This window comes from Myodes glareolus, chromosome 11 (assembly GCF_982192425.1).
Source record: "Myodes glareolus chromosome 11, mMyoGla1.1, whole genome shotgun sequence".
NCBI lineage: Eukaryota > Metazoa > Chordata > Mammalia > Rodentia > Cricetidae > Myodes > Myodes glareolus.
In genome coordinates this window covers 52,198,065-52,270,153 of record NC_142036.1, presented here as the reverse complement: position 1 = coordinate 52,270,153, position 72,089 = coordinate 52,198,065, and the positions used below count along the sequence as shown (strand labels likewise).

General features: G+C 43.6%; 2 long non-coding RNA genes across 2 annotated transcripts; one reads left to right on the top strand and one right to left on the bottom strand.

The window, feature by feature from the left end:
- The first annotated feature begins 33,091 nt into the window (after nt 1-33,091).
- On the top strand, nt 33,092-35,463 carry LOC146892369 (uncharacterized). Its single transcript, XR_015004331.2, has 2 exons — nt 33,092-33,258; nt 33,420-35,463. It is a non-coding gene; the product is annotated as an uncharacterized LOC146892369 (long non-coding RNA).
- A 5,304-nt stretch (nt 35,464-40,767) lies between these two features.
- Nucleotides 40,768-71,833, bottom strand: LOC125387963 (uncharacterized). The gene is made up of 4 exons (XR_007228052.3): nt 71,532-71,833; nt 61,878-62,114; nt 44,471-44,630; nt 40,768-41,041 (listed from the first exon to the last, which is right to left on the bottom strand). It is a non-coding gene; the product is annotated as an uncharacterized LOC125387963 (long non-coding RNA).
- Between the last annotated feature and the right edge of the window lie 256 nt (nt 71,834-72,089).

Here is a 72,089-nt window from a genome sequence, read left to right as displayed (position 1 = left end):
AATGTCTACATATCTGTATTTAATGCCTTGCTGTTTGTTTTTAAAATTGCAAGTTTGGAATTTGGAAGCACTTCTGAGCTCAAGATTGAAGTTGGAAGTAGCTGACACAGCAGTGGTCTCCAAGCTTTTGACATTGCTATATGAGCTATTGTTGTGTGATATTTTGATAGCATTCTGACAATAAAGCTTGCTTTGAATCGGAGGGCAGAGCTAGACACTAACTGACCAAAATTAACCATAGAGGGGTTTTTGTTGTTGTTGTGGTTTTTTTTTCTTTTTGATAACAGAGTACAGATAGACAGAAAGTAATAAAGCAATGCTTAGAGAAATCTCAGTCCTTTTGGATGGAGGAACGGAGCGATAAGAGGTCACTAGTGATTTTCCTGCCGTTTCTCTGGTCATCCACATTCTTACTCCAATCTTTGACTCTTGATTCTTCATTGACAAAGAATATCTTATCTCCTAGTGTTATGATTTTACAGCACCAATGTGGTATCAAAGCAGAAATTTGGGAACTCATTGATTGAGCACAAGTTCCTTACATTCTTCACCTGAACACCGTGAATCAACATCTTGAATTGTTAGGAATCATTTCTGTGGGACAAGCCTCCCCAAAACTTGGTGGCTTTAAATAATAATCAGATGTTGATCTGACAGTTCTTCCAGTCAGTAGATTAGGGTAGAACCGCTGGTATGGGTAGCTATGGGTCAGCTAAGCAGACCCCCACCAAGGCGTTGAGGCAGCGAGGTAACTGGTTATCTTTCACTTTCTGGCAGGCAGGCTTAAGTTTTTGCACACGGCATCTGCACCGAGTTCTTGGAGAGAGAACAGAACTTCACAAGACTTTTTAATGCTGAGGCTTAGAAATGGCACAGTATCCCCTCTGGTACCACCTACAGAGCATGGGTCGCATGGCCAGTCTTCACTCTTAAGTGTGAAAAAATAAAAACCGTCTCTATGGGAGAAGTGATAAAGGGACATTGCGAGGGGTTGTGAATCCAAGGAAGGAATCCAAGGACATTTTGGTCAAGAAGGTCCTGGTAGTGAACTTCATCTGGGACTGGAGGAGTTCTCATTAAATATAAGGAGAAAAGATGTCAGTCCAGAGCACATTAGTAACTTTGGAGCACTGCATATATATGAGAAGTTGAGTTAAGAATAGGTCCAGCTGGAACCAGGCGATGGTGGCGCACGCCTTTAATCCCAGCACTCGAAAGGCAGAGGCAGGCGGATCTCTGTGAGCTCAAGGCCAGCCTGGTCTACAATAACTATTTCCAGGACCAGCACCAAAGCTACAGAGAAATCCTGTCTCAAAAAACCAAAAATAAAAAAGTCAAAAGAGTCAGTCCAGCAGGGGCTGGGGTCCTTCATGTGATTTAGGACTAGTTCTGCACTGACTGCTACAGCCAGAGAACATTCTGGGAGCCCTGGGGAGTCAATTTCTGTTCTGCCTTTTAAGGGCTATTACTTAAGCAGAATTCTGGCCAGACTTCTGGCTCTACAGTGAAGTTGAATATTAAGCACATTGAGTTGATGAGTTGGAGTTGGGGGTGGGGCAATTGCTGGGAAGATGTAGCCTGTGCGGGTGGAAAGGAAGGAGCTATGGGGAGAGATTAAACACACAGAGGGGGACAAAGATGGCGGAGAGTGCTTGCATTTTGGCCAACATCCTTAACTGATGGAGAAGCCAAGGGCTTGAGCAACGTGACAACCCCCAGGAGACAAAAGGGAGCAGGATCCAAGTTCTCTCAAATGATTTTCTTCTGTAGTTAAACCAGAAGGAGTTTATTGCTTTTAACAATTGAAGGAACACTTGTGTCAACAAGAATTCTGCACACTTCAGCAAAGATGGGTCCTTGCCTGTGAGTTTGGCCAGAATTTTAGGGAGTTACCAAGACACCCCCTTTATACCATTCATGCCTGTCCAGTTGCAGTTTGAAAAGAACCCAGAGGCTTGTGTTTGGAGGGCATGTCAACCTGCAGGTTTTTAGCCCCAACTCTGGCAGTCCTGGGAATTTCTTTCTGTGTAGTTATCTGCTGTCTAGAATCTGTAGAAATAGAGGCTGTTAATCACAAAGTCCCTTCCTTATTTTTTCTTCTGCTTAAACCACTTAGTGAATTTTTTCATGCTGACCAAATTTGACTAGGATTCCAAATCCCAGACACTATCGGCCGATCTGGCTATGTTGTAGACAGTGGCTGGGGCTGGTCATTATCCCTCTTGTTGTGTGTGTGTGTGCATGCCTGTGTACAGACCCACCCATGCTGTGGGACTCCTAAGGAGGCCTGACGACACTTCCAGGAATTGATTCTCTCTTACCCTGTTGTCTGGTAACAAAACCCAGGCCCTCAGTCGCGTGCAGCAGGCGGCTTTATGCTGAGCTCTCTCGCTAGGCCTAAAAGGTCTTCAGTGGGATGCTCTTTAATGTGTCTTTAAAGGCCCTGAAGACCACAGCCCCTTGAAGAGTCGGTCTATCTAAGCCACCCCTCCAGAGCCAGACTTCTCAGGAATCTTTGTTCCTGGTAACCTCCAAAACTCCACCCCCTGGAGCCAGAATGGAGATAGCCCAGACAAGCCCTAGATTCCCATAATTCTCAGTGTCTCCCTCCAAATATGAAGAGCAATGACGTAAGAGCAGTCGGTCACTGCAATACAAAAGCCATCAGACGTCCTGGTAACGAAATGGGAAATACTTATCTGTGCTGTTGGGCTTCTCTCTCTGAAATGAATGTAATACAAGAGTGCATTGTATGTGATTTATGGTATGGGAAATACTCAGAGATGGGAGCAGAAATACTAGCAAGGTACTCTGCGCTGAGAAGTCATGGCCAGTCCGTTTCTCTGTCCTTTCAGTTTTGGCATTTTTGTTGTTATTACTGTTTTGTTTTGTTTTTCAAGACAGGGTTTCTCTGTAGCTTTAGAGCCTGTCCTGGAACTAGGTCTTGTAGACCAGGCTGGCCTTGAAATCACAGAGATTCGCCTGCTTCTGCCTCCCGAGTGCTGGGGTTAAAGGTAGGTGCCACCACTGCCCAGTCAGTTCTGGTATTTTAATGGTCTAGGAAGAGTCCCTCTTCCTCAGTTTCTTTGCCAAAGCTTTTATCCACGGGCATAGAGTGTGAATATTGGAATATCCTCTATTGCAAGCTCATTGCTTCTTCCTGGTATTCATGTGTTGAAGTCTACACTTCCTGTGCCTCTGGAGGCAACTTGAAATTTGGAGACAGGACCTTGAAGGAAGTAATGAAGGTAAAAGAAAGGCCGCATAGATGGCCCCAAAGTTAATGTTCTTATATTTTGCCTGTGAGCTTAGCCTTTAACAGCTGAGCCATCTCTCCAGCCAAGTTAATGTTCTTATAAGAACATTACTTATAGTTATTAAGTAATGTTCTTATAAGAACATAACTAGTACAGAGATGCATATAGAGGGAAAAGCATGAGGACAGGAGGAGAGGTGGAAGGACAAGCAGCCATCTACAGACCTAAGAGAGAGGCCTCTTCATGACACCCCCTCCTCCCTGCCGACTTCTAGCCTCCGGAATTGTAAGGAAACAGTTTGGGGAGGCTGGGTACATAGGTCAGTGGTGAGCTCCTGTTTGGTTTGTGTAAGTCCCTGGGTTCTTTCCCTAGCACCAAAATAAAAAATAAACAAACAAGTAAACAAATAAGAAAAATGTTGTCTATCTAAGTTTCCCAACCTTTGACAGCACTGGTGTTAATATAGCCTCCAGTCTGGGGTCCATGCTTTTCATGGTGTTTGTGGGCGGGGTGTGTATATGTGTGTATGTGGGGGGGTGTATATGTGTGTGGTCTGTGGTGTGTATATGTGTGTATGTGTGTGTGGTATGTGTGTATATGGTGTGTATATGTGTGTATGTGTGTGTGATGTGTGTGTGTGGTGTATATATGTGTGTATGTGGGGGGGTGTATATGTGTGAGGTGTGTGTGTGTGGTGTGTACATGTGTGTATGTGTGTGTGGTGTGTGTGTGTGGTGTGTATATGTGTGTGGTGTGTATATGTATGTGGTGTGTATATGGTGTGTGTGTGGTATGTGTGAGTATGTGTGTGGTGTGTATATGGTGTGTGTGTGTGTGGTATGTGTGAGTATGTGTGTGGTGTATATATGTGTGTGGTGTGTATATGGTGTGTGTGTGTGGTATGTGTGAGTGTGTGTGTGGTGTGTGTGTATATGTGTGTGGTGTGCAGATATGTGTGGTGTGTGTGTGTGGTGTGTGTGATGTGTGTGGTGTGTATATGCGTGTGGAGTGTATGTGGTGTGTGTATGTGTGTGTATGTGTGTATGTATGTGTGGTGTGTATGTATGTGTGTGTGTGGTGCATGTGTGGTGTATTGTGTATGTGTGAGTGTGTGGTGTGTGAACGTATGTGTGGTATGTGTATGTATGTGTGTATGTGTATATAAGCGTGGTGCTGTTCTTCACCTTCCTTATTGTTTGAGACAAGGTCCCTCATTCTTTCACCCCTGTGGATAGCAGGGCCAGGTTAACTTATGGGTCATCCCCAGGCAAGCTTCTGGGGATTCTCTCGTCTCTGCAGTGCATCTTTCCAGAGGAGTGTTGAGATTACAAATGTGTGCCACCACGCCCAGTTTTCCATGAGGCTGAGGATTCAAACTCAGGTCCTTGTGTGTGTGTGTGTATGTGTGTGTGTGTGTATGTGTGTGTGTGACTAGTGCTTTTACCCACTAAGCCATCTCTCCAGGCTTCATTCTTGTCCTTCTAAAGTTGGTACTTGTAAAAGTAGCATTATCTACCTCATCTGACTTTGTCACCTGCCAGTTTGAAACCTTCAGTGCACACTCACCTCCTAGGGGTGCTTCCCACAGTGAGCTCACTGGAGTATCAGTCTGTACAGCGTCCGCCTGGCTTGAGGGTTAGTGAACTCTCCAAACCTCCACTGAAGCACACTGTACGTTGTAAATTAAAGCCTTCAAGGAGTTTGTCATCAAAAACCTAGTTAACTTCATTTTATTCCAGCATTTTCTAAACTTATTTAACTATGTTTTTATTTACTTTTATTTTTATTTTCTTTTATGTGCATTGGTGTTTTACCATGAGTGTTGGGTCCCCTGGAACTGGATACAGACAGTTGTGAGCTGCCAGTGCTGAGAATTGAACCCAGGTCTCTTGGAAGAGTAATCAGTGCCCTTAACTGCTGAACCATCTTTCCAGCCCCCAGTTTTTTGCTTTGTTTTGTTTTTCCTAATTGTAATACATGCTCTTCCTACTGCAATTTGTGTCAATAGTGTAAAGTCATCAAAACACTGCCATGTATAATCAAGAGGCTTTGATGTGCCAAGCAGAACTCTGACAGCCAGATTTAAAAAGCAAAAATACAGGGAGCCTGGTTGAATCTGACTTTCAAATGGGTCTAAAAGTTAATGTGTTCCCCTTTCTGGAATTCATATTCAGCTAGCCTGTAATTCATCGGCAACTTTAGCTCCACAGAACCATTTGTGATTTCTAACATACTGAGCAGCTTGAGCCACAGAGGACAGGAGAAGATTTATTTCCCCCAGGAAACACGCAAGCCAAAGATGGTCAAGGTTGATTGCGAGCATTTGGTGTCCTTCTAAATGTAACTAATCTTTATTCACATTTTAAAACCACATGAGGAGCTTTAGAAAATGCCCACAATACATCCCCAACGAAGAGACTCAGAATTGAGAGGGCTGAACAAGGAGCTGGAAAGGCAGGGCTGGAAGGAGAGCGAGGCAGGCAAGTGGACAGGCTACACACAGATGCCAGGCCCTCTTCTGACCCACCCTGACACTTAAGGTCTCTCCTTGACCTGCACAGCTGTCTCGACGATGCCCCAACCCAGGCTTGTGGAAAGATAAAGGTGAACGAAGGACTGTCTAGAAGAGCCTGGACAGGATTTCCGGACCCATCTCTGCATTCTATCCCTTTAAAAGGAAATGTCAGCGTTTCCGAGCAGTGGCCGTGCACTCTAGCCTGTGAGGGTGAGTCAGGACGGGCCTCGGCAGGCCAAACTCCCAGCAGGCTCCAGTTTCCTCTGGAAAGCTACTTCTAATGTTGTTGAAACGCTTGGATTCCTCATTCTGCTGCAGTCCAGATTGCTGTTGTTTGGGGACTTTGGAAATCCCTAGCATCCTCGATACCCTGTTCCCTATTCACACGTGGTTCTAAGTTTCTGCAAAATGGCATGGAAATATATGTTTCACTTTTTCTCTCTTCGGGGTTTTATGGGCTTTCAGCCTGACTGTGTCTCCACCCTCCCTTCTCTGCTTTCTTCTCAGTTTTTTTTATTATTATTATTTTGCCAGCTATTTTATGCCCTGACACTGGCAGGCTGGTCAAAAGCACATCATTAATCATAGCCACTGGGTCGGCTTGCCCAGGAACCGCCAAGGCCGGCCTTGAGCAGCTCACTCCCAACTTTGCCTCTTCTTCAGCTCTGAGTTCCACGATATCATTAGTATTGGGCCCTGGCAGGTGGCCAATGCCTTAACTGGAGATTCTCAGCTTTCTTAAGGTTTTAAATGCCCTGGGCAGGGGTGGGAGGGTGCTTTGTACTTTTCCAGCTCACAAAGCGGGTGCTAGTGGTTAGTGGAAGCTTCCAGTAACTAATAATGTCAAAGATCACTTGTTTCAGCTGTTGTGATAATTGAATGATGTTCTGTAATATTCTTCCTATGATAGGATCCAAAAGAATTCCTCCTTTAGGGAAAATTTGGAAGCAGAACATACCAAGGAAAGGGTCAGCTCAGGCAAGGTCTGCTATGATTTTCTTGTATGAAGACAGCAGAATTGCATGGGCCTGTCTGCACTTAGCTTACTAAATGAATCCCTGTAAATTTCATTTAAATGGAATTTATAGGAATTTAAATCATTGTAAGAGCGAGCACAACATTGCTGCGTTATGGCAGCCTGGCGTGACTCACTTTATTAAGGGGATTATCTTGATGCACTACACAGCATTCTCCCAAGCACACACATCGATCTTTGCTATTATAACCTTGAATTTTGCACAGGCTGATTTCTCATAAGACCGACATGCCTCTTCTAATGACAGCTAGGCTGAGATCACCGGTGGTCTCAGGCTCTGAAGCAGAGCTTTTCCAAAGCTTTTTATGGCATATGAGTAGCTACTACAATTCCATGGGAGTTTAAATTTAGGCAATGGGTACGCAGAATCTTCCTGTCCCATCCCCAGAGAGATGTGGGAATTTACCAGTGAGCGAATGGTGGGAGAGAGTACGGCAGACACACTGAGGCTAGAAGTATGAGCCCGTGGTCAGATTACTACGGCTCTGCCTCTGTCCTCTCTGTTCCCCAGAGAATTGTTATTCCTGCAATAGAATGCTGGTGATAACAGCACTGCCTACCACGGGCTTATTATAAGGGCAATGTGAGGAAGGGCAGTCAGGGACGTGGGAAGTTCTCAGAAAGTGTTCACCATTTTTCCCTTGCTAGTTCTTTTAAGTACTCAGTGAGATGGGCAGTCTCGTGACCCCAGGGTAGGGACAGTTAGTTGCCCAGCCACTATCGGCTATCTAAAAGCCCTGTTCTTGTTAAGGGAACCTCAAGTTGACGTGGTGAGGGGAGATGAGCAGCCACAATGTTGGGTTTTCCTCACTTTCTTTCAGGCAACCGTGGCTCACAAGGTTGAAGCAGAAGTCACAAGATTAGACTTGAAAGATGCTTAAGAAAGGGCTTAGGCAGCTTATAGGGGATTTTTCTCGTTCTTTCCCCCCTTGTTCCTTCTTCCTGCTTCCTGGCTGGCCTGATATCAGGATGGCTAAATTTCTGGCACCAGCTTGTAACTAACCCCCAAAAGAAGGCTAAAAGCTAAAGGTTCTGAAAGGAAGGACAGAGAATGCTCAGTAGCCTTGGAATGCTTAACTCTGCCTCTGTTCTTGCTTGTTTAAATGAAAGAAAACAGTAAATGATCATATGTAAGCCTATGATTATTGCTGGCTGTTGTGACCAGTATCTGTCCCAACCCTAACTGGCATCAGTGCTGGGGAATAAGCTCAGGAAGTTGGATCCCCACCCACGTGTGTCCCCACTGCCCCGGGCAATGGGAGCAAACCAGGGTCCTGGAGCTACTGGCTACCCTTGAGTATTTGTCCAGAGTCATAATATTTGTGTCTGCTCAGCCCCAACATCCAGCACACAGCACACAGCACACAGCAGGACTGGGGAGCCCTCCATAAGGCACAGTGAGTGGGCGCCACGAGTCATTGCCCCTCAGCCATTCTTCAAGGAGCTGTTTCTCCGGGAGTGAAGTGTCTTCGCATCTTGCACATCCCCAGGCTGGCAACAGTATGGAGCCTGTGAGAAGCCTAAAGTGTTCTCAGACCCTAAAAGAAAAAAAAGAAATAAGTTGGAGATGATAGATTCAAATGGAAACAGGTGTGGTTTTTGAAAGAGATGATAAAGGCATTATTAAACATTATTAAATGGAAGTGGCCATCTCAAGTCCTGTTTATTAAAATGTTATTTACTGGCTGTAAAATTAATCAATGAAACTTTGAAGCTAATTGAAGCAGTTTATAAAGTCTAACTACTGAGGATCCTTTTCCAGAAGAGCACAGCAAACAGCCTTTTTGCCCCTCTGGACCACAGAAAGTACCCCAACATGTAAGGTTATCCCAGCGGCCTCCTGCCACACATACTTACAGATTTTGCAACCCTCATTATTTTTCCCCCTCAAGCTCCTATCTTAGACATTTCCCCCAATCTGTGCGTATCCACGAGTCTGGTTCTGTTCAAGGCAGCACGATGTTTCTTCCAATATTCTTCCCTTGAAAACAAAAGTCTGTCTTGATGTAGCTTTGATTTTGCTCTGGGGCGAGTCTGGGGCGTTCCCTGAGAGTATAAGAGATTAACTCTCACCCCTAACAGAGAATAAGCTGAGTGCCCAAGGGGTCAGAGCAGCTGGAAGACATCCAACTGTGGAAAGAAAAATATTCTAGGACCATTGCTTTGTGGCTGCAGTTTAAAGTGGGGAGCAAACATCTAAGCACAGGATCCTGGCTGTGCTTCTAGAAATGCGTTCCTGACGCCTCTCTGAGAGCCACGGCTGCTGCTGCTACCAGGGAAGGGGCACGGTGGGGAGACCACCTGAGGAGCAATTTTTTGATTGACCCTCACTGCAGCATGGCAGCCTATCCTAGGCAGGCATCCCTTCTGGATCCAGATTCCAGGTCCTAAGGAGGAAGTAGACAAAACCAAGCCCTGTAGGTGTGGTCTATACCCTAGGTTGCTTAGGCTGTGACTGGGGGGATGAAGGGCATGAGCCATACTCCCAACCACAATCAAGCATACTCCCAAACATCATAAATCAACTGACCAGTCACCGAAACCGCAGATCCCCTGATAAATGCTGAGAGCAGCTGCTCTAAGGTGGGGTAGCCAACTGGCTTCAACCAAGACACTGGGAGGCTGAGTTAATCATCAAGCAGGTACTTGAAAAAGGGAAGAGGCCCAGGGGCCAGAGGCCACAGCCCAGCTGGTCTAGAGGCACAGACCTGTGGCAGAGGTGCAGGTTAAGGCGAGGGGCTAAAGGGGTAGAGAAAAGGGAGTAGATCAACAGGAGTGCTGGGTCGTAATGGAAGGATGTAAGAAACACGGGAAGTAGAGCTGGTGGAAGAGGGGGAGCAGAAGCGGGAGAGGATTTCGAAGCTGCTTGTGTACGTGTGTCCAGATGTTTATACACAAGCCCACACGTGTAGAGGTCAGATATCAACATCAGATGTCTTTCTCAATTATTTTCTATCTTGATTTTTCAAGCAGAATCTCTCATTGGCCTGGGGCTCAGTGATGGATTAGGGTGAGACTGACTAGCCCCTGAGCCGAGGGATCCTCCTGTCTCTACTTCCCAATGCTGGTTGTCATTATGTCTAAACTCAGTGTGAGGGCTGAGGGTTGAACTCAGGCCTTCACGCCTGTGTGGCAAGAATTGTACTGTCTGGGCTGTCTCCCCAGGCCCATGAAGCTCCTTTGAAGAGACTGACTTCACTAGATTTGCAATAGGGAGTGCCTTGCCTTAGGTGGAGACATCCCTGAGGCTAGCCAGACAGATCACAAGTGTTCTAGATGGGACTTGTCTCTTTGCCTGCCAGAAGGCAACTTACCAGGAACCTCTCAAGCTCCTCCTGTCCATGCGCGTTGGTGCTAAGCCTGGGTGATACCAGATTTTCTAGCTGACCTCTTGGCTCATGGAGAATTTCTCCACACCAAAATGGCAGAAACACCAGGCTTGCCTTCTTGTGCATAGGAGTGAAGACACCACGGAAGAAACAATGTTGAATTATCTGACTAGTTGCAATAGGGACCCATGGGGCATCTTAATAAATGAATATGATACATTGTAGAGGCTGGGATATAGTTCAATAGTACAGTGTTTATGTAACATACAAAAGACTCTAGGTTTGAACCCAGCGCTGTGGAAAAAATAATAATTACTAAGCCGGGTGGTGGCATATGCCTTTAATCCCAGCACTTGGGAGGCAGAGGCAAGCGAATCTCTGTGAGTTCAAGGCCAGCCTTGTTTATAAGAGCTAGTTCCAGGACTGGCTCCAAAGCTACAGAGAAACCCTGTCTCAAAAACAAACAAACAAACAAAACAAAAACAAAAAAACAAAACAAAAAAACACTATAGGGTTTGGACTTGGGTGATTGGGGAGGGGGTCAAGGAAATAGAATATTGTGCTATCAGGTATTATCAGGAACAGGGATAATTATATGACAACGTATCTTTAATAATTCTTACCTAGAAAACAGCAGGAATGAGGTAAGACTAAAGCTATAATTAGTAAAGAAACAGAAGTCGCCCTTATTAGTCAGGAAGGGACATTGTTGGTTCCTTTTATGGTTTGGACTGTGTTCTTATTTTCGTCTAGGTTCAGACATGATTATGGAGTAATCTTGTTTTGTTTTGTGTGTTTTGTTTCTGCTCCGTTGTAGTCAGAGCGGCCTTGACTGCTGTTGATACTCCATGGAAATAATTGGGTTCAAAGGAGCATGGTGCGGGTGCCAGGCAGGGTGTAGGCTCTCCGGGCGCTTTCTTCCTTGGGGAAAAAACAGAGGCTTGTATCTCCAGGCATCCAGGAGTCCTGAGGAGAGAGAATCTGAGGGTCTGCAGGATGCAGACCAAAACAGAAACTCCTCAGGAAGGTTCCAAATGGCCTGAGGAAAGCCGGCGCTCTGGTTCATGATGGCCTCCCATCTATTCCCTCCTTGACAAGTACTGTGCGCGCTCAGGTGCTCAGAGAGAGGGTGCGCCTTAGCGAGCGACAGGCAGTGCGGGTCAGTAATAAAGCACATGGCCCCAGGTGGTGCTGAGTGCTATGTAGGAAACATTAAACTGGGAGAGCACGGGGAACACTCCGTAAGGAGCTGCGGTAAGGTGCCACATGATTCCACGATGTTCGGAGAAGAGAGGTTGGAAGTGCTTGCCTCACCAGCAGCAGGAAGAAGCATGCCTGTGGCCCACGAGTGAGGAGGAAACAAGACTGGGCCAGGGACATCTGAGGTCTGTTCCTTGTGTTCTGAGGCTTCTGGACCCCTTTAGCAAGGAGGACAGCAGTAGGATAGCCTCTCCTTGCGACACACTGAGGCCAGGTCTGGTACTCTGAGTTTCTCCTCGCTGATGGAAGTCTTGGTTGAGATAGGGGTAACCCTTTCCCACTGTTGCTGGGACAAATTTCTATAAATCATTGCTCCAAACAACACAAATTTAAATAGTTCTAGGGATGAGAATCCCTAATATCAGAGGCAGGATTCCATTCTTTCCCAAAGCTGTATTCATAGCCTTCCTAGTTTCTGGAGACCACGTAGACACATACACCACCTTTTTAGCCTGTGAGCCCTTCCTCTATCTTCAAAGATGATAGTATAGAAACGCTGACTCTCTCTCTCTCTCTCTCTCTCTCTCACACACACACACACACACACACACACATGCGCGCGCACGCGCGCATGCACACACACACACACACACACACACACACACACACACACGCGCGCGCGCCTCCACTATCATATCTCATTCCCAGGCTCTGTCCTGCCCGCCTCTTGTAAGATCCCCTGTGATTATCCTGGGCTGACCCAGATAACATCGAGTAATCTCCCCATCTCACGTTCTTAATTTAATAGCATTGTCAAAGCCCCATGCCCGCGTACTCTAACACACTCAAGGTTTTGAACTGGGGCATCTTGGGAGAGCCATCAGTCCCTCTTCTAGTAGCGGTCAAACATAGAGCAGAGATCTGAAATTTGTCTCAAACTGTTCAGCTGACTAAATGTGACATTAATCACTAAGGGCTTACTTATTTACCTGCACAAACAAAATGAATGCTTGTCTCATTAACCCTGGGACGTTGTTGCGGGCATCCCACAGCTTGATGTAACATACTTAGAATAACAAGAAGCGCTATCAAATAGAAGGCATAGACCTAATTAATGTATTATAAAGCCTGTTATGTATGAGCTTCAAAATGGTTCTGCCTAACAATATAAAATTCTGAAACCAGATGAGCCAGGCTTAAGTCGAGTCTCTTTTTCAAAATACTTCCTGTCTGAACTTGGAAAAGAAGCAAACTTTGGCTTTCATGGTGTCTAAGACTGGGGAAATGCTCACTTTCCACAGCAGTCGTGTGGTGTTGAGATCAAGCATCACAGGTAGGAACACACAGTAAAACACGACATAGTGTTCTTACTTTTCCAAGAAAAATGCATAATGCATTCAGTAGCAGGGTGATACCCATCACACTGAGGCAAACAGGCTTTGAATTGCCACTGCACACAGCGATCCAGAGATTGGCAAAAGGGGCCATTCTGTTCCCATTGCTCTTCTTCTTAACCTGCAGAGAGGTCAAAGGGTAGCAAAAAAAACAAAACTGTGTAGCACCTAAAATGGTTACTCAGAAAAATGCAAAGTGTTCATTAGAACTACAGGATCCCCATGCAAGGAGTAAGTTCAGATGAAGTAGACTTTCCCTAGAAAGCAATGGCTTGATCGTATTTAATGGTAAAAGTATGAAATGGTTTATTGGTGTTTTTTTGTGGCACCAGAGACGGCACCTAGGATCGTTGGCATGATAGGTAGTGTCCTACCATTGAGTCACATCCCCGGCCCTTTCCTTGATCTTTGAGACATTGAAACAGTGGCCCCAAGCCACTGCCTGGTTGTGTGCACAGCATGACTAGTAACCAGTGGGAATCAGATACTGTCTCAGCATAGGCCATAGGCATGCAGATACATCTGTTGATAATACATTCCATTCTCCAGCACTTGCCTGGGTTAGATCCTTTCCTCAGTGTTGGGGACACAGTGGGAGGTAAGACCTACCTGTCCCCATGGAGTTTAGGGTCATTAACCAAATAATTCACATGTAAGGTGCAAACTTATAACTAAGACTTCTTAAAGCAAAGTCCATGGTGCCACGAAAGTTCATCATAGATTCCTGAACTTGGCCTCTGGGTTGTGACAGATGAGCAAGATCAGCCTAGTGTGTCTAGTGGGAAACAGAGAACAGAACAGCATTTCCGGCTGAAGGAACAGCATGAACAAAGGCAAACATGAGACATACAGTGTGGCATAGATCTTAGAGAAGGCCAACATGTCTGCACTCTAACCATTATGGGGACAGAAGTCACGGTACAGACCGGGAAGTTGGGCAAGGTGTGCTGGCTCCAAGAGCCATCATGTAGACAGCTACCATGACTGACAAGGTTGGGATGTCATCTCACATCACCCAAGGCTTTGTTCTGATTTCAGTGTTGCTGGGAGAATCTCGCCATTGCGTGTTTATAATCCGAAAAATCCATTAGACGCAGAATAAATGAACCCCGTTGTCAGCCTGCCTAGGTTGCTCTTCTGTGTCCACATCTGGTCAAAGAGCAGCCCCCCCGTGCAGTGGGAATCACCAACAGCTGTCCTTACTCCTCAGAGGCTTTCCCAAATCTCTCACACGGTACTGCACCAGACTCCCACAGAGCAGCTGGGAAACGAGGGTGTGTCATCATGGGGGATCTCTAGCAACTTGTCCCAGTGAGGGGACCCACGTGGGCTGTGAACTCATGCTGCGTTTTCTAGATTAAAAAATGTGTTTTCCCACAAACCACATCTGAGTCACCTACATATTCTCTCTCTCTTTGTCCTCCCCGCTCCTCCTCCAAAATCATAGAACTACAGCGTTTTCAAAGTGGAAGGGGAATCTTAAACTAGGTCACAGCAGTTTAAGTTTAAGTTGTTGGAAACTTCGGGAAGTCTGAACACTTTGAGAAGCAGTAATATTTTCTTATAAGGAGAATAGAAGTGCTATTTTCCACTAATGGAAGAGACAAGCGATTATTCTGGCCTTTTCTAATGACTCACTGTTGACTCTTAGCACATGTAGTGTAACGGAAAGATTCTGTTCCTGTCCTTAATTCACTGTGACCTCAGAAGACACATCACCTCAGGTGCCCTATGTCTCCACACTCAGAAGTAGAAACATGAAATTACTACAAATGTTAATTAACATTCCTTTTATATCAAAACACAGGGCAAATGCACACAGTACACGCAGACACACAGAGACACAAAATCACATCAATGTACACACAAAAACGCAGAGACACAAGCACACAGAGTCACACAGACACACATGCAGAGATACAAACACACACACATAGACACGCACACATAGAAACACACACAAACACAAAGACACTGACACACAGAGATATGAGCACACAGGCACACAGACACACCAACACACAATATACAGACACCCAGACACACACATACTCAGAACAAGAATGCAGCATGGGCTAGGCAATTGTGGCACACACCTTTAATCCTAGCATTTGGGAGGCAGAAGCAGTTGGATTGCTATGAGTTCAAGACTAGCCTGGTCTACAAAGCAAGTTCCAGGACAGCCAAGTCTACAAAGGAAAACCCTGTCTCAAAAAAAAAAAAATACAGTATGAAGCAGATAAGTCAGGTAGCTTAGTCTTTCATACCTCTCCACTATTCACCCACTGTCACAGAGTTAGGAAGAGAAATTCCAACTGGAAAAAACTGGCAAAAAAAAAAAGATCATGGAAATTCAATAATGACACAATCGATGTACATTGTTTTTAAAAATTACATGCATTAAAAATATCAAACAATATTACTATAATAGTTCAAAGGCATTTTTTTCAAATTTAATTAAAATTCACGTTATAAGAGCTTGTTTTTGGTGGGGAGGTGTTGAGGCTGGGAAGAAAAGACATCTCGGGTGGGATAGAGCCCTGAGCGCTGCTTCTGCCTTCGCCATCCCTTCTCTATGGAAAGCGGGCAGCAAAGGCCATTGCTATGACAGATTTTATTTGAGACAGTATGGCTAGAGTCCCCTGGTGAGGTGGCAGTCCTGTGGAATTTCCCTGGGCACTAGGAAGTCAATGTTGCTTTCGACAGATGGTGCGGTTTAATCCCAGGCACTACTTCTATGTTTAATTTGCTATGGTAACAAAAACTATGTCGCAGACATGCTTACAGCACTGGTCTATAATTATATCCTTTCTTTTCTAACGACAATTTGTTGGTCTTGGAAGGAGAGTCACGGTTTTGTGTTTTTTACTAATGATAAAAAATGATAAATGCTCACCATTTTTGAATAATGAGAAAATATTAACAGATATTCACAAGAAAGTAAAGATTACCTGCTCAGATATGATGGTTATTACTCTCTTGTATTTAATTTTTTAAAATACAAACAGAAAAAAATGACTATACTCACTGCATTGTAGGTTTGTGGACTCTATTACACAATATCTCTGTCCGTCTCTTAAAAATCATTGCGTAATCTTGCCATTTTTCTTTGGCAATAGTTAAGCTTGCTGGTGTTTGATTACAATAAGCTACATACTAAACAATATTCTTACGGGGCTGCATGAGATGGCTTAGAAGGTTCTCAGAGGGAACTTGCCAACAGACTTGACAGCTTGAGTCTAATCCCGGAGAGAAGGGACACCTGCAATTATACTCTGACCTACACACACAAACACACACACACACACATAAATAAATAAATAAATAAATAAATGTTAAAAATTCTTAAAGAACCATTTTGTCTAATTTTTTATATTTATCCTGCTATTTCCCTGGGATAAATTCTTAGGTGTGAACATTTCTATTCTTCTTTGCATTTTAAGAAGTGACTTCAGTTTTTATCAGACAGAAACTTGTAACCAGTTTCACACACCCTGCAAGTCTGTCCATGTTCCTATTATCTCATTCCTCACAACACCAGCTAGGACTGTTTCCAAATGCTTTCAGTTTTATGAGTTAAAAAGTGTTTTCATTTGTATTTTAATGGGCACTTCATTTGTTACTAGTAAGGTGAAATATTTTCATGCTTATTTTCCATTTAGATTTTCCCTTTTGGTAACTTGATTGTTTGAACTGTGCCTTGCCTTTCCACAGATTTCTAAGAGATCCTCATAATTCGAAATTATTTACCCTTCCCTGTCTATCCAGTTTGAAGATTCTTATTCCACAGACCATTCAGTGCTTGTAACTGCAAGAACAAAGTCGGTTTACTTTGTAGGCTTGGCAGAGGACAGAAGGTTTCTCCTGGGTCGAGTTTCAGATGTGGAAAGACCTAAAACACCTTCTATCCAAATCTCCTATTTTAATGGGTGGATCTTAGGATACGGACTTGTTTATAGTTGAGAATACTTTCCAAGCAGAATGGAGATGCGACTCAAAAGTGGACCCAAAGTCGGTTTACGAAGTTGAGACAAGAAACCAGGCAGGGTCTCCTAAAATGAAATTGGGTGAAGATAGTTGGAACAATCATCTCCCAAACACAGCAAAAGCAGAGACCCCAGAGTGATCTTCCAATAACCAGATTCTAAACCTTTGCGGGGAAACAAGCTTTCTGAACAGCAGCCAGTTAGAGAGGAAAGTACAAGGTGGAGAGACCACAGGTCCCCTACATAGTAAATGTATAGGGTCCCCGGGGGAATCACCAGCAACAATCTACTCAGCACTGAGCCTTAGAAGAGAAGTTCAGACATTTCTCAGCATGGCTCCTCTCTTGCTAACCGACTTATACAGGCCATCGGGTGGGAAGGCAGTAAGCATTGCTGAGACAGGAAACACAGTGTGTGACTCTGCATTCGTAGCCTAAGAGAAACGCTTTTATAGCCCAGGCCTTGGCGGAAGCACTGAGAGTCTGGGGAGCCTTGTGCGTGTGTTTTCTGTGTTGAGGAAACTCCCAAACTATGATCATTAAAATCCAAACATTTGCATAATTAAAATAATGATTTTCAAATATGCAAATGTATAAAACTTAGTAAGATTTAAAAAAGTCAGCCCTTCATCTTCCATCCTCTCTACTTGTGGAAATCTCTCCCCAGCAAATGACCTCCTACTAAGGACACTGAAGTGTAAAACGTAGTTTAGTTCCTGAAGTGATTTTGTACTTAAATCTATTTTAATAGAAAATACAGTTAGATAGTTCAACACCCAAAATGCACAAAATAGGAATGGTGAGGAGTTTCCTCTCACCTTGACCTGACAGCTCAGCTCCTCGTCTCAGAGAAAAGCGAGCTCTGCTTTCCCATACGCCCTTCTAGCTTATCCTATACATACTCTGCTATATAAGGACATGATGCATATTTTATCAAGTATTGCATACAATATTGTATTGTATATAACACACTCTTCTGTACTCTGACATTTTTACCCAACAATGCATCTTGAAGATATTCTAGACCCATTCAGACAGATCTGATTCTTCACTGTGGCACCATTACACCCAATCACAAGAATAAAAAATGGTTCAGTAACAATTTTCCCAGTACTCGGATGTTTGTGCTATTCCCAGTTTTGTTTTACAGTGATGCTATAACTGAGAAATTTTTGAACATCAAGGATACAAGAACATAAGTATTTGTAATTTTTGACAGAAATTGCTTCCTGTCCCCACTCGAAGACTCCTGAGTTCCCGCCCTGGCAGTGCTGCAGCACATGCCTGTTCCCCCACAGCTTTGCTCTTTGAGTGTTTTCAGCCTTAAAAAACCTTTGCTAATACAATAGGTGGGTGGTACCATCTCAGTATGGTTTTAGTTTTTATTTCTCACAAGTGACATTAAGAATCTTTTCCTTGAATTTCTGTCTTGTTATAAGTTACTCACCCCTTTCATCCTCTTCATCTCAAATATCGCGGGTCTTTTTTGTGTGGTTTGTAAGCGGTGTCCATCATACAGTAGGGGAACTGGCTCTGTAATCTTAGCTGCACTTATTTCCCCCATTTGTCTTTTACCTTTACCATTGGCATTCTCAATTGTTTTATTTTATGTTTAGTTGATGGATTATTTTCAACAAGGGCTTTCCGAGTCTAAGACCACGGAAGACAGAAGAGCTGGAGATAGAAAGAAAAGGGGGGGGGGGGGGTCTCTGCAGCTCTGCGCATGCTCCATGACTAGCATGCAGTTAAAATGTGCTAGGTACAGAACAAGTTGGGCTCACGCGATTGAGGAACCAAAGGAAAAAGAGCGGAAACAAGCAGGTGCCAACATTGAACTGAACCGACAGTTACTGCCGTTGCTTGTTAGAGAAGAAAGCCTACACCGTGGAATCGGTCGCTGTCTCTTCCTGGAAACTCCCTTCCTCTGCCACCACACCTTTGCAGCAAACTTCACCTCTTCTCTGGATAATCCTGACATTTACCTGCGTGGGTTGTTCTGCTCACCACCATAGAAATACTACCGTGTGGTTCAAAGCACAGAGATTGTAAAATCATGTCACAATCAAGTTCAAGACCAACCACTTGTTAATTGTATGACCCTGGAAGAGCTACTTAACTTATTTGCACATGCCTGTTTCCCTGCCTATAAAATGGAGTTATTAAGGTAATTAATTGGGAGGTAATTAGGCTTACCCAACTCTAGCACCCTGGGTCTTATGTAAGCCTGTGCAACGTAAGTTTAACTGGCTTTGCCAGGGACTCCTCACTGGAATGATCTGAATCCGGCTATCGCTTTACCCTTTTAAGAACTCATTTGTTTTTATTGTATATGTGTGAGGATTTGGCCTGCATGTGTGTTATGTGCTCCGTGTGCATGCAGCGCCCTCAGAGTCCAGAAGAGGGCACCAGATGCCCCCAGAACTGGAGTTATAGACCATTGTTAGACACTATATAAGACTGGAAACCAAACCTAAGTCCTCTGCAAGAGTATCAAGTGCTCTTAATCACTGAACCATCCCTCCAGCCCCTACTACTCTACTCTAACCAAATATTTTCTCTCCCCTACTTCCACATTCACGCTCTCCAAAAGCTTTCTCCCTGTGTGCCCATTGGTGGAGCCCAAACTGGTCCTGGAATTGCTCAGCCCCTAAGCCTGCCTAAGCAAACACATTCTGTGAAATGTGATTTAATATACCTAATTTTATCTTCTAGCGGCCTACAATAATAATTTCCTTAGAAGGTATCTTTAAGGAAAATCAAGTACATGTATACTAATTCAACTGCAATGACAATATATTTAATTTGTTCTGAATTTTTTCATAAATTTCACTTGCTGAGTATTATAGAAAGGACATTATTTTGGGGGTCCAGTATACCCATTTGATACCATAATTTTTTTTTAATAAGATAAACTCTTTTGAGAAATTCCCTAAGATGTTAATATGTTTAATTGTTTTAAAAAATATTTTATGGATATAAGGATTTTGCCTGCATACACACACACACACACACACACACACACATCACATCACATCACATCACATCACATCACATCACATCACATCACATCACATATGTGCCTGATGCCTTGGAGGCCAGAAGAGAGTGCTGGATCCCCAGCAGCTGGAGTTAGTTACAGACACCATGAGCCACTGTGTGGGTGCTGAAAACCGGAGGCAGGTCCTCTGAAAGAAGAGCCAGTGCTCTTAGCCACCACACCAACTCTCCAGGCCCAGATGGTTAATTCTTTAAAATGACATGTGCTTCTTTCTTCCACAGTATTTGACTACACAAGAAAAAAGACCTGTAGGTCAGTGACATTGTGACAAAGGAGACTGGAGTCCTTACACCAGAGCCCCATCACCTGTCTGCCTGTGCTGTGTGGTAGCTGCGCATGTCTGATCCTTGGCTGTAACCAAAGGGGTGCACTTGGTCCCTTCTGGCTGTTAGAGCTCAATGGGGTCTACTGCATTCCAGAGCCCAAGCCACTTGCCCCTAACTCCAGAGACTTCTTGCCTGTTTATGACAAGTTCGGGGCTTTGTCATCCCCTCAATCTTCTTACTCCTTCCTGGACTGTGCAAGAATTATCAATATGTCAGAGCAGGTGCCCTCTTCAGACACTCCGCCAATTCCTGTTCCTGTCCGGGGTAACACTTCCTTGAATTGGAAACTGTACTTTTGTGGGAATGTTCACATAACGCCTTCTACTACGTCTTTGAGGAGGAAACTTTGTCCTGTTTTGATTACCATTGTATCTTCAGTGACTAAACCAATAACCCTAAGCCAACAAATGAGAAACCTGTAGTTCCAAAGTCAGATAACATAGGAACATAGTTGATCTTGACTTAAGCTTTCCCATCTATGCCACAAGCCTTCATTCGCTTTCTGGTCAGTACCATTCTGCGTATGTGTAGCCTTGGCTATAAGAACAGTGATTTATTTTTGCTCAGGCAAAAAGTACTCAGCGCAGGGATATCAGTCTAAGTTAATCATGACAGTTCCATCCACTTTGCCATCCAGGGGTCAATGTTATACCACACTATTCTGGCTAATGACTTAGAAAGAGATGTCTTCTGGGAGGCTTTGGAAACCTTTGTGGGAGACAGAAATAAAAGAAGAATATTCTTCCACGCTGTCTGCCTTGACACTTCACTCCTTCAATGTGATAAGATATGAACATTCACATTCAGAGCCATAGGATCATCTAGACATCATGTCAAAAACACTGCAGAAATGCCAAGATGACCTCAGCGACCTGATATCTGAACCCTGAACCAGCAGCGTACTTCAAAATTATCTTTATTATTTAAGCTACTGTTACTTCAGTTTTCAGTTGCTAGGAGCCATTTTCTTCTTTAACTGACACCCTCCGGCCTTAATCCAATTCTGATCGCATTCGCTGACCAAATAAAACTGGGTCATCATTTTGGCGCTTCTGTTTTTATCCTGTCACACTCAGACATGGACTTCAACCTGTGATTAATGACAGATACAGCTCTATGTGGCATTTCTGAAGCACCCAGAACAGAGTATCCAAGTGGTCCCAGCGAGACTCAGGTAGAACTGCAGGTCAAGGCTGTAGGGTGGGGAGAGAGGACCAAAACCACTGAGCAGCAAAGGCTGAAGGCAGAAGCACAAGGGGAACCAAGGGCCCACGAAAATCAAAGGGGACACGCATGTCTGAAATTGGTAGAGTGTTCACCTAACTTGCGCACAGTTCTGGGCTCAATCCCTGGGACCATATAAAGTGAGTGTGCAGGCACATGCTGTGATCCCAGCACGCAGGAGGTGGAACCAGGACCCGAAATTCAAGGTCATCCTCAGGTACACAGCAAGTTCAAGACCAACTTGGGATACAAAATGGTTAATCAATTAATTAAATATTTTTTAAACTTTCAAGAAAGGTAAGAGCAGAGTGGAGAGAAAAGTTCAACAAATAGTCAACGATGAGGGCATCCAAAGGATTCCAGAAAGGAAATTCTAAGCTTCTTAATTAGCTGGAAAATAAACTAATAAAGACACATGGGTTTTTTGCAGGAAATTTTAATTATAGTAATGAATATAAACAAAGACCTGAATATGGAGTGATATATCAATAACATGGGGCAACTTAGTGTTTTAAGAATATCTGTTCCTAACCAAAAATGAGGCATAGTCCTGAGATCCCAGCACTTGGGAGCCAGAGGCAGAAAGTCTGAGGTTAGTCTGGGTTACAAAGTGAGCTTGAGGCCAGCTTAATACGCAGCATGACCATGTCTTAAAAGAAAAAAACAGAGAGTCAGTTTTTTTCCCCAAATTACCAGTCCTACGCAATTCCTGTAAAAGATCCTGCACACTGAAGGAATCCGACAAAGCAATTTTGAACTTTATACAGAAGAATTAACATTCAGAAGCAGCTCACTTTGAAAGGACAAACCAGCAGAAAGGAGATTGACTTAGCAAATATTAAGGTCAATTGCAAAGCTATCATTTTCAAAGCCAAAAAATAAATGAGTAAAGATAAAGAGAATGGAGAATCAGGAAGTGAGGCCAGCTGTCTGTGGGAACTTGACATGTGGAAGAGAGTGAGGCAAATCTCTCAGGGGACAAGAGGTGAATCTGTTGCCAGTTGGGTTGATTCAGCCACGCCTAGACCACCCAAAAGAAACACCGAAAGATTAACGACATTGATGTCAAGTTCTGTAGTAACAGGGGGATAGGGGGCATGTGAGGTTATTCCTGTGGTTTGGAAGTGAAGACATTTTGTAAAGAAAATGCAAGAAGGAGCTGGGCACTGGTGGCGCATGCCTTTAATCCCAGCTCTCAGGAGGCAGAGGCAGGCAAATCTCTGTGGTTTCAAGGCCAGTCTGGTCTAAAAGAGCTAGTTCCAGGACAGGGTCCAAAAGCTACAGAGAAACCCTGTCTTAAAAAAACCAAAAAGGAAAAAAGAAGAAAAAAAAAGAAAAGAAAATGCAAGAAGAAAGCTTCATAAGAAAATTAAAATCTGATAGAATTGTCTACAAGCTACCATTAAAGAGTTATTCCAAGCCAGATGTGGTGGCTCACGCCTGTAATTCTAACATTCGAGAGGCAAAGATAGGCAGATCACTGGTGACGCCAGCCTGGTCTACAGAGTGAGTTCCAGACACCAGGGCTGCATAGTGAGACCCTGTCTTGAAAAACCAAAAAAGAAAAAAAAAGTATTTTTGTGTTTTGGGTTTTTTTTTTCAATAAAAAGAGCACAAGAACCCAGCAGGTGACTTTTTGGAAGATATTGTGCAATGTTCCTTCCAGTCAGAAAATGATAACTGAAGAGTCAACACGAGAAAATCACAACAAGACACAAGAAAGATGAAAAGGTAACAGTGTAAGCTGGTGGAGCCGTTCTGTCCAGTGTCCAGTCCGCTCAGAAAGGAAAACCAAGTGAATGCTAGCAGGTAGATGGTAAGGATATATGGGAAAGGCATTCATCGTGTGTGTGTGTGTGTGTGTGTGTGTGTGTGTGTGTGTATGAGACTGTGACTGTTGTAAGAGTGTGAGTGGATATGAGTGTGAGAGTGTGTGTGACTATGTGTATGAGTGTGTGTGTGTATGTCTTTATACACAAGCATTTGAAAGCAATGTGGTATTTGCTAATAAAGCAAAGGCTTGGTTAAGCATTAAAAAGATGGATTCCCTAGTCAAACTACAAAGACTAATGAGACTTACATATAGTAACAGGGATGGTTTGCCAAAGCATGACGTATGTTATATACATGTTACATGCATAATTTATATTATTAACATTATTTATTTATTGTGGGAAGGGGGCACATGCCACAATGCCCATGGCACTGGCAGAGGACAGCTTGCAAGAGTCAGTTCTTTCCTTCTACCATGTGGGTCCTGGGGATGAAACTCACACTGCCAGGCTTGGGAGCAAGTGTTTAACACTGAGACATCTCACTGACTCCAAAGGTTAATGATTCAGCAGCAGTAGTGGTGTTAAAAACCTGAGCAATAAGCTCTACTCCAGAATCCTAAGGGCCGATAAAAATAAATTATAAATATGTAGCTCCAATGGTCGAAGAACTCTTGTGCTTCTCAAATTTTAACAAACATGAGGATCAACTCAAGATACTGCTAAATGAGAAACAAACAAACGAAACCAGTGAGTCCCCTACCCAGAGATTCTGAACCTACATTTTAATCAAACACCAGAGACGATTTCTCCCATAACTGAACCAGTTCAACTGAACTGGTTGAACTAAGTAAAATCAGGAGAGTGCTGATATGAGCAGCTGGGTGGTGGCCACAGGGCATTTGCTTACCATCAGCACCAAAGATAAGATACACAAGCAGCTGGCCCTGTCAGCACCGACCGCCTCTCTTCCATCGCTTTTCCTGAGCCAATCTCAGAGGGCTCAGCCCGAAGCATTTGGATGGCAGGAATTGACAGTTCCCATCTGGGGAATATATCCATGGACAGGAAACCACTGGAGGCATCTTCTTCCCAAGGCTGCTACTGGATGTGGTGCCCCCAGGGGTCCTAAGCTCAACCTTGCTCAGCCTGATTCATCGCCATCTCTCTGTTGGGCTGCAGTTTGGGGTGGGGGAGGGGCTGTGAAAAGACACCCGTGAGATATAGCCAGATGCCAGTGCTTGAGCCTGCACTGATAAAGGAAGAACGGCTGGACCATCTCTCAGCAGATCTAATAGTCTCTTTCAGGTACAGATGGTCTGAGCCATAAAATCCTGTCATCCCTACAGCATCTGCTTTGCCCCTGTTTCTTTGATCTCTGTTTTCTGCTCGGTGCTTCAGCAGCTGGGCTGTTTTGTGGCATATTGTGCGCCATGCGGGGGGCATCATAATAGCGACTGCTGTGACAGTATGCAGATGGGATGTGGTCTTAGGCTCGCCTCGAGGAATGTCTGATGCCACGTTCGGGGCTGCATCCTCAGCCCCATAAATCTACCTCCTTGTGAACCGAATACAACCGCACCAGTCAGGAGAAGACTGTGGGCTGCTTCTCCTGTTATTTACCCAGGCACTGCTCCCCAAGCGGCCCAGAGTACTGATGGGAGCTTGGGCTCACTGTCCCCTTCCTAATATGCGGAATGGTCTGGTTTCCTAAGGACAAGGAAGGTTTTTCTCTCAGATTTATACAAACAGACCAGGCATATTTGTGGGTAACCAGGTAACAGGCCCAGTTTGAAACTCCTTTGGACAGCATAAGTCATAGCTCCGGACAGAAATGCTAATGTGAGCACAGACACTCCAAGGAATTAACAACAGCGGAAAAGATTAAGAAATAATTCCACCAGTATAGCTTTCTCTAGAACTCATCTGATTCTCCAATGGTCCTCTTCTATACGTGTGGGTGCACGCACACGCATGTGTGTAATATTTTCAGGCAAGGGGAAAAAAAAGACAAGAACAAAGAAGGAGATGGGTAGAGAGTTCAGAGATGCAAATATTTCAGACTTAATAGTTTTCTTTCTCTCCGTAGGAACTAGCCGTTTGATGCTGATTGTGTGTGATATGTGAACAGAAGCCTGCAAATCCGAGGATCCCCTGTGCATCTCCAGGACTGCATCTCCCTGTGCCCACTTTAATGAGACCCAGGGCAACTGCGGCTTCCGTTGTGCCCAGCATCCCAGGCAAGCTCAGAGAGCCATTCTTCTCTGGCAGTAATGTGTTTGCTTGAGCGTGAACATTAGTGTCAGAAGCACTTAGTGCAAAGTGCCCCTTTTCAGAGGGGGAAAGAGTCATTGCCAATCTGTGTGTCTGGGAATTCATTATTCCCATTTATTGGGGGAGTAGGGTTAGGTAAATCCTAACACAGCTAAAAATACAAACTATAGAAACAAAGAAACAAAAACCCTACTGCTTACAAACCCATCTTCTAAGGAGTAAGTGCAACTGAAAGTTACACTGATTTGCTCAAGAGATGCTTTCCGAAGAACCATAAAATGTCTCTTAGATGGAGCATCAGCATGGCCTCTTTTCATATGTGGGCCATATCCTCCTGGTACCCCCCCTCCAGCCCTGTCTCAGATATGATGAAAGTGGAAGTTATTTTATACCCAGTCTTGCACAAAGCAAATGTGCCTAATTAGTGGAAGTTCTGCGTGTAGGGCGGGAATTTGATTTTAATCAGAGTCTTTCTTTCAGACATGTGTACACATTGTGGCAGACTATGGGCTTTTTCTTGTCTTTCTTACAATAGTGATGCCTGTAAACAGAACCAAAAAGTCTCCCATCCTTATTATTAGTATGGCCAAGGGCCTTCATTTTGAAGGCAGCTAGCCAGTGCTGAGCCAGGGATGACTAACTGGGCCACATGGCTCTATGCTCACAGCCTTCCTGATGGCTTGGGTATGCTGGACCTCAGCTTGAGACAGAGCTGGAGCTGTAACACCACTGATACACCATCTATCTTGTTTTATTGTTATGATTTTTGGATATACTATATGGACCTGGTACAAATCAAAGCCCTTCTCTGACCCCCCCCTCCTCTGTGCATATCTCTTACTGGGTACAGGCCCACACATTCAGCCTAAGAATTTAAAACAAGGGCCAAAGCTACAGCGTAGAGACAGAGTGCTTGCTTAGTGTGCACTGGGCCCTAAGTTCAATCCCCGGAACCACTAAATAAAGTCAGTAAAATGAGGGAAAGCGATTCCAAGCCAAACTGTTGCTAGTTACTGTCAAACGCTGACAATTTGGACAACATTCTCATTGAAATGCTCCACTCTGTAGGTCCTATGTGGTGGCTGTTGCCCTCGACACAGGCGGAAGACTCAGCCACAGAGATGTCTCTTTAGAGGTGTCCTTCCTCATCATACTGTGTCTCAAGCCAGAGAGAAATCACACATGGCTATGTTTAAACAGGTCCAGAATCAGCAGGGATGGCATAGAGATGCCCAGACAAGGAGACAGAATATGAGTTATTACCTCCCTATTGTACCACAGCTTATAAACTGCAGGGTACAATGCTTTCGTTTGTTATACCCAAATTTTAGTTCATATCTGAAATATTTCACTGACTTTTCATAGCACAAAAATTAAATCTTATGTTCTCATGAAAATTGCTCATTGTTGAAAAACTAAAAGCCAGTGTTGGCACTGTTCTCTGTGCCCCACCCCTACCCTTGGCTGTGTTGCCTACCGTGGCTGCCAAAAAGAATGTGTGTGTGTGTTCTCTCTGAGCGTCAGGAACCGGAGCTCTGGCACATGACCCAAGGCTCTCCCTTCCTCCTCCATCACAGCATCTGAAATAAGGACTCAAACATGCCAAAGAATTTTGAAAGCTGTCATTTCTTAAGACAAGATTCTTGCTGTATAGCCTGGGCTGGTGTTGCTATGTAGTCCCCAGTCATCCTGTGTCCGCCTCCTGAGCGCTGGGTTGCCAGGTATGCATCATCATGTTTTGTTTGCAAATCGTTCTCACAGGAATGAAGTCCCCATAAGGAGAGTGTCTAGGAGCAAAGATGTTTAAGCAGACCTTCCCAGCATTGTGACTTAGCCGGAAGTCTGGCCCTAGCCCTTGCATTTGTCAGGCTTGATTTTGAGGCTTTGAGATAGAACAGTAAATTTCTTCTGTGTGTAAAGTTACCAAATTAGAATTGCTGGGCTTTTTTTTTTAAGTTTTTTATTTTTATCTTTTATGTGTGTGTCTGTGTGAGTGTATGCCATGCATGTGTAGGTGTCTGCGGAAGCCAGAGAGGGCTGGAGTGACAGGCAGTTGAGAGCTGCCTGACTTAGGGGCTGGGAATGGAACTCAGGTCCTCTGCAAGAGTGACAAGTACTCTTACCTTCTGGGCCATCTCGCCAGCCCCAGAAGTAGTGTTCTACGTTCAGAACTACACACAGCATCACTATAAAGGCCAAAGCTGGCATAGGAGGTCCTTCTGTTTATGTGTTGCTTTCATTGGTTAATCAAGAAAGACTGTTTGGCCTCATAGGACAGAACTTAGGTAGGTAGAGAAGACAGAACTGAATTCTGGGAGAAAGAAAGCAGAATGCGAGAGCTGCCATGGAGCCGCCAGGTCAGACATGCTGAATCTTTCCTGGTAAACCACGACCTCGTGGTTATATACAGATAACAGAAATGGGTTAAATAAAGATGTGAGAGTTAGCCAATAAGACGTTACAGCTAATGGGCCAAACAGTAATTTAATTAATACAGTTTCTGTGTGATTATTTCGGGGGTTAAGCTAGTGGGGCGGACCGGATGACAAGCATCCCGCTCCTCCTGTTACACCAAAGCGTATCTTCCCACTGGCCAAATCCTGCTTACACTCAACATGTCCTTGACCACCCTGGCAAGATCAGAGGGATCTGAGCAGAAAAAATTCAGAGGATCTCTTTAATGATGAGAGTTGTTTTAGAGTTTGTTGAATTTAAAATAAATTAGTAAAGGCAAGGCTTGTTTAAAAAAAGAGAGTCTAATATAGTTACAGTCAAGAGAAAATAATCAGAAATAATAAGAAACAGAAAGTAATGCTGACTAGCAGTAAAAGATGAGTTAAAAATGTCCCACTCCAACCTGACATATTAAGAGGCACACGCCTTTAATCCCAGTACTTGGGACACAGCGGCAAGGACAGTCTCTGTGAATTTGAGGCTAAGGTTGGTCTACATAGTGAGTTCCAAGTTAGCCAGGGTTCCACAATGAGACCCTGCCTCAAAAAAAAAAAAAGTCTTCGTCATCACTTATTTTTTCTATTAGTTGATTACCCTACTATTAGAACAAAGAAATGAGTCATCCAGTAGCAAGCTTCAGGAAGCACTAGCCCCATCCCAGGAATAAGTACCAGTCAGTGGAAATGTTCGGTGTAAACTCTGCTTTTCCAGCATGGGCCTTTCTGGCCCCGTTCCCCTACTGATCATTTCTGTCAATGTGCGGCTTCTATTAGATCCTATGGCTTGAGCCTTCATTCAGTTACTGGGGAGACCCTGCTAAGGCTGAGGACCTGGGGTACTGGCAGTTGCTCATCTCCTCATGGTATTTGTCTTCTCTCTGCTCCTTTGCTGGGAGATGGCTGTAGTCTTTCTAAGTGCCGTAGTCTTTCTAAGTGCCAAAATGAAAAAACACCAGGAGCTGACTTCCTCACCCGTTATACCCCACTCGCCCTTCCCTCCTACCCATAAAGTACACACTCGGACACAAACGTATGAGCTTGGGGACAGCATGAGAAAGGCAACTTGACATTCAATCCCACAAAACCCCCTGCTTCTGTGAGGCTGACTCTAATGTTCTGGCTTGTCTTCCAGTCCCCAGGCAGCCTTGTGCTGGCTTTCCCGGGCTGCTGTGTAGGTATGGAAATAGTCACAATCTAGTCACCGGCTGTCTCTCATCTAGACTCCATCAGGAGGTGGGACAAGCTGTCTCTCTCATTCTGAGGCTTAGCATGTCTATGCTAATGTCTAGTACTAATGTCTAGTATTCAAAGTTCACTGCTTATAAATGAATGGAAAGGGGGTACTGAAAGCTCATGCCTTTGAGGACCTTCAAGGGGTGGGTCTGTTCATACCCCCACTGCCATACAAACTCGCTTTCAAACTCTGAACATGTCCCAAGACTTAACCAGCAGCGAGTGCAGTAGATCTCCACTGAGCCTCGGTAAGGACGGTTAAGACAAGGGACAGCACATAAGACAAGGGAATGAGTTCCTTTCATTAGTATTATGTTTAAATAGTTAAATTTCTTAAGGAGGACAACTTCCTGGGGATGACTGAATACTGGGGTAAAGTTTGCTTTTCCTCAATCCCCCTCTAAGTTCAGTGCTGTTCCCAAACTGGTACGTCCCACATTCCCAGTGACCATTGGATGCTCCGCTTAGGAGGTCTGGTCAAGAACTCTCACCTTCTCTCTGAACCTTCACCCTCCTTGGAATTCTCATTGCTTCAGTTCAAACAATTTGCTAAATTATACCTTGCTCACACTCGGGGATCTTCTGAGAGGACTCTGGATGGACACCTTGCTCTTCATCTTTTCAGGTTATGTTTTGAGACATGTCTTAAATCGGCACCTCATCAATTGCCTGTATGGCTCACCCTTTAATCTGGCGCCACATCAGTTGTATGGGACTTGCAACAAAGATCGTTCTTACTGCATATGTTCGAGCTCCATCTGGAAGTCTTGATCTTGCGGGGAGGGGACGAGAAGAAAAAAATATCCCCCTAAGCGTTCTCTGTGCTTTAAACTGGTCTTCACAGAGTCTCTAGTGGTAGAAAATGAAAAAGGGTAGGTTTATTAAGAGTTCCACAGAAACAGACACGAAATCCTTTGTAAGGAGCTGGCTTATGCAATCGTGGAAGCTGGCTAGGCGGGTCCACAATCCATAGCACAGGTCATCAGGAAGCACAGGCTGAAAATGCAGGCAGGAAATGAGGCATCGTCCAAGCAAAGCCTTCGGTTCCGTTCCTAAGGCCTTTCAGCTAATTGGATCACATCAATACAAGTTTTTTTTTTTTTTACGATAACCCCTGTCATAAAGTTAACTGATTGTAGACCTTTATCGCAGCCTTAAATGCTTTCTCAGCAACACCTAGAACAGAGTCTGAACAACTGGGTACTACTTCTCCGCCAAGTTAGTTCCTGAAACTATTATTTTCCTATCTATGTAAACAACTACAGGAAAATAGAACAATAGCAAAAAAATGCCCATAATTCTGTCACTTCAAGGCAACCACTCTTGACACGGTGTTGTATTCTAATTCTGTTTGCTGGATTTTTTTTTGGTTTTGTTTGGTTTTTAGCAATTTCCAATAACAGAAAATAAAATTATGTTTGTCCGTGGAGGGATGGTTATGGATATTATGAAATCTGCAGGAGGTGAAATTGTGTAACTTTTGTAAGTTATCACTATAAAAACTATATCAGCCTGAAAGCATACTTTCAGGGGGATAACACAGTATAAAAATCACATCTCTTCTGGGATTAATGCTACATAGAATAGCATGTCATGGGGAGAAGCAAGAGAAGGAAACCTAAGAAATAATGTCATGAATGCCCATGTCCCTGGAACATGTCCTCTCACAATGAACATTTGTGCGTCCTTAGCCAGCACCTAAGACTACTGTCAGCACTCACACAGCCACTAAGGGCTTCTCTGTCTTCTTTAGTTCATCCTGCTCATGGAAGACAAAATTACTAGAGAATGACCATCCTCCAAGTGACTTCCAGCACATGACCGAGGATGGTGGCCAAGGGTAACTGGTCCCTCAGGGCAGGTGATCTGGGAGTGAGGGCTTCCAGCAAAGCCAGCTAGACTGAACTCTGGTTGCCTAACAGTAGTAAATTGCTCCATTTTACCACATTCCCCTCTAGACTTCAACTACCTCTTACCACCCCCTACCAGCTTTATCTTTGTTTCGTAAATAAACTATGTGCTCATGTTCATTTAGTTTGGGGATATTCATGATCAATAGGCATGATATAATCCCCATAGGGTGAAAGTTGATTGCATAGAGGGAAAAACTTTACTTTTTTTTACTTAACGTGAATATATACACGGAGTATGTAATTTTCTTGTGTAGTCGAGGCGGTCAATAATTCACAGGACATTACATGGTGGTACACACCATCTCAACACTTTGAAGACTGAGGCAGGAGAATCACTAGCTCAAGTTCGCTTTTGGCTATAGCAAGTTCCAAGCCAGCTTGGACTGCAGGAGACCCTGTCAAATAAATGAATTAATTCACCAAGGCCCACATAAATTGGGAAGAAAGGGCAGAGCAAGATTTCCAGGGCTTGGGGAGTGTGAGGATGAAGGAATGGCTGGGGAGACACTTTCTGACAAGGGAGAAAGGGAGAAAGAGTCATGAGAAGGCTGGAGGGAGGACATCCGGGATCCATCAAGTCCCTGTGCTTCCGTGAAAAGCATGGGAGACAAGAGCAGGCCCTGTCTGAAGCTTTGAGGTCAGGCTATATTGAGTCCACTCCAGAGAAATGGCCAGCTGTGCAGGTGTGCAGAGACCGTGGGTGGAATTGATTCTCATTGCAAAGGCTGGATACTGTGAAGGGCCAAGAGCAGCCGGAGGAACTGAGAAGGTGATTCTAGCAGCCTGGGTATCTGGCAGCCCAAACAAAGAGATCATGTCGGCTCTTCATCTGTGCTATCTGTGCTGTAAGTGGAGACTGTGCTTTTGTTTCCTGGCCACGCAGACCCAAACAAACACACAGAAACTCTTCATTATAACACTACTAGGCCAATGGCTCAGGCGTATTCCTAGCTAGTTCTTACATCTTAAATTAACACATTTCTATTAATCTATGTATCGCCATAAGAGTGTGGCTTACCAGTAATGTTCTGGTATCTTTCTCCTTCGGTAACTACATGGCCTCTCTCTGACTCTACCGACTCCCTCTCTATAGCTCTGTTTGGATTTCCCACCGGGCTTTACTCTGCTAAGCCAAGGGCTGAAAACTCTTTATTCATCAACCAATAAAAGCAACACATATACAGAAGGACATCCCACATCCCTGTGCTTGCCATCATGGTACCGTGAATTCTTGAGCTGGTCCCAAAGCAGCCACTCACAGTGTTAGGCAAAGGAAGATACGTAGCATTCTTCCAAAGTTTCTCTTGGGTAAAAAGGAAGTGCAGGGTTCTAAATCAGTCCAGACCGGGCTTCAGGTACCTATCTGGGTCCAGAGAGGACAGCACTGGCTGAGACAGCAGGTGGCTGGAAACGGAACAAATGAGGAATCCCATGAGCTGTTCACATGGACAGAATAATGTGTCAGGAGGGCTTAGGCGAGGCAGATAAATGCTCAAAGTCCCTTTTCTCACCTCTGATTCAGTGAACTTTATGGTCTTATGTAAGTGCCCAAGGTACTTTCTCCCTGTAAACCCAGAGCAGCTTGTAAAGCCCGCGTGAAGCAGGGGGTAAAATTCCACTCCTGCCCTAGGTGCCCAGCTTGTGGGAGTGAGTCACCACCATCTCCAGCTTCTTAGAAAGAGTCCTGGGATGACACCGAGCTGAACTTGTGCTTCCCATGCAGAGATGAAGCTGAGGGGTGCCCCTGAAGATGCAGCGTTGCGACTGCCAAAAAAAACACCCCATCTTTACCTAGAGCCAGGTCCACCTTGCGTGGATAATGTTATTTTATTCTCAGCACATAACCTCGGAGGTTACAGGGAGCTTACTGGCGCCTCTGGGGTGGATGGAAAAATCAATGTTCCCTCAAGTAACTTTGCACAATGGTCATACATAGCTAGTAGGGGGAGCCGTCTAGATAGGTGACTTACCTGCAGGGACCCACACTTCCTCTCCAAGGGCCAGAACAATGGAGTCATTAAAGGCAGCAGCTGATCACTCATGAAAGTAGGTGGGTAAAGATAGAAAGAAAGACCTTTGACCAGAGCTTTCCTCGGTGTGTATTTCAGACGGAAGAGTCCAGAAGACCAGTGCACCTTAGTGAACCATCATCTTCCGTATTTATTTATTTATTTATTTATTTATTTATTTATCCATGTATATCGTAGTGTCCATTGGCTTAGCAAAGTGCTCTCCCAAGCTTTCCCCTGCACTTCCTCTTGGAAGGAGCCAGGTACATGAAGAAACTGGGTAAGTCACTGGGACTTTGTAAGACAGCTCAAAATATTTCAGGTCGCCTTTGAGGACTGAGCATGTGTAGCATAAAGGGAGATCCGTCCTCTTGCCAGAGGCTTTGCAAGCAACCCAGGTGCTGTTCTAAACTCAGGTCTCATCTATTCCCACCACCTCAGGTACCTCAGGAACTTCGCTTCCTCCTCCTTTCTTGTCTCCAAGATAGTTGCCCTGAAGTCATTTCCTCTCGGTGGTCATGATATCGATCTTCAAGAGTTGGAGTCTTTCTGTTCGGTTCCCTTGAGTCTATGCAAGCGTCCATGACTTGCAGGACTAATAGAAAGCAGCAGAAGCGACAGTCTCTGACTTTCAAGTCTAGGACAGAAAAACCTTGTGCCTTCCATCTGGAGAGCTCAGAAATGAATCGCAATATAATGAGTATGATTGTTCCCAGCCTTCCTATAAGGATCACTGGAGAAGGAAGAATTGCCCAAGGAGAGTTGAGGTACTGTATATCTGTGGAGCTGCCATTTTGGAAATAGGCTGGCTGTGCTATACCAGCCACCACTGACTCCTCAAGGCTCAGAGCCAAACGACCTCACTAAGCCTTTGAATCCTGACCTACAAAATCATCAGGAGTGTTTTGTTTTGTTTTTTATTAAATAAGTTTAGTGACTAGATAGTTTTATGTAACAATAGTTAAGTTGAAACAATCATTTAAGCATACTTAAGATTTTGGCTTAAGACATAACAATAGGGTTGGGCAGTGGTGGTGCACGTCTTTAATTCCAGCACTTGACAGGCAGAGGCAGGCGAGTTCGAGGCCAGCCTGGACTACAAAGCGAGTTCCAGGACAGCCAGGACTGTTACACAGAGAAACCTTGTCTCTGAAAAAAAGAAAAAAAGAAAAAGAAAAAAGAAAAGAAATAACAATAGGGGCTGGAGAGATGGCTCAGTGGTTAAGAGCACTGACTGCTCTTCCAATAGAACCAGGTTCAGTTCCCAGCACTCGCATGCCAGCTCACAGTCATCTGTCACTCCAGTTCCAAGAGATCTAATACTCTCTTAGGGCCTCTATGCACACCAGACACGCATGTGGTACTCAGACATACATGTAAGCAAAACACTCATACACCTAAAATAAAATTTAAATTTAAAAAAGAAACAATAGCCAGGCATAGGGGTGCATGCTTTTAATACCATCGCCGCGGAAAGCAGAGCCAAGTGGAGGTCTGTGAGTTCAAGACCAGCCTGGTCTACATAGCCAGTTCCAAATCTTCATGGTGAGACCCAGTCAAAAAAAGAAAGAACAGTAACCCCATGTTCATTCCAGAGACCCTAACTGAACTCGCTGGGTCACCACCACCACCACCAACAACAACAAATACATCAAAGCAGGCAGGGAGGGGGGACTTTTTAGAGAAGAGAAGTTTTTCAGCCAGGAAGGGAAGAAGATGAGAGAGGGTAATGGAAGTGGAACGCTCCAAAATTTAGTATAAAATTGCACAAAATTGCCAAAGAATAACTTTTTAAAAGAAGCTGACACTCCCAAAGGAAACCTTTATGTCCACCCCACACTGACACCCAATCTCTTCTTGGCTTCACATCTAATCCTGAGTGCTGGTCAAGCGCCCATGTCCTCCCTCGTACTCCTCTAATGACTTTAGTCAGCCTGCTGGCCGCTTCTGCAAAGAGAAATCCTGAGAGTCCGGAACTGCTGGTGTTCTTTTGCTTGTCTTTCTGGGCCTCCCTAAAGCTCCTGACATTCATCTGTCTCCACTGGAAAACAAGCCCTTCCCCTGTGTTTCTCCCGTCCCACTGAGCCTTCCAGCTCAGCCTTTCTTTGTCTCCTCATCTTAAATAACCCACATCCCTTTGGCTTCTGTGCCAGATAAGTTTTATGTCAACTTGACCCAAGCTAAAGTCATCTGAGAAGAGGGAACCTCAGTTAAGACAATACCTGTAGGCAAACCTGTAAGGCATTTTCTTAATTGGTGATTGATGGGGGAGGACCCAGTCCGTTATGGGTGGGACCATCCCTGGACTGGTATTGTGGGTGCTATAAGAAAGCAGGCTGACCAAGTCACGTAAGCAGCACCCCTCCACGGCCTCTGCACAATCTCCTACCTCCAGGTTCCTGCCTGTCTGAGCTCCTGTCCTGACTTCCTTCGAAGATGAACAGTGATATGGACGCGTAACCCAAATAAACCCTTTCCTCCCTAAGTTGCTTTGGTCATGATGTTTCCTCATAGCAATAGAAACCCAAACTAAGATTGCTTCCTACCTTGGTTCTCTTAATACTATACACTCCCCCCTATTGCAACATTGTCTTACTGGCAGTATTATAGTAGATCCATTACAGGAATCAAAAAGGAGTTGAATTTTAATATTAAAACCACAAAGATATCACAATAATAAGAGACTGAAGCAATCCTAATGTCTTAACATGGAAGAATGGATGAAAAGAAAATGAGTCACATGTAACACGAGGGCCAGCTTGTTGGGGTTTCTGTCCCGCCCAGTACCCCAACAAGCCAGCAAGTCCCAAGGAAAATCACATGGAGTCTACATCAGGTTATAAACTGATTGGCTCATTAGGTCAGGCTTCTTGTTAACTCTTATAACTTATATTAACCCATTATTCTCATCTATGTTAGCCATAATGGCTCAGTACCTTTTCCAGCGGGGGCAGCTTACATGTTGCTTCTTCAGTGATCTGCGCAGGAGTGCCGGAGGGACCTTCCTCCTCCATAACCTTATTCTATTCTCTTTGCCCCGCCTCTACTTCCTGTCTGGTTGATCCGCCTATACTGCCTGCCTGGCCAATCAGCGTTTTATTAAAATACATGATTGACAGAATACAGATAATTCTCCCGCACCAGTCACATATCGACTGTGGAATGTTATTCAGCCTTAAAAATGAAGGCAATTCTGTCATAGACTCAGTATGGCTAAAGCTTGGGGAACATTATGCTAAGAGAAATAAGACAGTTATACACATAGAAAGAGAGAGAAGTACCATATGGTCCTTCTTAAAAAGTCAAATTCACAGAAACAGTCTTGGGCTGAAAGAAGACGGAATGAGGATTTTGGTGGTGTTGTTGGATACATCTAGAGTTCTTGTTTTGCAAGATGAACATGCTCTGTGCATTTGTTCTTCCATAACAATGTGAAATGGACACTTACAGTGGTGAAAATGATAAATTTGTGTTTTTACTATTATAAAGTAGAAAATAAAAGAAACTACTATAATATAGTGATATTTCATATATCAATATTTTAAATAGTTCTTTTTAAAAATGCTACTTTATAACCAATTGTTCAACATGGGGATAAAATTATGTCCCATGAAGAAAATCTTCACCTTAGACGATAGAATATTGAACATTGCATTCATTTCCTCATTATTCATTGATTCATTTAGATAATATGTGTATATGTGCAAGTTCAGGCATGTGCACACATGTCACAACACACATGTGAAGGTCACACACTTTCTCTTCTCTCACATGGCTTGCTGGGATCAAACTCAGGCCGTCAGCTTGGTGGCAAGCGCCTCTACCTACTGGGCCATCTCCCCAGGCTGATAAAACATTTGGTGTTCTCCAGGCACGTCTGCATTTGAAAAGGATGGAACCCTTGATTATAACTCCAGGAAGTGCTGGAAGCTGGAGCCAGAGAGGCAGGAAGGTGATAGGGTTCCGCTCTGCTTTGCCGCCCCAAACCCGTCACAGTTACAGTATAAATAACAGACCGTGGGAATGATAAATACTAGGTCTTCCTGATTTCCTTGCCTTCTTGACTGAGTGACCCATCCTGGTTTTGTGTTGTTTGTTTGTTTGTTTTCTTGTTTCACATTGTCTTTGGAGATGTGATGGGTAGCAGAGGAAGGAAAAAGAAAGAAAGACCCCAAACGTAAGAGCAAACTTGAAGTGCTGATGTTTTTATGAGGGTGCTTCTTAAAAAAAAAAAAAAGTTACCTTCTCAAAGATGATAGACTATGAAATAGCTGTAAACTATTTGCACCCAACTGACATTCTCTTGCAATAAGTTCCTGCGATCATTGCTTTGTGTTTTTATATTTAAGAATGGGGTGTGAAATGGGAATGTTGCTGAAAATATCCTGTTGTTGGATGAAACATTTGGCAAAGATCCCCAGGTACTCAAAAGAATCAAAACCCAGGCTGGAGAGATGGCTCAGCGGTTAAGGGCATTGCCTGCTCTTCCAAAGGTCCTGAGTTCAATTCCAGGCAACCACATGGTGGCTCACAACCATCTGTAATGAGGTCTGGTGCTCTCTTCTGACCTGCAGGCATACTCGCAGACAAAATATTGTATACATAATAAATAAATATTTGAAAAAAAAACAAAAAGAATCAAAACCCACCTCACCAGAGCCTGCGGTACCAGGACCTTGGCAACCACAGAACAAAACAAAGAAGCAAAGGGGCCAGGCCTCGCATAAGGAGGGTGGGAATCTTCTAGGCTGCTACAAAGCTCAGTAGGGAGTGTGGAGAATGACGCTAAAATGTCTCAAAGCTGATCTAGGGGCTGGAGATCTGATTCCACAGCTAAAGTGCCCTCTGGGCAAACATGGAGACCTGAGCTTGCACCCCCAGTAACCACATAAAATCTGAATGTGACGATACAGATCTGGAACCGCAGCATTGGGGAGGTGGGGTGTGGGGATGGCACAGCGGGACTCCCTGGGTCAGGCAGCCAAATAGAGAGCTTCCGGTTCAGAGACCTTGTCTCAAAGCATAACCTGGATAATGATAGTGCTCTGGGCTTCACCTATGCATACAGAGGTGGAGCACACCACACACTTGTGTGTACACAAACATGCACAGAAGACTGTTTCAGAGCCACTACCTTTTAAGTGGTATCCGGTGACATTAATTTAACAAAGATAAAGTTTGTGACCACCCAAGACTAATGAGTTTGGACTTGTTGCTGCCTATCAGGAATGCTACAGAAAATGAAACCAAGAGGCAAAGGTTAAGAACGTGAACTGGGGAGGCTGCCTCTGCCTAGGAAAGTCTGTCACCTCTCCCCCTGCCCCTGTCTTATGCTCAACAGCATATACCCTCTGGTTCAATACATTCAGTTTGCTCTGCAAATGAGGAGAGGCTTTTATTCCCATGGTACATCGCTGGTAGGTGAGAGGCAGCGTGTTTAGAGGCTGCCTGCCAGCCCCAGGGCTCCCACTTCCTGTCTCATTTTTTTTTCCTCAGTAAGGTTAAAAATGAGTCATCACGCTGGTTGAAAGAGAGTTGCGCTCTTTGCCAATACATCTATACAATAATTCTGAATCAGAAACAGTTTCCGCATGGGAGATTTGTGCGGCCGACATCTGAGCTGTTCTCTCCCTCAGCCACACCCCTTACTCTGCATCACTTCCAGAAACTCTCCCCTGCAGATGTGTGTCAGAAGAGAGCCTGGAAGAGATGAGTGAGACAGCCATCATTTCTCAACTCTGATTTCTATTTGTGTAGTGTGAGAGAGAGATGTGCGTATGTTCCTGTGTGTGTGCGTGCATGTGGAGGTCCAAGTTTGCTGTCTGTCTGGTGTCTTCCTGAGTAGAGCTCCACCTTGTTTTTTGAGACAAGGTCTCTCTTTAAACCCGTGGCTCGCTGATTGGTTAGACTAGATGACCCTGAACTTCTGGAGTCTGCTCATCTTTTTTCCCCCTCCCTACCAAGCCATGAAGTTACAGGCATTGCCATGGCACCCAGCTTTTACACATGTGCTGGACAGCCAAACTCAGACCCTTGTGGTTTTCTGGTAAGCTCTTTACCAAATGAACCATCTCCCCAGCTACTAATTCTTCAATATACATACACATATATAATTGCAAAACATGCCTTTAATATGAGCATTTGCACATGGAAGCAGAGGCAGCGGGATCTTTATGAGCTCCCGGCCAGTCAGGGCAACATAATGAGCCTGTCCAAAAAAAAAAAAAAAAAAAAAAAAAAAAAAAAAAAAATGTTTTAATTGAAGAGACTCCTCAAGTTGTCTCTTCATGATTACATGAACCGACATGAAGTTTTCCACCCAAACTTTTTTTGAAGGTATGTATTTAATCACGCCTATATTGGCTGTCTACTAGGCATCATGTATTATCACAAGTATTTTATATACAACTTCCAACTTAACCATACTAAAGAAAACATAATCTAGATGAGAAAACCAAAAGCAGAGTTTAATGGGGAGTAGGCTAGAGAGATGGCTCAGTGGTTAAGAGCACTGAATGTTCTTCCAGAGAACACAGTTTCGATTCCCAGGACCCACACGGCAGCTCACAAACATCCGTAACTCCAGTTCCAGGATCACACACCCTCTTCTGACCTCCACAGGCACCAGGCACACACATGCTACATACACATACATGCAGCAAAACACCCATGCTAAAATAAAGAAAACAGACCTTAAGGAACTTACGCAGCCAACAAGAAGGGAACCTGAGCTCAGCAGTAGGCTGGTAAAATGATAGACAACAAGGGTTGTTCAATGTGCGTTTTAAGGGAAACTGATACCCACATGGTGAATTCATACACCCATGAAATTAGAAACTTCAGATTTTAATAAATGTCTCATTTCGCTGATAGCAACAGATATAGATACTGGTTTTTCTTAGTATTGTTTAACATTTATATATTTATTTTGGGTATGTGTGTGGGTGTCTAAGTGCTGTGGCACCTTCTAAAGACCCAAGGACAACTTTCAGAATTCTGTTCTCTCCCTCTACCACGTAGGTTGTCAAGCTTGGTGGCCTCTGAGACATCTCAACCATTCCAATACTAGCTTTTGCCTGACATTCTTGCCAGTTAAAAATTACTGAATACTTTATGTTCAATCTGTGAAGGTATTTTTGGAACAGATTAACATCTCAGTTTGTGGTCTTGGATGTGGGTGGGTCTTCTCATCTAAAGACATGAACAGATGAGAGAGGGCATATTCAAAGTAACACAGTCACAGACAAGGCTTGAATTGGAAAAAACCAAAGCAAGCAAGCAAACAAAAACTGTCCCTGAATGCGAGGAGACTCTGGCAGCAGGTGCCCTCAGGCTGGAGCTGCTGATTCTGAGCTCTCCAGCCTCTGTGACTACATAGGTCACTCTGTTGAAACACATCCCACTAGTCCTGTTTTTTCACCAAAGAACTCTTAAAACACCACCATGCTTCACAAGTCGGAAGACACATCTGAGAAAAGATAAACCATTGCAAGACCTAGCCTCGATGCTGAAAATGTTAAAAAAAAAAAATGATTTGGAGCCAGAAAGATGGCTCAGTGGGTAGAGGTTGTGTGCCCAGACCTGACAACCTACGTGCAGTCCCTGGATCCTACAAATTGACAGGAAAGAACAGGCTCCTGGGAGTCATTGTCTGACTTCCAAATGCATGCCATGGGATGAATATGCCTGCACACACACACACACACACACACACACACAGAGAGAGAGAGAGAGAGAGAGACAGAGACAGAGACAGAGACAGAGATACAGAGAAGTAAATAAATAAACCTTAAACCAATAGTTTGAAGTTTATTGAAGCTTGATAAATCTAGGCTCTATGTCGGTCTTACCAAATTAGATTTTCCAGAAATAGAACTCCGGTGAGCATATTTTTGTTCAGTCCCAAACTGTGGCACCGTATTGGTCAATCTCAGCTATCAATCTGACGAGTTCCAGAATGCCCGGATGATGAGCCTGGGCATTCTTGTGAAAGATCTTGATTAGATCGGTTGAGGTCAGAAGATGCGTCCTCTGTGGGCGGCACCATTCCCCAAGCTGAGATCCTGAATTGCACAAAGAGAAAACAGCGAGCCGAGCGTGAGCAGCCGCCGTTCGCTGCTTCCTGACTGTGGATGCAGTGTGACCGGCTGCTCAAACTCTGCCACTGTGATACCCCCGCCTTGACAGATTACCACCTAGAACTGTGAGCCATAATAAACCCTTCAGCTGAGTTCATCACAACAGCAGAAGACATGACTAGGACAGACACCAACAGCTGCCTGGAGATCAGTCTATTATAAGAAACTAGAATAACTTCAGATCAGACCAAAGAGTCAGGTTTTGCCGTAGTAATACAAAAAAAAAAAAAAAACACCAAATCCCAGTGTTCATGCTTCATGATTAAAGTTGAATGGGTGAAGGGCCTGATGCTATAATTCTTATCTTTTGCTCTGTGTGTTAGGGTCCTGGGAGGAAGCAGATGACGTACTCCCATGAGGGGAATAGGAGATATTAATAGATGGGCTATTTACAAACAGGGAGGATAACCAACATCAGTGACCAGTAAGAGTGGGTGCCACTCAGCAAAAACTGGAGAGCTTTGACAGAGGAATGCAACCAGCCCATGGCAACCTGGAAGGGAAAGGTGAAAGGCAGTGGATATAACGCAGAGTTGTTCTCCTTTGCCTTCTGGATTCCGGTCTAGTTACTTCTTTTTGTTAGTGGAACTCAAACGAATGGCAGAGAACAGAATGAAAAAGAAAAAAAATAATTATTGATTGGGTTCATAAGAAAAAGATTTCAAAGCAAAAAGCATGATGGAAATCATGGATCCTGGGCAAATGTGAACTATTTAACACATCCTGGAACATAGTCTGAGGTCCTTTGAAACATTGACACTCAACAACGTATAAGGAAAGAAAACAAAGCTGAGCAAAAACTTGCTTCTTACTGCCCAGAAATAAGGTAGTCACTTACACTTACATATCATTGACCCCTACCAATTACATAACCAAACCTGACTACAGTAGGTAAGAAAATAGAATCCTCCTGCAGGGAAGGAAAGATAATACTGATGACAGTAAATGCTCCACCACGGATGGCTGGGAGTCTGGGGAGAAGCCAACTTAGGGATTTGATGTTGTTTTTTTCTAGATAACTTATCTGTTCTTTTGAATTTTGCAACTTATTAACCTACCATCTATAAACTACAGAAGATGGTAAAAAAAATATTAAATGAAGTCTCTATAGCCAACTTTTGTCTTTTCTGGCTGCCCATCCATCCTAGCTACTCGAGTGTCCTAGTTAAAACTTCTACTGTGGAACGCTTCTGTTCCAGATACACATTCTCTGTTCCTCCTTCCTTTGCTACTAGATCATTGGCTGTCCGACCATTTTCTGTGGAACAGATGTATTTTCACAAGGATATGCATTGGACTCTAGAGGTGCAAAGATGGTAGGGAACAAATCCTTGAATGTGATCCATGCTGATGGGAGTGGTGACTACAGTTCCCAGGGCTGGGTGTGCTAGGAACGCCGACCAGTGTGCCTGCCTCCCAACAACAGTGGCACTATGCACTCATAAAACTAACAATATGACAGGATTTTCATCACTTTTTATTTATGTTTTCGTCACTTTTTATTTTATGTAGGCTCTAGCATTGATCTTACCTCTTCTGGAGAGTGTAAGAATGATCAAAATGATCTTTTGACTATATTTTATTTGCTTCTTTGCATTAGCCAGTTCAGTGCCAGTTACTTGAACCTGGGAGTCCTCATCAGCGCAATCCCTAACTTGCCCTGTTATTACAAGAAAGTAGAAGAACCAGATAAAATGCTCTTTAACTTTCAATGTAAAAGATGAAACTTGAGGAATTAGATAATTTAGTTATGTTACGCTCCTCCTTGCTATTATTAAATCCTTTATAAGACACAGTTTAGGAAAAGGATATACGTTCTAGATCAAAAGGTATACACTGGCCATGAAGCAGTCACCTCGGGAGCCTGAGATAGCTGATCACATTGCTGTGATCAGGAGATGGAGGACAGGAAGATGGGCGTGGCTACTAAACCTCAAGACCCTCCCCCTGGTGACTCACTGCCCGACCCCCATTCTCTACCGTGTACTGACTGATTTCTCAGCTTTCCAAAACAGCGCCACCAGGCAGGTGTTGTAACACATGAGCCTATGGGGGACATTTTGCATTCAAACTACCACATAAGCAAATCACAGTTTAACCTCCCTTTGGCAGTTCCAGACACAGAAAGCTTTTCCGAGCTGGCAGCTTATCACTGCCTAGAAAAGCAGCAAGGTCAACCCAGGGTTTCAGCTATTTTAAGCTCTTGAAAGTAAAGGGAGTGTTGACAACAATCTAGATACAAAGGGTTTGGGGATTAGTTTTGCATAGGATTTTTCTTTTAATTACTAAGATATTGTGAAAGCATAAAGCGTGGCTCTAGCACAGCCCGGCTGGGGCTAGGTATCCGACAGGGATTAGCCCATCTCTCTGTTCCCATATGAATCAGAGGATTGCTGGAATCCTTCATCGCTGATACTCTGCTTCTAAATTGGTAAAGCCCAGAGGGAATTCTGCTCCAAATTGGGTAAAGCAGCTCAAAAAGGCGCCAGCCAGATAGAGTCAGACGGAATTACCCTGTATTTAACTTCTCTGTACTTAAGATTCTTTCTCGAAAATGCATGCTTATAGATAGTGCTTGGCAACCCGGACCGAGGTCAAGGTTGCCTTCAGATGACTCTGATCGGGGCTTGCCATTTTCTAGTCACAACGTTTATTCTACTGCTTGTTGTTGTCTTCCTTAAACTCCCGAGCTGCGACTCTGGTGACCAGGACAGCGTACAAGACAATGCATGAGCCAAGAGATTAGCTGAGTACATCTGTTCTCAAGCGAGTCTTCCACTCCATCCAGCAACAGGCAGAGGAGAGGTGTGTTCAGGGGCGCACACAGGCTGTTCCTAAGAACCAGGGAAAACCTACAGTGCAAGGGTTTGGCGGAAAATCTATGCTTTTATTCAATTAGACGTTTCACCCGCCCTCCACCTTACCCTTATTTTTTTTTCTATGAAATATATAATCTCTCATTTAAAAATCCTGGAAGGCGTTCAAAATTGAATCCCTTCCAGCGAATGTAATTGAAGTGCGTTGTAGAAACCTTTTAATCACAGCTCTCCCCCGGCTGCACACAGTTGGAGTCGGAAGAAGGCTTCATCTGCACTTCTCTCTTGTTGCTGACTCAGACTACTAAAAAGCCCAGCTTGTAGCCAAGGCCAACACTGAAAATTCAAAGTGGGGAAAGTCATCCTCCAAAAGCGTTGCCTTAAAGAGGGCTTTTCCAAATGACAGCCTGGGTCAAGTTTGTCTTCCTGCTCTGAAATTCTAGCTCAGTAGCTCGGTTCTTGCTCCCTCAGTTTACCTACACCTCCTCTTCATTCACTGGAAACTCTTTCCAACAAGAGATTGGTACCACATACTCACATTTAGCTGGAAAGTAGTCTGCAGTCTCCTTCTGACTTCAACCCACTGCGCACTGGTCTCTCCCTAACAGATGCCTCCTGGAACCTCTCACGGCGTCTCCCAACACGCTCCTTCATCCAAAATTCAAAGGGCATTCTTCACTCTTGCTCTTACTAGACTCCTATAGAAAGGAGGCATAGAAGTAGTTATTTTCACACCCTCCTTGATGACAGGACTCCTATTCTATTTGTCCAGTCCTCAGGGATGAGTCATGATTAATCCAAGCCAGACACCACGACCATGGTCACGTTCAGCCCTAGCCACTGATACGAGAGTGGGAAAGAGCCTTGTCAGGGACACCTCAGGAAACATCTGACAGGGTCCCCTGTGGAAAGTTTTCCCCCAGGAAAAGGAATAAAGCACAGGAGAGGACCTTGATGTCCCAACTCTCCTTAACGTTTAACCCTTAATTTCTGTGCCAACTTTTCAGATTTCTTGATAAGACATTTATTCTGTTCCCTGTGCCACTTTATTCTGGTACTTACAGCCAAGTGCAGCCCAGCTCCTATGCCCTGTCTCTGTACACTTTATATTGCAGGCCTTGCTTCCTTAAGATCTCAGTGTGCGTCTGCCTTCACACGTTTTTATGCCATTGCCTAATAAACACAGATGGAAAGATTGGCCTTTACACATCTCCTCTCTGCCTGCTCCACACGGTTTCTGAAGAGGATGCCTATCAGCCCATTGCTTCATCAGCACCCATGGTCTGGCCAGTCACTCAGTCTACTCTCACGGACAGACTCCTTCTCAAGGTGTTCAACCAAAACCCAGTCACTTCCCTATGCAAACACGCTCTTCCACCGTCTTCACGTCAGCTGGGGCTAAAAGCTCTGCCCAGGCCTGAAGGCAAAACATGGACAACTTTCTGACTCTCCTAGACCCTCTTCTAGTTTTTACCATGATAATAAAGCCATGTTCACCTTCTTGGTATTTTTCTGAATACCTCTGCCCTGTCTACGCTCACTGCCCCTCATTAGTTGGCGCTTTCCCATCTCTTGTTAGACAAATGACCAAGCTCTTTTAGCAGATTCATTTTCTTGTCTTGCCTCCTTCGTTTAATTCTACGAACTCCTCAGGGGTGATTTTTCCATAGAGTAAATCTTAACCTCTCCTTTACCGAATCCTCCATTGACCTCCTAGGATAGAGTTCAAGTCCCTTTGTCACTGGCGCCCAGGGTCCTTTCGTGGCATCATATGCGCTAGAGTCAAAGGATGAAGGACCTAGTTGACCTGAAAAGTCTGCTTTCTCTAGTCACCACTACTGTGTCCAGCTAGTGCACTTCTGTTTATCTTCCGGTAGGCAACCATCAATGGTCTTTCTTGCCCTTCGCCGCCTCCTTCTCTTTTCTTGTCTTCCGATACTGTTAGATGTTCCCACATAGGGTCTTGTTCGTTCTTCTTCCATAATCTAGTTCTAGAATTCTAGGATACTTTGTCCAATTTCCATTCAACTCTGAACACCTTGCAGACAAGGATTCATGTTTGTGTTTTTACTCTGGTGTCTAGTACACTTTTAACAGATAATAGCAATAAATGTTTCATGGTGGAGAAATTAAGTAAATGAATGAATTGGTGTTCTAATTCTCAAGCACGTTCAGTTTAAAAAAAATAAAACAATAAACATTAACCCATTAAGGCATGGAAATGAACTTCTGATTATTTGGTATACCATCTTAGGGTGCAGTGCTGAGGCACTTTCTAGATGTTGGTGAATCATACCACACAGATATCTATTAATTTATCTTTGGTCTTGCCTGTTAGGTAACTTTCCTCCCAGGAAAAAAAAAATGACAGAAATTTTGGGCTTTCAACACGGCATTTCAAAGCCCATAAGTTGTCCAAAATTAATTATAGCCTTTCATGAATATACTGGTGTTTTTCATGTGGTTCTTTAAGGGATGTATAAAAACATAGTTCTTAAAAGATGGATTTAGAAATTTTATGGGATGACTTCAATCATGCTGTACAGGTAAGATCTGGTTACAAACAGCACTTGTGATTGTTAGACTCAGCGTACACGTTGTGTTTAACATAATGAGAGCCGTTCCACTGTTTTTGAAACAGAATAATCTTTTGTTACAGTGTGTGATGTGCTGATCCTCATTTATTTGACTCAGACCTGTTCTCCACCTTCTTCTGCCTTGCTCTGGGAGGCCTGAGAGGCAGCCCTCTGTAGGTTGCAGTCTTGGGCTCCTTGCTGTTAGAGGTCTCTGGTTGGGTTTGACTGATAAGGGCCATCAGCAAAGGAAGGATGAGGAGGAAGGAGAGAGGGATTGCTTCCTTCTACTAGCCTTGGTTGATGGCTGCGTTTCCCAGCCAATGTCAGGTTCCCATGTGGGATTTCAGGGCTCCATCTCTTGTTCCTGTTGCCTTTGAGGCCTGGAGAACAACTCAGTGGTAATGCTCTGCTGTGTTGCCAGCAAAAGGACCTTCAACCATCCCCTCTTGATTTCCCTCAGTCCTACCCTTTCTCTTCTCTGAATTCCTTTCCTGAAGAGTTCTCAACTACCTAGGTTCCATCTGGCTTGGTTCCTGCTGGGAAAATATGCACAGATGTTTAGGAGGATGACTAAAGCCTTGAGGTACTTAGACCACTACCTTCAACTCTCACCTTAGTTTGCGCAATTTGTTTTCGCCTGTGGATGCAAAAGGACCTCTGTTACAGTAACAAGAGAACCGTTTTGAAAGATGAACTGCGAAGCTTTACCTCCTGCTTTTCACTCTCTTTCTCTCCTAATTAGTTCCAGCCTAACATTCTCAACCCCAGGAAGCAAGACATTTACAGACTTAGGAGCTAAGACACCCGCCCCTGGCTAAAACTGAATTAAAAAGCCCCATTGGGGAGCTAGTAACAAAGCAGATTAAGACACCCCTGGGGATAAAAGCAAAGGGAGACCTATGAGTGTTTGCCCACACCTGTAGAGTAATCCCAGTGCTCAGGAGGCTGAAGCAAGCAGACCTCAAAAGTCTGGAGCACAGCTGGTCTTACCCAGCAAGTTCCTGTTTCAAAAACAAACCAGAAAAGCCAAAGGCACTGGGATAGTGAATGCAATGAGAAAATGTAATGACAATGTGTGTGTGTGTGTGTGTGTGTGTGTGTGTGTGTGTGTGTGTATGTAAATTATCCAGAAACCATCTTCCCATCATCATTAGGTCAGTAATTTAAATTCTCTAAACCATTTCCCGTATTCAAATCAAGGGTAAGACTAGGCTCTTCCACGGAAGTGTTGTAAAGCACTTATCAGATGCCATCTCAACTCTAGCTTGGAGCTGTTCCTGACAGATTACAACAGCTCTGTGTTCTTATACTAATTAAAGGATCCTCTAAAGCCCTTAGTGAGTTCACAGGAATCTTACAAATGACTCCCTCTTATCTTAGCAGTTTTTGATAGGGACGCATCATGGTTTCGTATTCTCCTACATTTAAGTAGTCTTGTAAAAGATGTCCTAAATGAATGTTTAGGGGCTCTATTACTTGAATACATCTGAGCAGGAACTCTCAAGTTGCAAAATGCATGTTCAGTCTATCCTCTAATTCTTTTCATGTGTGTGTGTGTGTGTGTGTGTGTGTGTGTGTGTGTGTGTGTATGTATGTTGTGTAGGTGAGGAGATCAGAGGCCAAAACTTCTGGTGTCGTTCCTCAAAACTTGTTTATCTTGTTTGTTTTTGTTTTTGTTTTTGTTTTTTTTTTGTAATAAGGTCTCTCTCTGGGACCTGGGGTTCACAGGCTGGTCAGAAACTTCAGGATTAACCCTTCTATGCCTCCCCAGCACTGGTGTTACAAGTGAGTATCACTATCCCAGGCTTTTTCATATGGGTTCTGGAAGATTGAACTCTATTCCTGACTTTTCTAGCAAGCACTTCATAGACTGAACTACCTGTCCAATCCTCTCAACAGCTCCAAGACCGGGTTAAGGCTCCAATTCTTTTTGTTTGTTTGTTTGTTTGTTTGTTTTCAAGACAGGGTTTTTCTGTAGCTTTGGAGCCTGTCCTGGAACTAGCTCTTGTAGACCAGGATGGCCTCGAACTCACAGAGATCTGCCTGCCTCTGCCTCCCAAGAGCTGAGATTGAAGGTGTGCACCACCACTGCCCGGCAGCCTCCAATTCTTTTCTTTGTTTTGTGTTTTGTTTTCAAGACAGGGTTTCTCTATGCAGCCCTGGCTGTCCTGGAACTCACTCTACAGACCAGGCTTTCCTCAAGATCACAGATCCACCTACCTCTGCCTCCCAAGTGTTGGGATTAAAGGTGTGCACCACCACTACCCAACTCAAATCCTTAATCAGTAAATGGGACTACTTACATTTGTGTAACTTCTAGCATTTTCTAATGAAGTATTACAAATTATGGAGCTCTCTGCTATAAAAGTCCCTTGCTATTGCTCCTGATAGTCTCTAATCAAAATTCAAGTGTTTCTTCTTCAGTGTGCTATAAGAAAGACATCCCCAGTGTCCAATCATCTATTGTGGATGAAGGAAGACTGTATGGTGTAGCCTCCTTGGAAGGAGCCATCTGGCTTTTCTAGTCAATGAAAGGCATAACAGTACCAGGCCATGCAAAGTCTCTCATTCCTTAGTCCCTACTATGGGTCTGAGAAGTCTGCACGTTCCACGTAGCACAGCTGCAGCTGTCACTCAACTGCAGCAAGGAACTGATGTGGGAATCTGTATATATCCCTCCTGTATATGTGTTGCTTTTATTGGTTGATGAATAAAGCTGTTTCAGCCAATGGCTTAGCAGAATAAAGCCAGGTGGGAAATCCGAACAGAGATAGATAGATAGATAGATAGATAGATAGATAGATAGATAGATAGATGACAGATAGATAAATAAATAGAGTAGGCAGAGTCAAGGAGACACCATATAGCTGCTGAAGGAGAAAGAAACTTACCAGTAAGCCACAGCCTTGGTGATACACAGATTAATAGAAGTGGGTTGATTTAAGATATAGGAGTTATCTAAGAATACGCCTGAGCCATTGGCCAAACAGTGTTGTAATTAATATAGTTTCTGTGTGACTATTCAGGTCTTGGTGGCTGGAAAATGAGAGAATAGTCTCTACTTACAGGGAACTCATCTAAATTGCCTAACTTACCTTTTAAGTGAAAACCTCAGCAGACAAAATACCCTAAAATAAATCACACTATTTAATAATACTTTTATTTATTCTTTGAACATTTCATACATTTGTGTGATGTATTTGGATCAGCTCCACCCACCACTTCCTCTCTCCAACTCTCCCTAGTGCCCACAAAATAAATACTAATAGGCAGAACTGTCTCCTCCTATATTGCAAACTCTCAGGGAAGATTTTCTAGACAGAAGATGTCTGTTAGCCTTTTCAATTGCAATTATTGTTTGTCTGCCTACTTTCATGGAGAGTCAGTCTTAGACAGTTCTCTACAGGAGCCAATGTTAAGGTTGTCAGGCTAAAGGAGAAAAAATAACGAGATGCAATGTTTTAGTTAGGTGTCTATTGCTGTGATTAAACACCATGACCAAAACCAACTTTGCGGTGGAAAGGATTTGTTTTGCCTTACAGTGTAGTCCATTCTGATGGAAGTCAGGGTGGGAACTGAAGCAGAAACCACAGAGGAATGCTGCTCGCTGGCCTGCTCCCCATGGCTTGCTCGCCTGTTTCCTTAAACCACCCACGACCACCTGACCAGGACTGGTACTGCTCTCAATGAGCAGGGTCCTCCTACATCAATCATTGATCAAGAAAATCTCCTATAGACTTGTCCACAGGCCAGTCTGATAGAAGCATTTCTCGTTTGAGGTTCTCTCTTCCTGGATGACTCTAACTTGTGTCATGTGACAAATAAGAACACTAAATGAGACACCGCCATTAACTTAAATTCCTGGTAAACAACGGAGACATTAAAAAATTAACATACAACCTATACAATTTTCTAATCATATTTACATTGGAAGAATGAATCACTGGTTCCTTGGAGGTCAAATTTTACATGACGCCCATTAAATATCTGAAACAGTACTTACTCCTTGTTTTCCTACAGCTCAAAGTTAACTGAGTGTCCCCTATCTTATCTGGTAACCCCAGTGGCATAGTGCCTTAGCCAACAGTACGTTGACTGTTGTCTGTGTCTAATTGCTATTAAACCCAGAGTAGCAAGCATAAACTAGACAATTGCCCCTAAGCGATATCCTGCTTGGCCTCACTTCAATCTCTGAGCTACGAAAGACGTATTAAGGGAGAATAGGTTACCATATTGACTGAACACTTTTTATGGACTCCTGTATCTCCTTGACCTGCCTTTCCTTAGAACCCTCGGTCTGTGTGTGCCTGCACCTCCTCTGTGTCACCAACCCTACCCTGCGGCTTCCACCACTTTTGCAGAAAGAGAAGCAGAACCATGGCTCACCTGGTGTCTACCATGCATGCCGCTCACTTTCCACCTCAGAGCTCGCTTGTCGCTCTAAACCAGCAGTTCTCAACCTGAGAGTCACAACCCCTGTGGGGACCAGACGACCCTTTCACAGAGGTTACATATCAGATATCCTGCATATCAAATATTTACGTTATGTTTTATGACAGTAGAAAACTACAGTTATAAAGTAGCAATGAAATAATTTTAGGGCTGGCGGTCACTATGACATGAAGGACCGTGTTAAAGGGTCGCAGCAGTGGGAAAGTTGAGAGCCACTGCTTTAAACTGTGATGTCGTGAGACTCACTTGCTGCCCACACAGGAAGAAAAGTGTGGCGTACAGGAGGCGGTGAATACAGTTCCCCCTGAAACACCCAAATTAGCTGAAAGTCAGTGGCAGACAGGAGGTGGCGAATACAGTTTCCTCCCTGATACCCTCAAGCTAGCAGAAACGTGAGGTCACATTATTTCCATAGAACAACTATGGAGATTGGGTAATCATGTGTGCTTGATTCCAAGCGACATCCATATTTTCCTTGGAGTTCAATTTCTGGAAAACTCAGCTAAGATAGCACACAACAGCCATCCAGGAATCACGCTGTGTCTGTGTGGCGGGAAGATCGGGGGGGTCTGGAGTCAAGGAGACCTTGCTCTGCTCGGATCCTCGCCATTTGCTGGGTGGAGCCACCGAGAAAACATTTCATTTCCATAGATTGCATGCTCTTCTGTAAAACAGGGGTAAGCATCTGTACAACACAGAGTTGTTCTGAACACTCCGAGAGAGAGAGAGAAAACATAAAATTGGGTGGGTATGGGGGTGTAGAGAATCTTGAAGGGATTGGGGGAGGGGAAAACATGATCAAAATGTGTGAAAACAATTTCATTAAAAAGATTTTTCAAAAAAAAAGAAATCAAAAAGTAATGAACATTGAAAACACATCAGCAGCTGATTATCCGTCTTGGCATTAAGTGACTTACAGTTTTCCAATAGTGTTGGAGGTTTAGAAACCATCACCTCTACTTTATAAACGGAGTCACTGTACCCTGTTATCTGATTCAAGTTCAAAGGTAGTGTGCACAGAGCCAGAGTCTAAACCTAAAGGACTTGTCTCTAAGCCTATGCCTTTAACTATCACGTGACACCCTTTCTCCTGAATGCAAACACTGCCTAGTACAATATCCCGCGCAGGCAAAGAACTCTACACTTATTTGAGTTGTCAGTGCCCCCAGCTAAACGGGGACACTCCCCGAGAGGTGTGATCCTGCAAGTTCTGATTAATCCTTGCAGGTGGTACTTGCTGGAGAGTTTCCTTTGACTCCAGGGAGGCAGATTCTGATCCTTCCTGTCTCCTGGCTGGGGTGGAGACATAAAGGTGGGAATGCAAGTAGCCATTGTATAAAAATGATGCCACAGGACCACAGGTACAAGACATGGTAGAGGTGCCACATGATCCATAAGCAGCTAATCTTAGATCTGCTTGTCATCTGGGATACGATTACCTTTGATGGAGATGGTATTAGTTTTATTTTCATGGTCATGTGCTTCTTTTTTCTTTTATTATACCAGTCTAGCTAACCCAGTGTAGTCTTGACGGATGCAGAATTTGACAAAAGTTTTGACTGCCTGCCTATCCGTTTTATAAATCATAAAACGGCACATGTATTGTAGCTGTAACTATTCCATGTATTCTTGATGAAGCGCAAGTTCTAATGAACAAGAGTTCCTACCTAAGCATGACTTCAGTTGGGACAAGAAGAAGCATTTATTGCAAAAATCAAAATTGATCGCTATTGCTACATATACCACAACACAGCTGAGCAAAATCTATAACCATATTGATTTTTTAAAAAAAGCATTAATAGAATAGCCAATAATTTTGACCATTGATTGATCTATTTGTAAAGAATTAGGGAAATTGGTCGTGTGATAACTACTCATAATCGTTGTCCAAAAGAATATATAGTTTTTAAACTTGCTATTTAAAATCACTACCACATTCAATATCCAAGAAGTTACTTCGGCCTCATAAATAATGGTCATCTATCCAAACAAAAACAGTTGAGTCTCACAACTCTTGGATAATGAGGATTTAAAAAAAAAATTAATGAGGATTTTTTTAAAACCTTATTTAGGTTTTTTTAAAATTTTTTAATGATTTATTTTTCTTTATTTTATGTTCATTGGTGTGAAGGTGTCAGACCCCCTGGAAATGGATTTTCAGACAGTTGTGAGCTGTCATGTGGGTGCTGGGAATTGAACCCGGGTCCTCTGGAAGAGCAGTCAGTGCTCTTAACCGCTGAGCCATTTCTCCAGCCCTTATTTAGGTTTTTTTGTTTGTTTATTTTTTGTGGGGGTGCCTAGATGCCTGGGCATTGTATACATGCAGTTTCCATGGTGGCCAGAAGAGGGCCTCATATCCCATGAAACTAGAGTTCCAGAAGGTTGCGAGTCACTATGTGGGTGCTGGGAGTCAAACCCTAATTCTCTGGAAAGCAGCCAGTGTTCTTAACTGCTGAATCTTCTCTCCAGCCCCACAAATAACTGGAACTTTTTAAATAGCAATCAAGCAGAGTTTATGACTGTAACTGCCTGCCCTAATCTATTTCATATGAATACTTTTCCCTTTTCATTATGATTAACATAAGCTACCAAAATTAAAAACAAATTTCCAATTATTTTTAAAGTAGAAAGATGAAATTCATTGCATCCTTGAGCTAAAGCAATTGCTGCAGCTCATCCCTGCGCCTCATTTAGAGGTTTTTAGTAGCTTTGACAAAAATAGAAACATGATGGACCGTATGTAAAGATGTGTTGTGCTCCTTGTCTGATAAAAGGGAGCAATTAAAACTGCTCGACCATAAAATATTTTACCTAGATTTAAGGATGAACCATTCCATTGTCCTAAAAAATGGAACATGATGTCAACTAGATTTTTTTAATATTCTAAACATATTCTAAGAACTTCTGCCTTTTATATAAAACCTAAAAGCATAAAATTGAATTCTAACTAAATAAAGACATTTAATTGGGAAGACTGTGTGAAAATGATTTTTTTGTTTGTTTTTTATTTTGTTTTATTTTTAAAGAAAAAATAAAACAGGGTTTCTCTGTGTAGCCTTGGCTGTGCTGAAACTTACTGTATAGGCCAGGCTGGCCTCTAACTCAGAGACTTACCTGCCTCTGCCTCCTGAGTGCTGAATTAAGGGTATGCACTGTCACACCCAGTTCATATAGAGAATTTTCTTGATTAATGATTAACATAGGGTTTCTCCGCGTGATCCTGACTGCCCTGGTACCTGCTCTGTAGACGAGGCTAGCCTCCTCAGTGCTGCAATTAAGGTCTGCAGCACTCTACCTGTCCCTTATTATTTATTTATTTATTTATTTATTTATTTATTTATTTATTTATTTTGTTTTGTTTTGCTTTGTTTTTTGGTGATCTGGTTCTGGAGTTTCACCAAAACAGGTGTGTGTGTTGTGTGTGTGTGTATGCTCACAAATTGCCATAGAACTTTCACAATTACCTGAAACTAATTTTTTCTGTCTCCTTCCTTCCTTTCTCTTTCAGCCAAGAAAGCACACATGAATGCAAATTAATGGGGCATTGCCATGGCTGTTGTTGACTTTATTTGGAAAGATGTAAGCCACTGGCAAAGCTCTGCCATTTAGCTTTGGTATCAGGTTACTTGTAGCTTGGACTCATATCTGTCTCCATGAGTCCTCTCAACTTTAATATCGAACTAATTAGAGAACGGATGTGCAATGCTCATGTGAGCTGAACAGAATAACTTACAATTGATCATTACCAATTTAATTCACTGGTACAAACCTTGTGTTTTCCCTCAAAGGGAAAGAGAAAAGTGTTGCCGTCAAGACTCTCCATACCAAAAAAAAAAAAAAAAAAAAAGGAAGAAAGAAAAAAAAAAGGCTCTCCATACCTTGGAGAGTTCTTAGCTTAAACTCTATCTGAACCTTCACATAGGGTCAACGACAATGATGACTTTGTAGAATCTTCCACTTAGCTTTTGTAAAACTAAGATAAAATGGGTGGTACAATACAAGCCTCTATTTCACCAAACCCGGAGGAGTGGAATGGCTCAGAAATACATCGCACTACCACACTACATCACAAAAAGTCCAAAGTCTACAGCTGGTTGACTTCTTCCCTCCTGGAGTTTCCCCGACAGAGTTTCCCCTGAAGCAGTCTCCTTTTGTGTTGGACTTAGGAGGATTAGGAGGGGGGAAAAAAGTCCTACTTATGGGTAGAAAAGCACATTGTAGAAACAGGCTCTCTCATACTACACAGAAGGCGTAGAGGTTTGTGGACGCACTGTGACTGAAAGTTGGGCTATCTTAGCCCAGGGAGAAATTAATTAGAAATTAACTAGAGTCTAGATTCTAGAAGACGAAGGAAATGATATCTTTTGGATTGCCACTTTCAAATGTTTGATGCTTCACAGGCATTTTATGACCCTATAGCTGTGGAGTCACTGTTTTTCCTCTAAGGAAACTTAACTGGGGTCTTGGGAAATCAGGAATAAAATGAGAATAGTAATTCTAAGTTGGAGAGAGAGAATTATTACTCTTCCATGTTGGCCTGAGCCATGAGACTATCAGACAAGCATCGATCCACTGTTTCCTAAAGAAATCCTTTGAATCTAGCTGTGCATCTAGACCAGAACTTGGTTTGACAATGCAGAATCATTTTGTGATAATTATGGAAAGCACTATTTTAAAAACAATTATTAAGAACAGGTATTAAAGACCTACAGTGGTGACCAATCTGCGTGATACACTGGTACAATAGTAATGCAAGCATTGTAGGAGTTACCAACAACTATCTGATTGGACTTAAGGCTTCCTTCATGAGGTGGAACCCATGCCTGGCACTGTTCATGTGCCCAAGACCTGAGATTAGATAGGCCATGATACCAGTAGTGAACCAGATACTACTGTTCTGAAAAAAAGAAAAAAAAAGCAGAGCAATAAAATGAGTTCCTAACAACATTCTGCTATATTCCATAGTTCAGGGCCTCACTCAGTCATCATCAGAAAAAAGCTTCCCTCTATAGTTGATGGGAACTAATACAGAGACCCACAGCTGGACAATGTGCAGAGATTGAGAGGCCTTGGAGCACTCAGTCCTAGATGGTATGTCTTCATCAAATCCCTCCTGTTAGGGCTCAGGGAGCTATGCAGAAGAGGGGGCAGAAAGATCGTAAGAGCCAGTAGCGACGGATAACACCAAGGAAATAGTGTCTTCTACAGACAACAGGATTAACACATATGAACTCACAGAGACTGTGACAGCATGCACAGAGCCTGTACAAGCCAGATGGGTCTCAGCGATGAGAAGGAAACAGGACATGAACCCTATTCCCTAACATAGAAACTATCTCCAATTGACTATCAATCGGCAAAGGAAACGTTTGAGTCTCAGTGGGTATACAAGCCACATTTAAAGGAGGCCCCATGTCCAGCAGTACACAGTCAACACAAAATAAACTCAGTGGTATTTTTGGAGATGTTTTGTCTCATATTGCTTTGTTTGGGTGTTTTTTAAATCTTACTTGTATTTTGCTTAGCTATTATGGCTTCTAATTATGTGTTTGTATGGTTTTCTGTGTGTATCTGTGATTTTGTTTGTTTTTTTCTTCCTTTCCATTTGTCTGTTTGCTTTGTTTTATTCTGGGTTGTTTGCTTGTTTATTGGGCTGCTTGTTTTGGAAGGAGAGTGAGAGAGGTGGGGTTAGATAGATGGAGACAAGGGAGGGGAAACCATGTTCAGAATATACTGTGTAGGGAAAGTACTCTCAATTACAAATAATGGATATTAAAAAAGTGATTGCCTTGGCTAGGGAGACAGCTCAGTCGGTGAAGCTGCGCAAGCGCAAGGACCTGAGCGGATGTTTAGGTATGCTTCTTGTTACACAAACGCAAGGACCTGAGTGGACATTTAGGTACGCTTCTTGTAGTCCCAGCACTGGTGAAGTGGAGATGGGCAAATCTCTGGTACTCATTAGCCAGTCAACTTAGACCAATTGGTGAGCCTTGGATCTTAAAAAGAAAAACAAAACAAAACAACAATAACAACAAAAACAGGGAATGGCTTCTAAGGAATGACCCCAGAGGTTAACCTCTGACCGCCATGTACATGGGCACACACATGTACAAGCACGTGTACATACTGGAATGAATGCATACATGCACACACACTGACAACTTTGTTAAGTATTCCGAAAAAAAATCTAATTTTCCATTTTATTTATGGATAAAATTAAGCAAAATGCATTAGAAGAAAACGTGCCCAGACTGAGGTAATTAATTATGCTAAGGAACAAACTAAAGGAATTTATCAACTATTCACAGGGAAAAAAAAACAGTGAATGAATAAAAGACACATCTGGTTGTAGTGATTTGAATGAAATGTTTCCCATAGGCTCAGATATTTGAACACTTGGTCCCCAGCTGGCAGCGCTGTTTGAGGAAGGGTAGGCGATGAGGCCTTGTGGGAGGAAGTATTAACACTGGAAATATACTTTGACAGTTTAAAAATTCCATGCCACTTCCAGTTCCCTCTTTCTGCTCCTCCTTTTCAGAGAGGATGTGAGCTCTGGGCCTCCCGCTCCAGCTGCCACACCTGCCTGCCAACATGTCTCCCCACCACTCCTAGCCCTCAGGACCATAACCTCCAACAAAACCTTCCTTCTATAATCTCCCTGTGTCATGGTGTTTGATCACAGCAACAGGGAAGTAGCTAATACAGTGGTAGAGCTGTTTCCCATTTCCAGGAAGTAAGGAAGACTACCAACGGAAAGATTTTAGCGTTATGACTCTGTAGCTGTAATGCTTTCTACAAATTATTGGTCTGTAGGTTCATTTGAAAAAAAAGGGGGGGATTAGGTCATTCGCAGAAATTCTCCCTTTGCTCTCCCTGGAAGCAAGGATCCTATTCTTAGAGTCTAAGTGGGTCTTTACTCATCTCAGCTTCTGATAATTTAAGCGTAGAGTTTCAGGTAGTACAATACCGTGGTGGTGGTACCGCATGACAAGTACTAACAGTGACCCAGAAGCCAGAGACTATAGCTGGGTTCTCTGTTTATGAGAATGACAAATGAGGAGATTGATCAGTACTAAAAAGGACTTTAATCTCTTGCGTATTTATGATAAATTAAAAGAAAACACAGAAAAGCCAGTGGTGGAATTGACCCCATAAACTCTTTGTTCCTCACGCGAGTATTAAACTGAAAAGCTTTACCCCATCATTTGAAGAGACAAGTGTGCTTCTGAGAACTGTCCAACACACTAATGGTCTATAATTAGGGAGATAAATGGCTCCCCTTTCCCATCAAAGGGAGTGCTAACCCCCCAATTATACCAAGAATCTCAGCCTAAGGCTCCAGATTTTCCACCTTCTACATGGTTTAGTAACCAGAGGCTGAGAACATGGCAAATACAACTGACAAAGACCTGCGCCTGGCACTCATTCTCCAATCCGCACTGGGTTCCTTCAGAACCACTGCCGCATCTCTTTACACTTCTGTGTGGTAGCCCCTTATCTAGAGACAGTCCCATATTGATACAAAGTTCTGGTCTAATTTATTAATGACACATCTTTCATCCTCCTCATGATCTCAGTTTAATCACTAAAGGCTACTGCTACCTCTAGCTCTTACCAACCTCCTGTGGAGCTCACTGTCCCCAGGGTTTTCCATGAGCACTGAGATCTCCCTCTATCCTAAACATTCAGCATTTGAAAACAGTGCCAGTCTCAGAGTTAACCAACTAAAGAGCAGTTGAGATTTAAAAAAAACAACAACAACAAAATACCAGCTCTCTGTATGACTGAGGAGGTCCCTTGGCTTAATAAAGACTGGTTTAATAAAGAGTTAAATGTCCAATAACTAGGCAGGAGAGAATAGTGGGGACTTCCGGGCAGTAAAAAAGAGAAACTAGGAGGAGGATTGGAACCATTATAACATGCTGTACAAGGAAAGGTGAAAGCCATGTAACAAAATACAGGTTAACAGAGCAGGTTAAATTGAGTTATAAGAATCTAAGCTAAAGGCCAAGCTTTCATAATTAGTAATAAGTCTCTGGGTCATTATTTGCAGGCTGGTGGTCCAAAGATAGTCCAACGAAAAAGCTTGCTGTAACAGAAAGCAAGGGCATTAAAGTCAATGGTTTTTAACAAAAAGCGTCATCCTAGCTGAAATCAACCCAGTTTTAGGCCCTCTACTCGTATCTGATTAACTTCTATGCACCAGGTCTATCTGAGAAGGAGAGTTTTGATCTGAGGGTTTTCTTAGGATATTGGCACAGCACAAAGGGTGGAGGTCCTGTTACAGTCTACTTAAGCATTTCCTGAAGGCAAATGAACTTGACTCTTCTGTAGTACCCATGGGGTCTGTTTTGTCTGTCTGTTTTTCGGACAAGGTTCTTGATATCCAGGCTGGCCCAGAACTAGATATGTAACTGATGATGGCCTTGAAATCCTGATTCTCCTGCCTCTACTTCCCAGGTACTAGAATTATAGACATGTACCACCATGATTGGATGGCTAAAAATTTGTTATCATATCCCAAACTTCCAGAACAGTGCATTCTTTCAATCCTAGCACTCGGGAGGCTGAGGCAGGTGGATCTCTGTGAGTTCAAGGCCAGCCTGGTCTACAAGAGCTAGTTCCAGCACAGGCTCCAAAGCTACAGAGAAGCCCTGTCTTGGAAAACCAAAAACCAAAAACCCAAAAAAAAAAGAAAGAAAAAAGAAAAAGAAAAAACTTTGGAATGATTTTCCATCCAAGTTTGTTCCCAAGAACAGTTCTGTCCTCTTCAAAGGCCTATGGGACTCGACTCCCATTCTGAAGAACTGTAGATTTATAAATAGACTTCCGTTACTGTCCTGGTTTGTTTTATGTCAACTTGATACAAACTAGGGTTATCTAGGAAGAACATCAACCAAAAAAATACCTGTATGACATTCTTTTTTCCAATTTTTTTTTTGAGTCTGTGTATGTAGCCCTGGCTTTCCTAAAATTCACTGGGCTCCAGCTCAGAGATCCCCCTTCCTCTGCCTCCCAAGTGCTGGGATTAAGGGTGTGCTCTACCACACCTAGTTTATATGGGGGATTTTCTTGATTAATGATTAATATGAGAGGGTCCAGCCCACTGTGCAAGGGGCAGCCCCTGGGCAGGTGGTCCTGGGTGCCATAAGAAAGCAGTTGAGCCAGTCATAGGGACTGAGCCTGGAGTACTTCTCTGTGGTCTCTGCCTTCAGATTCCTGTGAGTTTCTGCCATGGCTCCTCCTGGGGATGGGCTGGAACCCGGAAGCCAGATCACCCTTTCCTCCCTTAGCTGCTTTGGATCATGGTGTTTAATCACAGCCATAGAAACTTAACTCGAAAACTCAGCATTTGTAATTCTATCGAGATAGGTAGGTGGGTATCTTAGCCAATTTACTTTTCCATCCTTGCCGAACGCCCATGGGTGCTCTGTTTTCCGTAAGAGATTTGCGTTTGCTTTCATCTGCTCATTAACGACGACACGCATGTCAGTTTTCTTATTAGTTGCTTTATACTTCAGTAATTTCTACTTAATTAGCGAGAGAAACTGCAAAGGTGAGAGGTGAAGTCTGAAGTCAGTCTCTTTCAAAGCCAAAATCGAGTGCTAGATTAAGTCCTGAGGAGAGGCGGGATCAGAAGAACAGGCGAGGATGCTGGGCAGAGGAAGCAGAGCAGACGCTACAAGGCAGGAAGTTGCCATGCCTCGGATCAGAAAGGAAGTCTTTCGGGCTCTCAAAGGGACCCCTCACCTCTATTGTCCATCATTTATGTTTGAATTCTCCTGTGTCCTTTCCATCTATCTTGTTTTCATTGAAATTCTGAGTGAATCTCTAGCCATTGAATCTGGTAATCCACTGAAACCTCTACAGATCCTGTTAATTAGAGTCTTCGTGTCCCTGCAATCCCGGGGAGCTGTCGGTAAGAGCCTAACAGCACATGGAGAGCAACTTCGGATAATGAAGATTTACAAGGTCCTGTTTGTTCAGGTGTGTGCGCACGTGGGCTGTGGTAGAATGTTGGGAAAAGAGGAGTAGCCTGAGGATCAGGTCTGTGGTGGGTAGCTACTCCTGGCCTTGAAAACTTAAAGGGAAATACCACTTTGTTCCCTATATGACTGGGATACAGAATCGGAGGGCAGAGAGGCAGTGTTTTAGACCAAAGAACAAAGCAGCCCGAGGTGATGCCACAGCCAGCCATAAGCCCTCCTCTTCTCGTAACATACTAGGATGGAGTCAGTGTGCAATAGAGACTTCTCTACGTGTCTACATGATTTCATTTCTCGGAACTGATGTAGTAAAGGGGGCGGGGAGAAGCTGGCTACATTGCCATTTAGCTGAATAAATTTGCAGATGGCGGCTTCCTAAGAAAGGAATCAAGTTTCTGTTCTTGTAGCTAAGGTAGGAAGTAAGTCTCTGGAAGGCAATAGGAGTCCCTGTCTGCGAATGCAAACACATCCTACTGCCCTAAGTGCCTCCCAGGCAGAGCGAGGCAGGCCTGGTGCACCAGCATGTTTGGAAGTGTGAGCTCATCAACCTGGGAGAAGCCTTTCTGAACCGGGGAGCAGCGGCTGGTTGCGGGGGGGGGGGGGGGGGGGGGGGGGGGGGGGGGGCATAATGAGAAGCGGCAGCAGTCCGAGTGTGAAATTCTGTCACTGCCCGGAGGCACCTGGAAACAAGGCTGAAAATAGCTCAGGCAGAATCCCAGTTTCAGGACAAAGATGGGAGCACTGCTTTTAGCAAGAGGCTTCCTTCATGCCGTTTAGAGGACCCGTGGACACCATCCTGGTGTGTTATTTTTATTCCAAACCCCCAGAGCAACCGTGGGCCATAGTTACCTTCCCTGGCGCTAGAAAAAACAAGACATCTCATTAGTCCTTGGAGAGCTACATGGAGGGGCACAAATAGAGGATAACGTACTAGGGCTGGGACCCACGGCAAGTCTGCATGACAAACAGCCAGTGAACATTTGGACTCCTTCTCACTTTCCGTTCTCCTTGTAGAAATGAAAATATTCCCTTTCAGCGCCGGCTTTGGGTCAAACAGTCTTGTCCTCCATTCTCAAATCCATTCTATGAAATTCAATATGGCCTCTTCACAGTGACATTCTCTGAGGAATAAGTACATTTTCTTTGCCAACTTCTCATTCATTCTCCCCTAAAATGATGAAAGTTTTCATTAAATATTAATATTTATGACCTTTCCATCAGAAAAGAAGTAACCAAGTTCTTAAATATGGTCATCAATTCCAGAACATAAAACTGAGTCAATATAATTCAGTAGGTTGGTACTGCCTGGTGCACAAGGCACTGAGAACAATAAGATGTGTTTAAAATAACTTAATCTTCAAAGAAATGGATACATATAAAGAATTATAAAATAGCACATTACATAAAGTAAGACTTAGCATTTTATTTTTTTAAAAAAAGTAATGTCATTGCAAAAGAGAACCCACTATCTGACTTTGAGTGGAAGCAAACGGGGTATGAACTTGGCTTCACACAGCGAAGAAGAATCCATAGGACAGCTAATACGGAGAGAGCATTTCGAGTAAAGAGACAGCAGTATGTGCAGCACAGTTGTCCAAGCAAGTGAGTGTGTCAGAAGGAGAAATGAGCGGGCCCTGCTGAACCATAGCATCTCCAGGGGAGAAGATGGAAAGCAGGCAGGGACCAGGTGACACCCAGCAGTGGGCGAAAGATCTTTACCAGGTTGTATTCAGATGGATCTAATGGCATGGTGCAATTTCAAACTAGATTCTTTTCTATTTTTATTTGTTTGTTTGTTCATCCTTTTTGCTCAATAATTACATGAGGGTGTTTATGTAGTTCCCTCTCAGTTCTACCCTGAGAGGAATTCTTCTTAGCCTGGAGAGGTAGACAGTAACAGCAGCTACAGAGAACTTCACACAGGTGCCTCAAGTGGACCCATGGAAACAAAATGCTGCTAAAGGCTAGCGAGTGACAGCAAAGTGCTGAAGGTGACCTGGTGGGGGTAGGGTCAGAGACTTGGGGCTGTCTCCTGACTGACTGTGAACTGTTGTTAGTAGTGGTTCAGGAGAGGTTTCCTGGGGCTGCGGGAACAAACCACCACGAACTGGTTGGCTTAAAACAACAGAAATGTATTTTCTCAGAGCTCTGAAGGCCAGGAATCTGAGATCAACTCCTTCTGGGGCTTAAGAAGAAAACCTTCCCTTGCCACTTCTAGCCTTCGGTGGCTTCCTTGGCTTGTGATCACATCCCTTCGGTCTCTGCTTCCGCTTCTGCATTGCCTTCTCCTTGCTTCTCTTTCTTCTGCTATTATCATGATGTTTGCTATAACAGTGAAGGCTCACCTGGCCAAACCAGTGCAATCTCATCTTAAGATCCTTAATTATGTATGGTGCAGACTTTTTCCAAATAAGGCGACATTCACAGTGTCTAGAATGTCAGCATGGACATGTCTTTGAGGGGGTGGCGCCGTTCGCCCTGCTACTGAGACTCATCTTACTTCTGCAGCTGTGTTGAGATCTCATGCAACGTCACACCCTATCATTTGCAAACTACTACATGTGATTGGGCCTGGTCTGGAGTTGTCAGTGGCCAATGACCTTGTGGGTGTGGCAGTTAGAATTAAGATGCTCAGAAGTCAGTGGTGAGGGATAAGGATGCACCTCTCTTGGTCGTGTTTGACTGGCACGCGGGAAACCTTGGGCGTGATGGTGGCCACTGTAAACCCTGAGCGTGGTGCGGAGGCAGGAGGCTGAGCTGTTCCAGTTCATCCTTGGCTACGTAGAAAGCTTAAGGCCAGGCTGGGATGCACAGGCCCCTGTCAAATAAACAAACAAACTAAAACTCAGTGGTGACCTGAAGGCCGAAGTGAGGAGAAGGCTATCCTGTGATTCTCACAAAGCCACTGATGAAGGTGGGAATGTAGGGAGAAAGTGATAGTCCAGGGTTCTCATATAATGCAAGGAACAGTGAACACATTCTGTAGTGGGGAGGGCGCTTGTTTGTTTCCTGGCTGCCCAGACTCCCAAAATAACCTCACAGAAACTGTATTAATTAAATCACTGCTTGGCCAATCACTTAAGCATATTGCTAGCTAGCTCTTACATCTAGAAGTAACCCATCTCCATTATTTTATATTTTACCATGAGGCTCATGGCCTACCAGCAAGGCTTCAGCATGTCTGTCTCCAGCGGTGGCTCCATGGCTTCTCTCTGACTCCGCCTCCCTTCTCCCAGCATCCAGTTTAGTCCCCATCTTCCCTCCCTGCCTAGTTCTGTTATGCCCTTCTCTGCTATAGGCTCAAAGCAGTTTCTTTATTCATTAACCAATAAAAGCAACATATAGACAAGAAGAACCTCCCACACCACACATTCTGCCCAACCCTTACCTGCAATTCAGAATTTCCATTTTTGCCATTTTTCTTCAAATGGCCATGTAATGTTAGTCTAAGCAGTTGGCTCTGTTGTGTCTGATTTCCTTGCCTCTCCTTCACCAACTCGACACTGAATGAGAGACGAGGGCCCTGTTTGTTTTTCCCCAAAATGCTCATTTACGGTTGTTGATGGTGTTTGTTGGCTGTGCTAGTTCTTAAACTCTTACGCAGGGATGATTGACACCTGGAAAAGCTGGGCATGCTTAAATCTTTACAACTTGCTAAGTTTAGAGATAAGCAAACCACGTGCTAAAATGTGTCTTTGAGTGAATGGGCACCTCCAGTGACAGGGAGATGAGGGGCCTAGTTAAGAATGCGAATGGCTGAGTTATAAAGGGCTTCTCGTTTAGGGCGGCTTCAATCGTGTGTTCTTTTCTATGAAGTTGCTTACTTGTTCCCTAGAGTGACTTAGAGAGAGACTAACATTCTCTGCATAAAAATGTCTCTCACCCAGGCCCAACGTGAGATCCCCAGATTGTTCTCTGGACAGAGGAGAGGGTGCCTGAACCGGCCTTGGCCCATAACCATACCGATGAATATTTTGCTTATCACCATAGATCCTTCATTTGGCGATGGAGGGCGATACAAACGGAGACCCACATTGGAGCACCGGACTGAGCCCCCCGAGGTCCAAATGAGGAGCAGAAGGACGAAGAAAATGAAAAAGGAAATAAGGACTGCGAGGGATGCTATCACCCACTGATACAAGGGGATGGATCTAATGAGAGTTTACCAAGGCCAGTTGGACTGGGACTGAACGAGGACGTGATCCAACCAGGTTCTCTGAATGTGGCCGGACTCTCTGGATGTGGCTGGCCCGGAGTCTTTCTGAAAGGCCATTGACAATGACACTGGAACTTGTTTCCTCTGCATATACTGGATTTTGGGGATCCAGTCTGTTTGGATACTCACCTTCCTGGACCTGGAGGGAGGGGGGAGAAGCTTGAACTTCCCACAGGGCAGGAAACCCTGACTGCCCTTGGGGACATAGAGGGAGGAGGAGAGGGAGTGGGGGGAGTGGGAGGGTGTTGGGAGGGGGGCAGAACTGGAAACTTTTATAATTTAATAAAATTACTTTCTAAAAGTAAAAAAAAAAATGTCTCTCAAATACATTCGTCAGAACTATTGTGTCCCCTGCGGCTTCTTCTCCACTTAAATCCCTTCATTTCCTTTAACCTTCGGGCCCTGTGTCAGTCCTGTTGGAGAACCGCTCCTCACATCTGCTTGGTCTCCTTCCATTCGCCCAGCAAATATGTGCGCACATCCTCAGCTGAGTGCGCCATACAAAGACTGTGTGTTCAAAACGGGAAAACACAGGCAACACCTCCCTTCAGCTCGCAAGTGTTTTTTCTGAAGTTCTTGAAGCTAACAGTCCTCAGAGCTAAGACCAGTTGTCCCTTCCTCTGTCTGGGGATTGTACGTTCTCTGTTACTGATTATTAAAATAGAGGCTATTATTGTTTTCCAATTAATCTTCTGAACTACCGGATGCACTATCCCTTGTTTGTTTAAACATGAGTCATGGATTTTTTTATTTTGTGTGCATGTTTCGCCTGTACGTATGTCTGTGTTCATACCACGTTCATACCTAGCACTTGCGGAGGTTAGAAGGAGCCAGATGCCCTGAACTAGAGTTACAAATAGTTACGAACCACCATGTGGGCACCAGGAGCTGAACCTGGGTCCTCTGCAAGAATAACAAGTGCTCTTAACCACTGAGTCACCTCTCCAGGCCCAAACTGTGATTTTAAATTCTGATACAAGTGCATACTTACAACTGGAAAATGTACAATATATCATAGACTTCCATCCCCCGCTAAGAGAATGCACGATATGCTAACGGTAATGCAATGACGGGAAGTGAGCCCACACAATCCATGAGGGCTGGGTATTTAGGGGGCATCTCTGAGAAGCAGGTGCTGTATGGAGCCAGGAGTTGTGAGTGGCTTCTCGGGGGCTCAGGTTAAATCATGTCTTCGGTGAAGCACACCTCGATTATTTGACTGGGGGACCCAGAGTCCCCTTTCCTCTTTTTTTTCTATAATTTTATGCATGTTTCTCTTTTTAATAATGGAATAAACCCACAATAAGATGAAGGGGACATCGACCAAACTAATAGGCATTCTTCCATTACAAATGTCTTTAATTTATTTCTTCACTCAGGCACTCTACCGGGCTTTAGGAATGACATTCTTCTTTAAGGGACCACAGATGTCTGACTTAAAATTCTGTATTTGTGACATTTCAATATTGCTAGTCTCGTTTTTTTTCCTAATGAAATTATAAGAAAACAAAATCTGCTTGGCCCACAGCACTTTGGCTGTGATCCAAAAGCCTTTCCATTACCACGAAATCCCACACTCTGCAGACCTAGCTGCAGAGGAGCTGCACGCACTTAGCAAGCAGCTGTCTGTGATCCCAATGCAGGAACACGGCCCAGAGCAACAGCACGAGGAAAGAGAAGCATGGACACTTCTTTTTTTTAAGTTCTATGGAATCTGTTTCTGCTCTGGTCAAGTCCGGGTCCAGTTGATGCTTTTAAGTGGAAATTTAAAACTTCGTACCTCACTTAAATTTCAATATCGTTTTACTTTTTGAGCCAAGAACTTTCTGTGTGACCCTGAATGGCGTCAATGCGCTTCCTCTCCTGTCTGAGCCTTCCGAGGGTTTGGGTGACAGGGGTGCACCACCACCCGTGGCTCTTTCTCTTTGGGCCCCAAAGAGCACAACTTAAGATTGTTTGCATGTGTACAGCATTAAGTTGGTCAGCTATAGGCAATATTTAGAGCAAGAGCCCATAGGCAATGGTTAGAAAAAAGGCCAGGATACAAGAAAAGTTTAGAAAGACGAAAGACGTATAAATATACTAAGTGTGTACAGGTTAAAAAAAAAAGCCCAAACTGTTAGTTGTTTTAATTTAATAAATCCTAAATTTAAATAAAAACATCTAATAAGTCAGTCAGATCTCTTGCTCAATGAATATTTTTGGTTTTGTTGTTTGTTTGTTTTTTGAGTTTTCATTAGTTTGTTTGTTTGGAGGACAGGGTCTTCCTGTGTAGTCTAGGCTGGCCTCAAATTTGTGATCCTCCTGTCTCAGCCTCCCTGTTCTTAAAATGCAGGTATTTCTACATCTACAACACCACAGTTACACATCTGGGTTTATACAACCCGTGCTTTTGCTTTGTTGAGATGGGGTCATGCTCTGTAACCTAGACCAGCCTTGAACTCATGGTAACCCTACTTCTACGTCAACTTCCCACATGCTGGGCTTATAGATGTGCCTACCACACTCAGTAGAGTTTTCCGTTCTGCAGTCTTGGTCCAACACTAAGTACATAGCCAATGCTGAACATTTGTAAAACGAATGCACTAAGTGAAAGGAGGAGCAAATAAATGCTGTGACTCTTTGCTGCTTTTTTAGTAGAGATGTGTGTCACTAAATGTTTATGTATTCTGACACCCCTAGTCAACCTGCAAACACAGCCCACCTACCCTGATTATCCCTGTAGACAGAATGCTGCATGAATCTGACGTTCTTTGTCCTTGCTCAATGGCACTCTGCCATAATTAACATTTAGCTGAAAAATTTTATACAGATATCTATCTTTAAATTTTACCATGACTAGAATACAATTTTGTCTGCAGTGTTTTCCAAACGCTACCGTGCCCCAGATCAATGAGGTAATTCATTTTGATGACTGACATCTTTGCGAGTCATTAGAAAATCTGATGATCTTCAATGATAGTTACAGTCACGTCTCACACATACACTTAGCGAAAGCCAAATTAAGTTGCAGGAAGGGTGTGCTTGCACATGCACATGAGTGCGCATGAGTGTGTGTGTGTGTGTGTGTGTGTGCGTGTGAGCAATGTGGATTTCTGGGGTGTTGCTTATCATATTGGGACAGTATTAACCTTTGCCTGTCAGTCAATTCTGCAGGACTCTCCCTCTTCCGCTGTTTGAATGAGCAACTGAGCACTTGGCCACAGAGAAGAAAGCCTAGTATATCCCACATTAAGGGCCTTCTTGAAGTTTTCTCCATTGCCGCCAGCATGTTCAACACTGCCAGAGTATGATTAACCTCAGGAGATCAGCTCCCACTGTTGCACAATGCGTTTAAAAACACAGGAGCTAATATTACATGATGTCACAGAGACAAAGCCTCTGCAGGTAAAAACGAGCATCAAGCAGATAAGCATTCTCTGACTGGGAATACATAATGCTAAAACATCTTAAAATAATTAGCCCTCACGCTGGAAACACTCTGTTCCTGATGAGGACTGCCCAAACTTGTTTGTGAACAGCTCCATTTTATGTCTGTAGCATTTAGTGCACTAATTCATGTGCTTACAGTTCAATCCATGGTTCATTAAACTGTTTTGGTGCTTAGGCCATTCACTGATCTAAGAGAGTCACAAGTGTCACTGTTAAAATCAAGCCTGTTGTTTCCTTCAGTTAAAGAAGAGAAAAAGCTATTTCTGCTTATGATTCTGGGATTGTGCTGCTTGATTAAAAACACATCCCATGCTCCTATGTACATCCAAAATATTATCAGAACCTCTCCATAACTAACTGGCCTGATCAATTGTTTGGATGTCAACAAGGTCCACACTGTGAATTGGGCAGTACAACTATGAGGTTGGGGTAGGTTGAGAACCCCTCATCTCTAGTAGATGGGTCATGGGAAAATAAATTGACAAGATCACAATTCTAATCTTGGCTGAGCCTTCAAACAAAGGCATAGCTTGTTCAAAAGAGGACTCGCCACTAAGTACGCTTGGTTCTCCTCAACATGTAATGGTAGGTTGGGTAGGTGCACCTACTTTTGTAGGTGAAGGATTTGGAAATGTTTCCAGGGTGAGGCCATGGATTAGGGTCAAAGCTAAGATTCTCTATTCAACAGCAGTGTTACTGGGATAGTGTGTGTAGAAAGACTGGAATATAAAGAATGATGATTCTTACATAGGACATATCCATGTGCTAAAAACTGAAAAGAGGGCAGACAGGGTGAGCAGACTGCTGGATTTTGAGGAGTTGAATGTGCCAGCAAAAAAAGATAACCAATAAGCTAAACAGTCTCACATGCGATACAGCAACTGAACCCCTTGGTGCTTACCCACCTTATTTGAGAATTTATAAACACACACACACACACACACACACACACACACACACACACACAAACCCACTGCACGGAACTGTTTACAATAGCCAAAAATAAAGAACTAGCATTCAATAAGAAAGTGGATAAGAAACTGTGATATGTCCAGATGATAAAACAACATTTCATGGTTTAAAAATGAGCTACCAAGTTACAAAGAGACATTAATGTTAAATTAGAAAAAGAGCCAAATGAAAGAGGCCAGCCTGAAAGCTACGTACTTTTTGATTCCTAATACAAGATACTCCAGAAAATACAAAACTACAGAGGTGGTAAAAAATGTCAGTGATTTCCCAGAGCCCAGGAAGAGGGAAGGAGCATTGACTAGAGAATTTCTTAAGGTGGTGAAGCTGTTCTATATGACAATGTGGCTGTGGATAACTGATACTGTACACATGTGAGACCCCTTAGGATGTTACAACGTGAGTAGGAACTGTCTTATGTGCAAATCTAGAGAATCATGTAGGAGGTTGAGAGCTCCTATGACAGAAGGCAGAGAGTGACAACATCATCTAATGATATGAAGATGCAGGAAGCAACACTGCTGAAAGGGATGTGAGGCCGAGTCGGAAAAGCTAAAGAAGTAGACATATCAAATATTTTAATAGATGCAGCTGCTTTCCCTTGTTTCAGTTAACGTTTCTAGTACTGCTCCACATTCATACTGAAACTGAGCAGTGAAAGGTGTGCTTGGTGAATAGTTGAGAACCAGGTTTCGCACAGAATGCATGGATGAGCAACGAGAATAGGACACACTGGTCCACGTGAAAACTATTAGAACCGGAGATGCCAGTATGAGCTCACCTCAGCTAAATGTTAATGCATATGGTTCCATGTAGGTATACAATAGACACACTGATGTATGTGCAGAAGCTAATATACGTGTGTGTGTGTGTGTGTGTGTGTGTGTGTGTGTGTGTATTTTCTCATTCTGTCGATGATAGAATTCGGAAAGCAATGGCACCCCAGCAAGAAGAGGTTCTTAGTTCATATGCCATTCTCCAGGTACAGGAAACAGCGTTTCCTAGGGAAATTGCTGATTCTTGGGTCAGCATGTGCATAGGACAATCCTGGTGAGTCTTGTAGTAACAGATATTAAGGAAATGTTTTACACACACACAGAGACACACACACACACACACACACAAGCAATCTTGATCCTGAGAAACATCAGATGGGACAGAAGGAGGCAGTGGAAGTTACAGAGAGAGCTGTTTTTGTAAAAGCGCTATCCACTTTCACTTCTGTAATGCTCGACAAATTGAGATATAAAACAAAGGAGTGGGCCGGGGTGGTGGTGGCGGCGCACACCTTTAACATCAGCACTCGGGAGGCAGAGGCAGGTGGATCTCTGTGAGTTCCTGGTCTATGAGAGCTAGTTCCAGGACAGATTCCAAAGCTACAGAGAAACCCTGTCTCGAAAAACAAAAAACAAAAACAAGAAAAAGCAAAGGAGTGGGCAGTAAAAGTAATATCCCTGTGCTTATGGCATCTCTTATTGTTCTGACGACGCATATATTAGTCTAATAGTTTGGGGGAAAACTAAAGCTGAATATATGCATATTCTATGCCCCAGCAATTCCACTTATAGAAATATACTCAATAAAATATGCACGCTTGTTCATGAAACAGCGTGTACTAGAATGTTCATAGTAGCACTATTTATGATCCTAGAACATGCTCACTTGTCCTGCACTAGTGTAATGATAGATACATCCTGTCACACTCACATAAAGGGTTTATTAGAAGAATATAATACTAAAACCATAACTACAGGGAGCAATATGGGTGGCTGATACAAGTACCCTATGGAGACAAAGAAGTCAGACACCAAACAATATTGTGTTGGCAATTTTCTTGTTGCTATAATCAAATATCTGATAAAAGGGAGGAAATCAAAGGGAGGAAAAGTGAAGAAGGACGCTCAAAAGAAATCCCACCCTAGCTCAGAATTGAGAAATAGATGGTTATTTATTTAGGGGTAGACTCACAAATCAGAATCCTCTGTTTGCACGGAGATCAGAAAACGAATCTGGCTACCGGAACAGAGAGGCCAGAAAAGAGGCCGGACGCATGCTCTACATCAGCATATATAGTATAAGAGGCCACGCCCCCAGTGGGCGGGTAACCACTAGCTGTAAGACTTCCTACAGCAGAAAAGAGTTAATTTTGGTCACAGTTTGAGGTTTGAATCAGGGAAGTCATGGCAGCCAGACCACAAGGCAGCTAGTCCATAGGGAGCAGATGAAGTCCTGTGTGAATATTTGTTATAGACTTGAGCAATGTCGTGTCAAGGACTCCAGTACTTCAGACCCATGGGACAGGCAAGGCCTCCCCCCCCCACCCCGTCTGCGAACGGATGTTGACAGTGTGTACAGAACATATCAGCCACAGCTTCGTCCTCCAGGATGATTGCAGCCTGAGGGTATGGCCCTTCAGACCTCCTATTGGGCAGCTAGCCTGTCTCTTCCTTCAGCTGTGTGCAATAAACCCACTGCCTGCTCATTCCTGCCGCATATAAATGTGCTGTGTTTCCAGGCTGCAGCAGC